The sequence below is a fragment of the Tinamus guttatus genome, unplaced genomic scaffold, assembly GCF_059628265.1.
Source record: "Tinamus guttatus ecotype Peru unplaced genomic scaffold, ASM5962826v1 Tinamus_guttatus_pri_ptg000456l, whole genome shotgun sequence".
Lineage (NCBI taxonomy): Eukaryota > Metazoa > Chordata > Aves > Tinamiformes > Tinamidae > Tinamus > Tinamus guttatus.
Window position 1 is genome coordinate 649,479 of NW_028288990.1, and position 71,863 is coordinate 721,341.

The 71,863-nt window shown below is 40.7% G+C and overlaps 2 protein-coding genes across 3 annotated transcripts; one reads left to right on the forward strand and one right to left on the reverse strand.

Annotated features, from left to right (window-relative positions):
- Positions 1-4,305: 4,305 nt before the first annotated feature.
- Positions 4,306-15,183, forward strand: GTF2A1L (general transcription factor IIA subunit 1 like). 2 transcript variants are annotated; one of them, XM_088532163.1, is made up of 11 exons: positions 4,306-4,341; positions 5,245-5,269; positions 5,958-5,959; positions 6,050-6,151; positions 6,397-6,520; positions 7,796-7,842; positions 8,898-8,991; positions 10,048-10,628; positions 12,017-12,310; positions 13,050-13,139; positions 15,029-15,183. In XM_088532163.1, exons 1-11 carry the CDS (start codon positions 4,321-4,323, stop codon positions 15,134-15,136), a joined length of 1,488 nt encoding a protein of 495 aa, XP_088388289.1. In that variant the 5' UTR covers positions 4,306-4,320; the 3' UTR covers positions 15,137-15,183. The 2 variants fall into 2 exon arrangements, with proteins under 2 accessions (XP_088388289.1, XP_088388287.1); XM_088532161.1 differs by lacking the exons at positions 5,245-5,269; positions 5,958-5,959 and having other exon boundaries at positions 4,321-4,341; positions 7,787-7,842.
- A 3,813-nt stretch (positions 15,184-18,996) lies between these two features.
- On the reverse strand, positions 18,997-36,194 carry LHCGR (luteinizing hormone/choriogonadotropin receptor; the record flags this gene model as incomplete). Its single annotated transcript, XM_010211676.2, is given in 12 exon segments — positions 18,997-19,253; positions 19,255-19,745; positions 19,748-20,358; positions 22,980-23,060; positions 24,839-25,024; positions 25,895-25,969; positions 26,300-26,368; positions 29,829-29,906; positions 29,990-30,064; positions 30,622-30,696; positions 32,966-33,040; positions 36,061-36,194. Coding segments are annotated over 12 exon segments (2,166 nt in total), but the record flags the coding sequence as incomplete, so codon positions are not given.
- Positions 36,195-71,863: the final 35,669 nt, after the last annotated feature.

The following is a 71,863-nucleotide window of genomic DNA, read 5'->3' on the forward strand; positions in this document are numbered from 1 at the left end:
CTGAGCAGGGGCAGTTTCAAGGGCAGCAAAGGGGAGGGTGGCAGAAATGCTGCTGGGGAAAGGCTCAGATTCCCTCTTCTCCCAGGGAGGGAATGCACAGTTAGATGAAGCAAACTGCTCTTGATCAGAACACATTCTTTTGCTCTTATTTAACATGAAAACCGCCCGGACTTCAGCAATCACCTCCTCAGCTATGAACACCCAGTAGCTAATGGAATTGAAGAGAAATAACATTTCTGGCATTTATCTTCCCACTGTTCCTGACTCAATGTGTTCCCTTCTTTTCTGTAGCGATTCCCTGTCCATTTTATGTTTCTCTCAGCAACGACAGAGCGGAGTGGGGGGCCCAGGAGCAGAGAGGTGACTGTTACGGCAGCAGAGCAGGGAGTGGGATTTTGTCCACTGGTGAAGAGGGTTCAAGAGAAATGAAGGGCAAGACTAGGCAAAAGGGGAGGGAGCTGGTGCTTGGTGCTTTCCTTGGGACATAGGGGAGGAGTTTGGGCTCTCTCCTAGCCAAAAAAAAAAAAAAAAAAAAAGGAAAGGATATTAGAAACAGCCTTGGTACCCAGGCAATGAGCACAGAGAGTCATGGGGGAAAAGGAATGGGAGACAAGGAATGGGAGCAAGGCAGGAGCAAGGACACAGCTAAGGACAGTGAGGCTGCTGCTGAGGGCTATTTTGTTTCAGTGCTTGCTTGCCACATAAGGTTGATATAGGAGGTTGGGCACTGGGGAGATCTGAGGCTTATTTCATCCTGAACTGGGCTTACTCGGACTGCGTACGGTACTGGGCTTGCTCAGGAGCCCCAGGTACACAGCAGCAGGCAGTGCGTTCCATCTACCTAGGGGGCCACCCTACATACACCAATTGGTGCAGGTCAGAGTCCCTATCCTTTTGATCCAGTTTGATCCAGTGCCATCAAAATTGGTCATTACACTGAATTAAGCAATAGTTCTTTCCTCAGATAAAGCGGTCTCAGTCAGGTAAAGAAGAAAATGTACTTGAGGAGGTGAAGGAGTTGCATATGATCAGTGAAAACAGAACAAATCAGAGGTCCCAGTGTCATCCATGTCACTCCTCTGAAGGAAATGATGGGGTTTATAACAGAACCACGCTGTTAGTAAAATTGGTTTTGATGCCAGAACACTGCGTGCCTCTGAGTCAACAGCTGAAAACAAGGGGAACACCTCAGACAATATCTTACTCAAAGAAAAACTGCAGTTCTGCACTGATGTGTTGAGGCACCTCCGTGAGGACTGCCCATGGTCTGCAACCATTTCCTTTTAAGAATTATCATTTTAACTTAGAAAGAAAGGCCAAGATGATATTTTAAAAATATGCTTTTAGGAAGAATTCTACACCCGTGCAGTCATGTATCTGGGCATTTTCACTAACAGTACTGGATTTCAACAGAAGAGGGCATCCATTACCAAGCACCTGAATTTGCTAAGGCTCTCAGTTTCTAGAGAGAAGGTATTTGAAAATGTAATTTTTTTAATGATTAATAAAGGTTCGTCATCCAAAAATAAATCTTTTCTAGACCTCATGTACCAAGAGGAGTATAAATAATTACAAATTAAAACCTGTCCAGTAAACGAATGTTAGAGGTGCCCTTAAGCAGCACTATCCCAAATGCTGACAAAACCGTGAGAAATGAGGAGGATTTGAGCAGCATGCTAATCTGCAGGCAGCCTGACTTCTAAAACACTCGAGAGCTGTTAAAGGGACCACAACACAGACAGTTTGATAGGAAGCGAAACCAAGATCCATGAAACCTGGACACTGTTCCTGACCAGTATTTGTGACTGTGGGCAAGATACTTAGCCAGTCTGTGTCTCAGCTTCTCCTCTTAGAAGTGGAATTAAGTGATAACAAAATCCACGAGCATGAAAATCATGATGAATTTGTGCTTTATGCTGCAAGACTTGAACATTCTGTTAAGGTCACCAACAGCAAGGTTTGCCAATCAGAATAGTAAAGCCATTTATCAATATTTTTATATTGTATCTCATTCAGAGATTTATTTTTTTCATGAGTTTTCTCATGTGTTCAGCAGACACTCTGATCGCAGTGCTCAAGACAGCTTCTTTGGGAATTTCTAAAGGAAATGACATGAAGTCTGTTGCCAGACCTCAGCTATAAGCATAAATGCCTTGGGTTAGTAGAAAGCGCTCTCTGCAACCTCCCCCAGTAGCCTCAAAGCTTGTGTTCCAGCCCTGGTTTTTACTTTCCTCAAACCAATAGCCATGTACTATTAGACTACTGACCCTATCCAGGAGGGAATGACGTGTTGACCTCGGTGACGGATCTTTGGCATTCACTGGCACAGAGACACAACACACGGGCTAGGTCTGTGCTGCCTTTTGCGAGGTGGATGTACAGGTATATGCAACCACAGATCACACTGTCAAAGCTTGTTTGCTCTGGTCTGCAAATGACAGAGCCATGGACAGAGCCAAAGTCACCTGGCCACTATTTGGGAGAGCTGAGAAGTCCCTTGGCATAACACCCCTCTGGTCCCCTCTCCTTCCTGTTTTGGAGTTACGTGCAGCAATCGTGCCAGCTTCAAGGAGCTCTGTAATCCCTAGATACAGGAAAGATCAAAGAAAGTGGGGAGCTCACTCATAGGTGTGTTTTTCTGTGCTGTAAAACATTCTTGCAGATGGATGCCTGCGCATCAGGTTTATCTGTCTCATGAATATGTGGCAACCAGCTGCAGACTCACCATCTGCAACCTTCAGGGCCTGGCGTGATCCTGAAGGCTGCAACTTCTTCCTGCTAACTCTGCTAACGTGACAAGGCTAATCAAGCACGGGAAGAATAATGACTCTCTTGGCATGCACTATCCCCGGCGGTTTCAAGTAAACACCATGCTTTAAAAATGTGTTTTATTATTTAAATTACTCTATAAGTAAAGCAGCATGATTTGCCTTCTTCTTGTGAGCATGCAGCAGCTGAATAAGCAATTGCCATTTAATTCAAGATCTAGGCGGCGTCATTAAGTATATAGTGTTGCACAGCAAAATTACTTATACAGAAAATCACACTTCCTCTCTCTCATTCATGAAAACGCAGTTTACAGTGTATTATGGAAAGATTTTTGTTTTTGTTGTGTTAGTGTAGCTATATAATTAAGGGTCTGTCAGCATTTCACTAAACTCTTGTCGTTCTTGATAGGTAGCTTGGAGACTAGAGTGTAAAGGCAAGCCTTCAGAAGGTCAAATAGCATTATATCTACAAAATTACCTGAAAAGGAAAAATAAAGGAAAAAGATGATAATACAGGTTAAGCAGAATGGTCAGGGCAATATTGATCTGTGTATGGATGGAAGGTGTAAAAAGTAAGACAAAAATATGTACTTTCCTAAATACATATTTAAGAATAATGATCGTTTTTCCAGAAGAGTAACTGCTAGTTTGGTAAATCTCTTTATTAACATAGGAACAGATTGCTGCTAATGTATGCAATAATTTGTGTAGTTGTACCATATTGCTGCTACATAACGGGTAGCTTCAGCTATCTTCCTGTTTAGGAGGTAGTAACGGCTCCTGAGTTTATTAGTGCAGGATAATATGCTTTTCCATCCAGTTTCCCTAGGTATATTTTCACACTATGTGGCACATGCAATTCTGTTCCCTTCTGTTCTCAAAAAAAACAAAACAAAGCAAAACAAAACAAAATCTCCTTTATTCCACACGCAAAGTCGATGTTTCAGACTCAAAAAAAAAAAAAAGCCAGCGGTTGTGCTAGAGGCCCAAGTCCAAAATGCACAAGGGGCCTGTGGCTCCCCTGCTGTGTGTGTGGTGGCTGGTCCCTCTTCGGCCCTGAAAGAAGAAACCTGGAGTTAGTACCCAGCACTCAAGTTATTTCCCAGCAGTTTTGGGAGGAACACGGGGCCTCTCCTCTGGCCTGGTCTTCTCATGAGGAAAACACAGCCCCAGGGGGCACAGAGGTGGCATCGCCAGCAGGGCAGTAGGAGATCGCATGGATAACATGAGCCTCATGGAGCGGGAGTCAAAGACTTGGCCATTTCCACATATTTTTTTCCACACAGCCTGCAGTCCTTCTGGCAATTTCCCCACTCAAACCCTAAACACAGCTCTTCCTCCACGTCGAGAAGGCGCTCAATTTTCATGCCCAGCCATCATGGCCACCCACAGGTCACCTTTTCCCTCCCCTCCTGCCGGGCGCAACACGCTAAGATGGCGCCGCGCCCCGCCGGGCGCCACCGCCCCCGGCCCAGCCGGTGCCGCGCGCAGGTCGCCATGGCGACGGGCGGAGCCTTAAGGCGGGCGGTGCCGCAGGGCGGTGGCTGTGGCCATGGCGCACGGAAACCCCGTGGTGAGGCGCGGGGCGCTCGGCCCGGCACCTCCTCTCCCCCCGGAGCGGGGAGAGCGGCAGCATCTGTTTCCTCTAACTCCTTTCTGGTCCTGTTTTGGAGGGAGGGTGGGCAGCTGCCGGGTCAGCACGCCCGGCTTCGTGCAGGGCCCGGGCAAGGGCTGGGGAGCAGCCTGGTGCCTCCTGCCGGCTGCATCTGCAGGCTCTGGGGACTGGGTTTGAAATGCTTCCTTCCCCCGGTGGTGCTCTGCTGGAGGCGGTGTTAGCCGTGCACTCTCCCTGCGTTCTGTGTAAGGAGAACTGGAGGTGGCTGGTGGCGCAGGGGTTTGCCGGCTCCGCTCTGGAACAGTGAGTGGTCAGGTTTTGTAGCCACTTGGCGCGTTCCAGGGGTAACACCCGGCGTGGTGTCTGCCAGCTATAGCGATGTGCCTGTGCAGTATCGCCTGGCCTGCCCAGGAGAGGACCAGGCCCTTTGGGAGGAAATTAAAGCTCTGCTCCTCTTCCCAAAGAGCAGTGAAGGTCAAGCATTTGGTATCGTCAACCTTTTTTTAGTGTAGTGGTGCAAGAGTCGAGCTCCCTCTGCCCTTATGCTGATCTGACATGTGCTGGGAGAGTTCTCGGGCGTCTCCAGCCTCCCATAGGGAATCACAGGCGAGCACAGTCCTCTTGCAGGAGCCTTATTTTGTGCGGATTGTTTATTGCAAGGGCCATTACCAGTAACTGAACAGTTGGTTCAACAGTCTGGTTGTTGTAAATAATCTTTCATTGGTGGCTTGGAACAACTTTGCAGCAGTGATACATGAATATGAGGTTAAGTTTGGCAAATGTAAATGATCCAGTCCTGAAGCCCCAACTGCTGAGGCTTTCTAAAAATCTATGCTCTGTATGTTGGCCTTGTGGTAACAGATTATTCTGATAGTGATGACAGTCAGTATTAAAAGGCTCTAAAATGCTAAGAGCTCTTTATTTTATATTTGGATCTGAATGGGTGAACCTTGAAGCTTTTATGTGGCTGTGCAGATCTGATATGAGGGTTAGAATCTAATCATTGCTATGTGCAGGAGGGAGAATAAGATGCCACGCTGCAGCTATCATTTGTCTTGTATGAGAAGACATGTGCTGATAACTGCAATGTTAAACTATTGGGGTGGTGATTTCAGTAGATAAACGACTGTATAGTGTCTTATTATTGCCACAAAGGAATAATCTCTGTCCTTTACATTCAGCTCACTAGGTTCAACCTTGCTAACAGGTTACTCACATTATGCTTCTGGCAGAAGAGTTGCTGCTGTTCTTAGTAGTTTATATTGGATTTTGCCTCTCAAGTTAGGGGCTATAACATTAGCCAGTACTGCTAGAATGATACCCCACAGCAAATATCAATTTTAAATATATTTTCAAAATATACCACAGTAGCTGTTCTAATGTTTCTAGGACTTACCTGAGCATTTCTGTAGCCCAAAGAAACCAATATTTCAAGGCTAAAAAGTTAGTGTTTTTCCAGGTGTGTCCCATTAGTTTTACGGAGGGACTTGCAGATCTGGTCTGCTTGTAGGTTGGTGCATTTGGCAGACCTTTTAGCATATTGCCCTGATCTCTCCATGTTCAGTGTGCAGCAGTGGTTTATGCAGCCAGATTAGACTTTGTGCTATCCTTGGAAATGACTTAATCTTCATCTTAACTTGTAAATGCTTTAAATTATTTTGTTTAGCCTAAACTCTACAAATCCATTATCGAAGATGTGATTCAAGGTGTTCGGGAACTCTTTGCAGAAGAAGGCATAGAGGAGCAGGTTCTGAAAGACTTGAAGCAGGTTTGTTGGGTTTATCTAAGTTAATAAAATCTCTGTCTTTGCCCACTGAAACATGCAGGTTTTCCTCTAACTTAGAGATGCAGATATCCTGTGAAGTCAAAATCTAGTAATATTTTTTGCTGTATTTATTGAATAGAACTGGTCAGTTCATTTGGAAAAAAAAAGTTGATAATCGATTATCATTACAGTGTTTTTGTTTGTTTTTTAAGCTGATGTATCTGTTGATGTTGATATTTTCTCTGCAGCTTTGGGAAACCAAGGTGATGCAGTCCAAAGCAACAGAAGGCTTCTTCAGACCTAGCCACCACTCACCACAGTTCACTGTGCAATTACCACACAGTTTTCATCGTGCTCTGCAGGCTTCAGCAGGTTGGATGTGGTTGAACGTAACAGATTGTTGCAGGCCACAGATGCAACTTAAGAATAGTTCAGTGGCTCTAGAATCTTTGGAAGACTTGAGGGTGCTGGGATAATCCTGGTTTGTGGTGCTCCTGTGTATATCTGGTAGAATGAAATACAGTGTGTGTCTGAAAGTATCAAAATTTAGTTTGTCTTCTATTGGTTAAATTCTAAACTAATGCAAATTGTGGCTAGCTGCCTTTGATCTGCTGCTTATTTCCAGCACGAAAATGTGGAGAGAAGTTTAGCCTTCATGTGTGCAGTCCAGAAATGTAACCCTTCAGTAGCAAATTCACCAGAAGGGTTAAGCTTTCACTTTCCTGCAGCAATGTGTAGCATGATGTATCCTGAGTGTTATATAGCGTGCTTGTGCCTTGCAGCTCTGCCATTGTGCTGCAGCCAAATCTTTAAATATGAATCATCTTTAAATATGTGTATGTAGTTGTAAGTGAAGTGAATCCTTGCTCAAATAGAAGAGCATGAGGCTTGGAGATTTTTGTTTGTTTGTCTTTCAGTTAGTTCTTCTAAAAGCAGATAATTTGCATCACAGAGAAGTAGTTATTATCACACAAAATGACCTCAAGGTCGGTTTGTCTTGATTAAGTCCAGCTGATCACTGTGATGGTGTTAAGCTGGAATGCAATGCTCTTAAAGCCTGTGGAAACTTTCCTTTTGACTTACGTCCCTGCACTGAACTCAGCAGTGAAGGCTTTTGAAAATCCTGCCCTACTGCTCCGACCATTCACACCTTTGCATTAGCACCGGTGCAGAAAATTACTTACAACCTTTCCTCATGTTGACAAGGCAGTGCAATTGAGATAAACATTCATGGTTGTGGTAAAATGGGAGATCGCACATCTGTCTCTGTAGGTGGTTTAGTAAGCAGAAATGTTGCACTTAATTTTTACAGTGTGACTTACTTAGATATTCCTATTTAACTGTTCAATCTTTTTAAAATCACAATATCTCCAAGATTAGTTTTTTTGACAGAGTGCGATGAATTCAGGATATAAAAAAATAAAAATGGAATTCAGCATGAATGTGAAGCAACATAAAAGAAAGTGTATTCAGCAACATTATGTGTCTGTGCTTACTTATATATTGTTCTTATGAGTGTGAACTGAACTTAGATTGCTTTAGTTATGCTTACAGGAAAGTGCTGAAGTACTGAATGATTAAATATGTCTAAGTTTTTTTTTTTTTTTTTTTTTTTTTTTTTTTTTTTTTAAATAATAGCTTCTTTAGTCATCCCAACTGGCAGGGGCTTCCAGCACTTCACAGCAGCAGACCTGGTATGTAGCTGTAGTGCCATTTTGTTTTCAGTTTGACTGCACTGAATTCTCCATGATAGAGTTAAGCTCCTCGCTTGTGAGGAGGTTAACGTTAAATATTTATCATGTGCTACTCGAGAACAACATTTAGAAATGGAAAAGGTAGCATTTCACGTGATAATTCTGCGTGCAATATAGTGTAGTAGACAAGGAAGCAGAATTTCTGCTGAGAGAGTATCTGCTGCTAGCGAATTTCTGTTTGGCACTTCTAGCCTCTCTATTTCTGCTGAAAACCGTACAGAAGGTGGAGTCTGCAGAGAGCAGACTGCTGTTGCAGTTGGGAAATGCCAGCATTAGCCTAGCATGGAAGCAACATTACCTGAGAGGCCTGGAAGTAATCCAGAAGCAAGTGAGAGTTTTTGGAGTGACACATTCCAAAGTCTTCATAAGGCCAAGATTATTTTATGAGGGGAGGATGTCTCTTTTTTAGTGTCTTTTACAGCTTGATGAACATACTGAGTGCCACTGAGCCTCAAGCAACTCTGCTTGCCAAGCTGAAGTGTAACTTTGGGATGTTACACACATACCTTGCAAGTTCCCTGGCTTATTTAACTGGGACTTCCAGGGAGCAGCTACTAGAAAGGCAGACCTGCATCCAGCTGTTTGCTTTCTGGGAGACCAAAAAAAAAAAAAAAAGGGGGGGGGGGGGCTATGAAGTGACTCTGTAGGCCTAGGCAAGGAGCCTGTGCTGTGTGAAGTAATGCATAAGCTTGGGTAAAAGCAGCTCCAAGTGGGTGTTCTGGATCCTGGCTGTGTTATTGGGACACTTCTCAGTGGCCTCTCAGCAAAAGTGAAAAGGGGAGCCAACCGCAAGTTTAAAAAAGTGTTTAGGAAAAGTCATTGTCCTGTCAATACAGAGTGTTCTCTATCTGCCTCAAGAGTCTGAAGCAGCTCTTTGGTAAAAGATGATTGCAAAAAGGCATGCACACCTGTTTCCTAACTGATGTGTTAAATGGGAGTTAGACCCTCAGAGATGCAGTATGAACTGTGACTTACTAAAGCTGCTGTGTGTCTAGGGCGCTCTGCAGCCAGGCACGGCTGTTGCTCTCCCTTCGGGTGTTGCTTATCCCCTGCATGTCCCTGCTGGAGTGACGCTACAGACGGCATGTGGTAAGACTGAAAATAGAAGATCTGAAATGGTGCAGTGCCTTGACTGCATGTGGATATTGAAAGATGGTCCCAAATATAGTAAATAAAGCAAATGTGAAGTTGAAGTGTAGTTGGATGGAGACAGCTCTCCTCCTCTTCCTTTGCAGTTTGTGCTTGCCGTTTCTACCTGGAGTAAGTAAACTGGCGAGTTAGTTGCAATGCGTCAGTTAGGTACTTCTGCACTAAACTTTCCCTTGGCTCCCCAGATGATGCCAGCCTTTGTTTTAAAACTGCTGGCACTTTTATTTTAAAAGATGCTGACATCTTTGTCCTGTGAGAGATAGTCTTTTATATTTTAAGCAGACAACGGCATTTTCTGATGCTTCAGAATCAAGATTTACTACTTCAGGTAAAATCTATCTACCTCTTTTTGCTTACCCTATTTTGCTGGTGAAGTTGCCAAAGTTGGTTAATGTCACTACAGCACATTGGCTGGTAGTGCTTAGCGTGTTAGGTTCAGTCATACGTCCCCTTCCAGAATGCTGGTCTCTGAGACTCTGGTATCTGTTAGATACCTATTTAACATGCTTCCTAAGATTTAAAATACTTCCCAAGGTGTTGAGAACTGTAGACTGTTTTCATTGAATCTGTGTATGGTAGATACATGTATAGATTCCTCATATCTCATGGTGGATATGAAGAATGGTATAATTTTATGAAATAGGGAACCTGACTCTGGCACCCTAGTTCTAACATTGATAGCAATAATAATTTTAAGGGTTCAGTGTTTGGAGTGGTTATCATACACAGGAAGGATAGATGTACTAGGAGTCTTCCTCTGTAAAAAGAGGCAGAGATGCTGAGTGGTCCTTAAGAGTGACATAGCCCTTTAAGCAGGGAATGATTGTTCCTTGTTTCATTTTGTAGCCTCTAGTTTCTGGAATGCCTGGAAGCAGATTTAAAACAGTGATTTTTTTTTTTTTTTTTTTTTTTTTTTTTAAATCCAGTATATCAGTGAGTGAACTGGAGGGGTCTGTAGTTTACCCTGTCTCAGCAGTATTTAACCTCTTTCCGCAGGGCACCTTTACAAGGTAAACGTGCCTGTTATGGTGGCGCAGGCTCCAGGAGAGGCACATGTTCTGCAGCACCCGATTCAGATATTCCAGCAGCTTGGGCAGCCTTCAGTTGTGCAGGCCGGTGTTGCCCGTGTGGTGCAGGGGAGTGCTGCCGCTGGGCAGGCAGCTGCCGAAATGCTGCAGCCCCAGGAGCCAGCTGCCCGACAGACTGCAGTGCTGCGACAGGGTGGCACGGAAGGAAGGTGCTCAGAAAGCTCCACAAACACCACACTGCTTCAGCAGCAAATTGCAGCTAATGTGACATTGAATCAGCAGGCAGACTTGACAGAAAAACCCCAGTACAACAATATCCATACAGCTGGGTTCCCTCCAGAAGCCCCTGCAGTGTGTTCTGCTGCTGAACCACTGGCAAGAAACCCAACCAACCTCGTGCCAGATGTGGAGGGGCAGCCTGAGCCAGCGGCACCTGTGTCACTGCAGCAGCAGGTGCCTGATGATCTCCTGGAGCTGCTCATCATGGGCAGCAGTCCGGACCGTGATGCTGTCCTGAAGGAGCAGGGCAGTGCTGCCCTTGCTGGCAAGGTAGGGCCTGGTGGGAAATGTAAATGCTGGCATCTGGATGAAGAGCAGGTCTCATAAAGGATGTTGTTAAACACATCTATAACTGACAAAGAGCACTTTTTTTAATTATTCATTCTTTCTTGAACGTATTTTGGATAGAAGCAGCTGACTGTTTTATGTTCCTGTTAGAATTTCAGTCACAGAATTTCGGAATTGTAGAAATACTTGGATTGACTAGAATGTCAAATTCTTAAACAAACTACCAAAACGCTAAAAAGCAAATTAATGGGTATAATGTATTTTATTTTAATTTATTTTATTTTTACTGAATATACACAAGTGTTCCTTTGAAATCTACCAGGTCATTCTGCTGCTGAACTTGGTGGTGGATTCTGGCCATAGTGCACAAAATGCTTTTGGAATGGCACCTGGGATTAATGTTAACCACAAATGTGTGAAGAGCAGTTAACTTGCCTTGAGAATCCCTATTCAGTTCAAAAAATCAGATTTGATCAAAGTGAAAATCTGCTGGAAGGAAATGTGTTTCTCTAAATGATTTTAATTAACAGGCCTCTTTCTTGACTTCATCTAATCTTTGTTTCGGAAATTATTTACAGATACTTTATGTTCACATTATCTTGCTGACTTTGAGTTTTATTGCTTATGCATGATTAAGGCAAATTTATTAAATGCAAATGAGAATAAGTAGAAAGCATATTATGTTGCTCATCTGAACTTTAATGGTAGGATGATGTAGACCATCAGGATGGATAGAAGGTCAAAACAAAGCGTAATTTTCTTGTATTAGCAAGTGTGTGTGGATGTGAGATCTGTGCTACAATAAAGATTTAATGAGAAATCAGAGATGACTGAGAGCTTAAAACCTTCATGCTCCTGTGAGCTTTCTGCTTAGGAATTGTGATGTTTCTATGAGCAGTAACTTAAAGTACTAGAATATTTACTCTTGTTCTCTCTCAATTTTTTGTATTTTACTTAAAGCATTTTGAGTTGATGGAGAGGCAGGAATTTTGCCTTGACTTTTATTTCCAAAATGAAAAATACATTTTGGGGGGATAGTAGCTGGTGGTGTGTTTTCTTAAAGATATTAATTATTGAGGCAAATTAATTTTAAATATTCTTTATTTGCCTGAATATTTAATATTATTTCTTAATATGGTTTTCTTTATTACTGAGGAAGAATTTGACATGGATTACATTTGAGGTAGGTGTAAGAACAAGCTTTTTTCCATGTACTCAGGGCTTACAAGTAGGCTGAGACTTGAAACTCGTGTGTAAGTATCCCAGAATTTGTTGGTGTATTAAGTAAAAATCTGAGGTTCTGCACTGAATAATGAAAGCTGTTCACTCTTAGTTCATAAGATGGCTCTGGTCTCTTTTATTCCTGTCAGGTGGAATCTGCTGGACAGATGGAACCCAATTTATGCCCAGGGAAGGAGATCTGCAGTGACATTGAAGGCATAATTCAGCTAGACGGAGCTGGCGATTTTTCTCCCAAGGAAGAACCAGCACATAAAAAAGATATGGAAGAGAATGAATTCATTGGCTTTATTGAATCAGAGGATCTAAAAGTTCTGGAGGATGAGGATGAAGAGGAGGATGAGGAAGGGGACAGCCTTTCAAACACAGAGTCAAGCAGCAGTAGCAGTGATAATGAAGAACCTCAGATAGATGTAGTTGAGGAGGTAATTTGCTTTAAGCCCCTTGAAACAAGTTGCAGTTGTTCTGGGTTTTACAACTGGGTATTTGAGATAAACATCTCTGATGTATTTTGCCCAGAGAACCCATAGCTGAGCTACATACCCTGGAGCCAGGCAATACTACTGAGGAATTATTTGAGAACTCATTGAGACATGTGAACAAAAAAAAGATATTGAGAATCTTTTGTTTATTAGATGGATTAAAACACTTAATTGCCAGCATTGAAGCCCTATGGGTGAAGTCTTGACTTCAATAGAATGGAGTTTTATTATTTAAGGTTGGGATAGAAATCAAGCTTTCTCGGGGATTGTTTGGAGAAGAGAACAATGTTTCATAAGTGTATTTGTTTCCAAGGAAAGGCTCCTCTGAAAGACATGGGGCTCTGTCCTTGGAATCACAAGAGAGTCTGTCTGTAGAATCCTCCCTGGATAAGCAGCAGCTGATCAGTAGTCTAAGTACTGCAAACATCTTTGCCTTAACTAAGAGGCTAACTTAGCTCTGGCCTGTGTCACTTGGGCTTTAGGTGCTTTTCTTCTTCAAAAGATGAGCATGTAAAGATGCAATGTAAGCTTCAGAGTTTGTACGTCTCATGCATTTTCTTTTGTGTAATGTGTGTGTGGGGGGTAGCCTTTACTGTTGTATTTGCATTTAATGCCGTGCATACTCTACATTAATGTGAAAGAATGTTAAAAAACACTACTTAAATAGACTTTCATTATCTAGGACCCCCTAAATTCTGGTGATGATGTCAGTGAACAGGACACGCCTGACTTGTTTGACACGGATAATGTGATAGTTTGTCAGTATGACAAGGTACAGTATATAAATTTTTGTCTTTGTTCCTTAATCATTTTAAATAATGTCTTCAGCAAATTTGTGTCAGTGCCTTTTAAAGAAAATGAAGTGCTTTAATTATTGAGGATTTAGATTGTTTAGCTGACAGTAATCAGAAGACTTGCTTGCTGCCCTCTGAAACAAGGATAAGTAAAGGGCATGTAATAGGCAGAAGAGGCCTGAATCTTGAAAAATAAAAACTTGCAATTCAGCAAATGCTTAAACACATGCTTAACTGAAGTAATAGGAGCTCCTCCATGGATATATGCGTTTTCAACTAAGAATTAAGACCATTGAAATGGGTAATAGGAAAGAAGTGTGCCATCTTTATATTGGATGTCTTTAAAGTACTTTCTGAGAAGATTTTATTATTATTATCAGAAATCTGGATTTTTCTGAAAAGCAAAACGCTTAGGATGGGCCTTTTGTCCTTCTTATGTAAATCTTTGTAGTTCAGCTTTATTTTGAACTACTGCTGAACAATTCAGTTTTTTTAAAAACTTTGGTATTTTTCTGGATACTTGTATGTAAAGTATAAAAGCTGATAAAACAAAGTGCATACCTTATATTGAAACTAAATATGGAAAACTGTCTGATAGTGTGTGAAGTGACTTTTAAATGTTTTCAGAGGTAACCAGGGGTTGTTTTGGTGTGTTCAACTAGGGGTCTGTATTCTAGGAAAACTGGTCTTTGTAAAAGTGTAATAGAGATTTTTCTGAAAATAGCTGTTTTGAAAATTGTAGTTATAACTACAGTTATATGTATGTAGTTAAATGTGTAGAAAATGCAGCTGAAATTGAGCCACAGCGTTGATCTGCACTGTGTCGACAAAGTGCTGGTGGTACCATAAGTTTTCAAACTTAATTTATTTAGATGTTATGAATGTGATAGGTAGTTGATGATGATGTTATCTATAACAAGTCGCTTTTGTGATTAAAATAAAAAATTAAACATTTAAAAATTGATACTGAGTTCAAGACCAGAACTGCCTTTAATGCCAGATGTTATAAACTGGCAGTTGTGCACTATTTTATTTGATTTTCATTGTATACATCAAAGCAAGAAAAAAGTTATTGGTTATTTATTTCTTGCACAGACTTATTAAAACATTTAAGTCTGTTTTTTTTGGTTTTTTTAAAAAAAAAGGGGGGGAGAGGGGATGTGAACAATTAAAAAATCTACATTATCTTACTGCCTATGAAAGGGTGCTACAGGTAAAATGACTGTTCTTCCCCTAAAAATTCATCCTGCAGTGTAGATATTTCGCAGGCCCCTTAAGAAATGGAACAGGAAAATTCTTTCCTACTGCTTTGTATGAGAGTATTTGCTCTGAGTAGTGCTTTGATGGGCTTTGCCTTAACCCAGTGAGCTGTGCAAGCAGTATTGCCCTGCTGTATGTGTGGGAAGTGGAAACCACTGCATTTCAGCTGAGCTTCACTTGTTTGCAGGTGCAGTGTGTGTTGGGATGGATGCAATAATCAAATTGCTCTGTTACTCTCTTGTTATCCTTCTAGTTTTGGCACTTTAGACTGCTGCCTTTAACCAGCTTTTGGGGGCTGAGGGTTGGAGGGTGTTTTATATAGTTCCCAGTTTTGAAAGGGAGACAAGAGAACTTGAATATGACAAGATAAAGATTAATGAAGCAGTTCACTTGAAAAGGCAGGAAATTCATGATAAGCAACTGAAATTTGCTACCACAGTTTGTGATCTATTAAGAGCAACCCTGCTTAACATGTTAGGGGCTAACAGAATGTTAAAACAAAACCAAGGTGTGTAGAGTAAGTTGTGCTTAGCAACCGGTATGTTTTTATGCATGGTCTAATGTATGCTTTGGGTTTGGGGGGGTATTGATTTAATTCTTTTATCAGATACATCGAAGTAAGAACAAGTGGAAGTTTTACTTAAAAGATGGAGTGATGTGCTTTGGGGGTAAAGACTATGTTTTTGCAAAAGCTATTGGAGATGCAGAGTGGTGAAACTTCACTGAAATAGGTACTGTAATGAGTGTGGATTTACTCCCTTATGAACATTCTGTGAAACAGCTAAACACTCCTGTTTTGCTATTCTTTAAAGAAATAACAAACTTTAACTTGTTAAACAAAATGTGTAAAAGCTGTGCAGTTAATAATGCAAATTAAAACCCTGTATTGTTAGCTATTCAGCTGTCTTTGCTGCTCTTTTCTGATTATTTCATTCCTTTTCCCCTAAGAAGCATGATTGAAATGAACAGCTTTAATGATTGAAATACTGAGTTTATTAATAACTTAAGAAAAAGCTGTGGAATACTAGCTGACAATACCTAAGTAAATTCCAGCTACTTTGGTTCTCTTTAAATTTTTAAGCGAGTGAAAAATATGACTTGCAGTATTAAAACAGTTTAATTCTCGGTGATTTTTCTGTTGGGGTGGAAAAAAGCTAACACTTGTGCAAGTTTGAGACCTGTGGCTGTTTCAACTATGTGATTTTTTTTTTTATTTTTATTTCCTCCTTTTCCCTTTCTGCTTTCTTTTTCTGTTGTTGTTTGCTTGCTTCAGGGCCAAGGCAAGCACTTTAGATGTAAGTCGGGAAATGTGGGTGGAAGACCTTGAGCTATCAAAATATGAGAATTACTTTTTTTTTTTTTTTAACCTCAGTGTCTACTGAGATGCAATTAGTGTGCTTTAACATTAAAATGTGGTTTACTGTCATTGTCAATGCAAGTCCTTTATCCCTCCTTTACATATCAGCTACCTTCTATGGCTGCAGACCTGGAAGCTGTGGATGATGCGAACTCTGCCTAATAAAGTGTCCCTTGGTGCATTTCGGCTTGTGGGCTGTCTTTGTGTGCCTGAAATGTTGAGGCAGCTCCTCAGCACTCTGAGGGGAAGTTCTGAAGTGCTCCTGCTGTTGGTGTGCTGAGCAGCGGGAGCTGTGGTGCCACAGGGGATATGGGAACCCGCGGGCTGCCATCACAGGGGACCATTCGCTAAGTGCCATTAGGGCCTGGAATGGTGCTCCTTAGAGTATGACTTCTGAGTCAAGGCAAAGAGATCCTTATTAAAATGCAAGTTCTGTTCAATTACTGTAGCCTGTGTCAGATTAGAGTGTTTTTGATCTCAACTGTTTGCTGTGTTAATGTCTTTGCTTGCCACAGTTCAGCAATACTCCTCCCCGCAGATGCGATAGGATATATGTAGCTCCAGTTAGGGCCACTGGTGATGCCTCAGTGAATTGCTGTCTAAAACCTCACAACACAAAGAAGGAAAGTTTCCCCAAAATAATGAGATGGAAAAAGAGCTGTAACTTGTATGAGAAGCTTAGTGTGAATCTAAATATTTAATAAAACCTCCCTCTTATTTACTTGCTCATTTTTGTGCATGGCAATACTTTATAGCTCTCATTTATAAAAAAAAAAAAAAGAAAACGGCGCTGGTTTCATCAATAGAAGAGATCACTCAATTTACAGCCAGGTACAAAATGGAAAATCCTCACAGCTCTAATACTTTTTTGCTGTTGCATGTACATCCCTTTCACCAGATCAGTTACAGAGCTGTACTGCCTCTATTTCCAAGTCCTTTCTTCAGCACAGAGGTTTCTAATAATGTTAGGTGGAAAGGAAGGCTGTGCCTGCCAAGTGCTTGTCCCCTGGACCTATAATGCAGGTAAAGGGGGCAGTATCTGCTCCAGACATTGTTTTGGCCTGTCCCAAAATGCATGTAGGATTCTTCCTTGTGCCATCTAAAGAAATAGTCTCTGAAATCATTTGAGACTCAGGACAGAAAAGCCTACAGCCTTGTTTCCTATTTTTACAGTGTCTTTAGTTCCTTTTATAGTTAAATAGCCTCAAGTAACTTAGTTTTAAACACTGGTTTTGGCTGTCTCCTTTGCTGCTTGGCACTACTTCATCCTCCAGGTGTGCAGGAACCGCTTGTGAGCAGGGCTTTTATACTGTCTGGGATTGTGACATTGAGCCAGGAGTCAGAGACGTTATTTCTAATTAATGCAATTACAAGCTAATGATAAACCAGACACTAGTACAAAGAATTGCTTCGGTTAATGTGAAACTTAAAATGTAATGTTGTGTCTTGGCAGCCAGAGGAGTGCTTTAGAACACAAGTTTTTACTCCATTTCTGTTAGAGACTTTAAAGTGAAAGACTCCCTTGGGAAAGAAAAATACAAAGTTTAAAGTGGCTGCAGTAAATGGCACTTTCTTCTTGTGTGTCACATTTTCACTGGCCATCAGGAGCTGAAGTAATCACAAACTCTTAACATGGCTTTATTTCTACTCTGACTGCAGGGAAAGGAGGTGTCCTATGAGCTGAGGATCTGGCCTGGGCCTCTTCAGGACTCTGGGATATTCTATATGGAATGAGATCTAAGAAGATCAAAAGTTAGAAGCCCAAATGCAAAGCGTTTGCTTTAGACTCTGTGAAACAAAAGTGGCTGAGCATAGGTCTCAAACCAGCATATTTTTTGACAGATACTGTAAGCAGTCCAGTGTACTTCCTCTTTGAGGCAATGTAACCAGTCAAGAACAAGCAACCCAAGTGACAGCTTGTTCTGCAGCTTGTAGCTATTGCATCCATTTTTTCATCTATGTGACTGTGAACTTTTGTTGAGGATCCAATAACTAAGGCCTTCATGCTCAGAATATCATGCCAGGGCAGAACGTGGCCTCCTCTGAGCGTGACCGGGACAGATCTCCTGCATAGTGGAAGCACAGACAGCTTTCACGGCATTCCATGAAATCTGAAGCTTGTCACTCCTGAGATTCACGTAAGAACTTACAGGTCTAATCTCCAACTTCTGCGTGGTGCATTGTTAGCTTATGGCAAGTGAATTGCTTGAGAGTGGCAGCCTATTTGCTGTGAGCAGAGTAAATATGTTGTATAGCAGGGAATGTTCAGTTTTGACTGAAATTAGGAGTGCAGCCACAAATCTGGATCTCCTTAGCATCAAACAGAGCATAGTGAAAGAAAAGATAGATTTCTATGGGAAAACAGTTGTTGAGAAGTAACTGCTCTGTTTAAGCAGCTGGAAGTGGGAATGGAATGTGAGTGCAGAGAAGTCCTTGGTGATACCAGGAAGGGGATAGATGAAAATAATGCACAATACTGTCCCAGAGATAAAGCAAGGCCACAGTTACCCATCTGTGCAGGTAGCAGCCATCCTGTTGCTGCGAAGGGGCCTTCGTGGGCTGCATTTCATAAGTGTGGGTATGCACAATACACAAAATGTATTGTGGAGTACATGGGGCAGTTGGGGTCTTGCACCTCAGTTATTTCCAGGTGGTATATGGTGGGGTACAAGTTAACCTCTTTTAAAGTAAGCATATTGCCTATGAGCTTGGTGTGAGCTCTAATGTAAATTGTGAAACTGCCGGTCACGAAGGTTCAGCAGGTCTCATGTTACTTTGGGTAACTCTTTGCAACTCACTGCCTGAATGTTACTCTCTAGCTGGGTGTTGTAATTGGGAGTTTCTGTTGATGAAGTGCAGGGAGGCATTGAGTCTAATGCCCCTTAGCAGCAGTGCCATCTGCTTTGCCCAGCAATGCCAGCACAACTGATGGAGGGGAGAGGAAGTCATGAGAGGGGGCAGACAGGCTTTAAATATCCAAGGGAAGCACATCTGGAGAGAAAGGAGCCAGGCTGCAATCACTGCTTTGAGCAGAAGAATCACCCGGTAACTTCAAGAGCACATTGGAATCCAGTCAGTTTGGGGAGCTGCAAAGCTCCACATTTTAATTGCCCCAGCTTTCCTTGAAAGAAGCATTTTGCCTAACAAGCACCTTCCATATTTAGTGTTACAACAAAAGAAAAGGGAAAGATGTTGCTTTGAACCTCAGGACAGGAATGTTGTGTAAGAATTATTGTCACATTTATTTACTGCAAACTGTTCAAGGTACTCTAACAGTCACTGGAATAATGACAGCCAATGTTGTACAGTGCAAGACCTCGGGGCACTCCAGGTTAATTTTCTTTGCAAGTTTCCTTGTCCCGCACTGCCGGAAGGGCTTCTTGAAGGCTGACAGGAGCAGCAGTGCTCGCGGGGCTTTGCCGGGCCCTGCAGCAGAGCTGCCGTTTTTGCAGTTGGAGGTGTAAGCGGAGAAATAGTTCATTCCTGTAAAGCTCTGCACGGCTCTTGCAGCAGCCAAGCTTGCTCAGCAGCAGAAAAAAATCCCTTCGAAAAGCCTTGGTGAAAATTGCGTACAGGAATGGGTTTGCACAGGAGTTGACTGGGTAGAATAAAACCAGCAAAATCTTGGAGTTTGTCACTGTGATGAGAGGTACTTTAAAGGCAGCAGATATGGCAAAAAAGGAAATGGGGGCCATGCAGGTGAAATCTGTGAAGATCAGGATGGCCATTCTCTTGGCGACCTTGGTATCTTATTGGCAGCTACCAGCTCTGGATTTTGAAACGGCTATATAAATCTTGATGTAACATGCACAGATGACAATGAAGGCTACAACATTTAACACTAATATAGTCAATATGTAGGCTTGAGAAAGAGCCGTTTCGATGTCCATGGGCAAACAAATACTGACCTTCATGTAACTGCTGACCCCCAGCAGGGGCATCACTGCAATGAAGATGGAGAAGAGCAGCCCCCGAGCAATGATGGCACGGCGTGCCGCAGCCGCAGCTTCCTGTCCAGCTGCATGGCGTAGGTGATGGTGTACCACCTCTCCAGGGTGATCACCGTGAGGGTGTACACGGACAGCTCACTCGCAAACACCGTGAAGAAGCCAGCTGTGTTGCAGCCACCGCCTGTCTGCCAGTCGATGGCGTAGTTGTAGTACTGGCCGCTTGTCTGCGCGTCCACGGCCGCAATGAGCAGCAGGTAAAGGCCCATGCAGAAATCTGCGAAGGAGAGGTTGCACATGAGGAAGCGAGGCACGGTGAGCTTGTAATGACTAGTGATCAGGACGAAGAGTACTGTGAAATTGCCAGCAATGGCCAGGATGTTTATAAACCAAATTAGGATTCTGAGAAAACTGTAGCCCAGGATGTCTTCGCAGGGATTAAATGCATCTGGCTCTGGAGTGCAGGTGAGTATCTTAGGTTGACAAAAGTCATACTCAAATTCTAAGCCAGCCATTTCGTCCTCGTTGAAAAGAGCTGAATAGCTGTAAGGAGAGGCTTCCTCATCCGTTGCGAAAGGGGCCGTGTTCTTTTCCACTGACCACAGCGATGTGTTGTAAGAATCATCTCTGTAACTGTTAAAAAAAACCAACCCCGCACAAAGAGAAGTGAACTACTTGTAACTATTTGTTATATGTTGCTCGGAGTCTTTTATAAAATACAACAGATGAAAGTTGTTTTAAAACAGATACTTTCTAGATGTTTCTCCAGTGTTTGCACATAATGAAGCCTGTTAAGGATGATTGCTTGGATGATAATCTTGATTGCTTTCTAAGTGAGAAATGTTAAGAAAGTGGATGTTGCAGTATTATAAGGCGAGTAGAAGTGCATGGTTAACTTGATAGAATATGTTGATGGGTAGGAATATATGAAGGTTAGACTGGACACAAGCACTGATAGGGTGAATACAGCTTAGATGGAAGAAGTGGGAAGAGGTCTTGCCACACTCTCCACGTGTTGCTCTCTGCCAGCTGCTGGGCAGGTCGGGGCTGCCCAGAAGGACCAAATCAAATGCAGTATCGGAGACTGGTGCCCCCCTACACTAGAGAGAGGGCAAAGGAGGAAAACCTACTTCAGAGATCCTCAGGTTCAAAGACATTTGGGGCACAGCAGCTCACTGAGATTACATCATGACATATTTAATCCTTAAGGGACAGAGCACAGGGCAACACAGAAGGTGCAGTAGCAGTATCTTACAGAGTTTATCTTCCAGGTCTCCACGCCCCTTACCCTCTAATTCTTTGACTACATCTACAGAACGCAGCTAGAAGGGCGCTTTCACTGTGGTGGGATGATTGTTAACAAATAACGACAGGTGTTGGTCTAGCAAAGGCAAAAGCAGTGAAAGAGAAATGACGACTAATTACACATGTTTTTAGATGTTGAAAATAGCGCTTTCTAATCTGCAGGTCATTAATTATGTGGGGATAAGCCTACAAAAGAAAGAAAAAAACCTTTTAAAAGCAAGCACTTATCCGTCTGATTCCTTGCCAGAATAACTACTGATTTCACAACTAAACAATCATGAAAATCATTAGTGTTCAATAGGAGAACATCCACAGAATTGGTAGCTGTGGGTCAATTTAAATACTGCTTAAAGTTCCACCTCAACTGAATAGGTGCATTAAATTATTTTCCTGGATCAATGTCTTAAGTGACAAATGAAGTTGGGCTGCTTCTCAGATATTCCTACGGAACTTCATGATCAGTTCCTATCCTAACTGTTATCTATTTGCATGAATAAATGCCCCAAGCTTGCTTGGCTTAAATTGGAAGAACAGGGAATATGTTTGCCTCTTTATTTATAGGCTTTTTTTTTTTTTTTTTTTTTTTTTCCCCCCCCACCCTTGAGAGGCTGTGTAAACGTGCAGACCTGGGCAAGCTCTTTTTTCTGTAATAGCTCTGGACTTCAAGCCAATTTTTACTGTGGTTCCCAAACTCTTCTACTTGCAGCCGTTCAGCTTCAGAATTATGACTCTTCTTCCATTGCAAAGACTGCAGTTCTGTTCATGGCCTCTGCTCAGAGAATTGCTGGAATTGGGTCTTAGCAAAGCAAACAGCTTCAGGAACCAGTAGATTCAGACTATTCAGATGTTCAAAAGATGCTCATCTGCCCCAGTAGGATAATTTAGGCACTGGCAATTTCCGTGAACCACTCACTGGGATGTTGCTTCACTTGCCTTTACGATGTTACCTAATGCTATGGACACCTCTGTTTTTGTCTCACCCTTCTCCTCAGAAGCTCTCTTTGACAGAAGCTGTATATTCTTAGTCTGACTGCTGATTATAACCCTCAAGTGCTTCACTTTTGCAACTGGGAGTAGAGCCAATAAGACTAACCAAGAGTTGCAGGCAGAGAGCAAAGGAGAAAAGGTCATGAGAGAACCAAATCAGCTCTTGCTTTTTGAAAGGCCTAACACCACCAAATAGCCAATATAACAGGCCCCAAGAAAATCATGATTCTAACAGATTAGTTGAATTTCAGTGATATTTATGTAGGGATTTTGTGACTATGACATTTCGAAGTGGTGACTTAGTGGTGCTCTGACCTCATGTTAGAGCTGAGGAAAAATCTCAGGATTTCCAGTTTAGCTACAGAGGGAGGTACAACTGCGTATCTCTAAACTTTTTCACAAAATACTTCTGTTGAGCTTTGGTCATCCAGCATGGCCACCATGATTAACATTAGTTTTGATATTAGCAGTTCTTGCTTGACACTGTCAAATGGAAGTATGATAATATGGAAAGACACATTTCGAGCAGGTAAAACAAATGTATCAAGTCATCAAAGTTCTTTTAACTCAGGAACTCCTTTTGTATCATGGAAAACATGACACATTATATTTTCTGTTGGCAAAAATTAACATTGTCATCTCTTCTTTGAGACACACAACTGCAGTTACCTACAGGCATAGAAAGTGTCCATGTAGGCTCTTAGCTTTCTCATATATTTAATCACTGTTTTGAAAGACTTTTGATAATTCACCTGGGAATGACTACAATTCAAGAGATTTTTTGGAGGTTTCTGAAACATTAAGATCACAAATCTTGATTAAATAAGAGTAAAATTATCACTTTGTAACTCTTGTGACTTGAGTTGTAATAGAAGACATTCTGTTCTACAAAAATGCATATGCAAAACTGCAAAAATAGCAAACATGCTATTTCCGGCTTCTGGATATAGAGAGGTACTTACAATATTTCATTAGTTGTTTTCCTCATGGTGCTTTCACACGCTTTGGAGAAGTTGTCAAAAATGGAAAGCAAGGAATTTGGCCTGTAATGAGGACGAAAAGAAAGTTGATTGTCAGTGTATTTTCAACCAAATTCTCAATTATATCCTGTAATATTGTAGTAGAATACTGTATTGAAATGGGACAGACTGTCAGCCATTATAGATGGTAGCAGCTAAGCTGGCTTCCAGAGAAGCCCATGTTTTCGTAAGTGCTGGAAAGCTGGTCTGATATTCTTAGAAAACAAAAATTGTTTGGGATTTGATGGAAGACTTCAAATGTAGGAAATAAAGTAATTTGTGAAATTGTGAAATAAGACCATGTATTTGCCAAAATCTCTGATTTTGAGGCTTTGAAATTATGGGGCAGGTACTCTTCCAGGAAGTAGCTTTGTCTGACCTCTTTTCTGTGGCAGTAGAAAGATCCTGGAAAAACCCTTAGCTCTTTTGTGTAGTTTTTAAAAGAATCATAGAATCATAGAGTCCATAGGTTGGAAGGGACCTCTAGAGATCATCTAGTCCAACCCTCTTGCACACACAGGGTCACCTAGAGCCTGTGGCATAGAGTCTCAGCAAAGTGGGTTTTGAAGATCTCCAGAGAAGGAGACTCTGGGCAGCCTGTTCCAGGGCTCTGTCACCCTCACTGTTAAGAAATTTTTCCTTAAGTTCTTGTGGAACTTTTGGTGCTTCAGTTTGTGGCTGTTTCCTCTTGTCCTATTGGTGGCTACCACTGAAAAGAGGCCGGCCTCATCCTCCTCACTCCCTCCCTTGAGGTATTTATACACACTGATCGGGTCCCCTCTCAGCCTCATCAGGCGGAAAAGGCCCAGCTCCCTCAGCCGTTCCTCATAGGGCAGATGTTCCAGGCCCCTGATCATCCTTCTAGCCCTGCGCTGGACTCTCTCTAGAAGCTCCACATCCCTTTGGTACTGTGGAGCCCAGACCTGGACATAATACTCCAGATGTGGCCTCACCAGGGCTGAGTAGAGGGGGACTCCTGCCCTTACAACACAATCCTTATATGATGGTAGGCAAGTCACACATTAATTTGGTTTCCCACAAATGGCTGTCTGATACGTCTTTTCTGTTGTCTTCATTAGAGACACAAGGACTAGAAGTGTGGGATGTTCATAGCCTCAGCTAAACTCTTTTGGAATGGCTTTGGCTGCCTAAAGCCAAATGAGAGTTGATTTACTGAAACAGAAATGCTAGAAAATTACCCCCAGTTGTACATGATTGACTACCCCAAATCAGCAAACACAAAGTTCTCCCTGTGCATAGTTTCTAACTCTGAAACAGGAAAAATAGCACTATCTAATAATATTTGAAGGTATTGGAACTGAGATTCTTCAGGCTTGTGTCAGGTACTTATTTTGGTAAGGCTTTTTGAAAGCCTGCCTTTTCTACACGGTCATCGTATCATCTGCATTAAATAAGCTGCATAGCTAAAGGCTACAGGAGGTTCTTTATTTAGGACAACATCCTGTTGACACTGATGGAAATACATTTTCCATGTGCTAGAACTCTTTTTTTTTTTTTCAATTGAGATATGAAGAAAAATATAAACCTTAAGCAAACTTAGAATAATGCTCCTGCTGGCAGATACTGGGCATAGGATGACATCAATATCTGTTCTGAAATAACGGGAAATTAGATTGCTGGCTTTAGAAGACATCTGTTGTTTTGTGTGATGCCTTGTTATAGTCCACAGCTGTCTTGTAACTGGAATAAGGATAATCAAAGGTCTGTGAGCTGAATAAAGTAGAATTGCCATTTTGGATTTCTGAAGTACTATGATACAATACTGTGCTATTTGGACTTACTTTTCTGTCCTTATATTTCTAAAAGCACAGCAGTGGCTGGGATAAGTTAAAACAGCTTCCAGAAGGTTACTGAATTTATCCAGTGGTGGCAGTCTCTTTAAAGAGTAAGATGATGTTGCGTTCAAGACTTGAATAGCCTCCAGTCCATAACTAGGCAGGGATTCCAGAGCTGTTGAAGAAATATCCCTGCAAAGTAAAAAGAACACTTTCTTTTGATACCTATAAAAACACCAACAAAGCATGAAGTTGGATAACAGTGACTCAGTTCTTCAAAGGGCTAGGAAAAGGGCTAAATCCACAAAGCAGCTTCAACACTTCATCTCCAGCACAGACATATATCCTTTCTTTACCTGTCTGTATTCAGCTGATGCCCAGCACTGAAGACATTAAAGTTCATGGCATGCCTGACTTGGTCTCTGCTCGATATAGGTGAATTCCTGGCTCTTATGTCTAAGGTGAGTTTATGTCTAAGTTGGCCTCTTTCTGCTTATCTATCCCAAGAGCTTATTCCAAGGGATGTTCTTGGAGCTTGATGTTTAGATAATGTGAAAGTTTCATTCAAGAATTTAAGGGCTTCTCTATTACATCTGAACCCAGCTAGGCAAGAAGCTGATGTTGTCCTGGGGAAATTGAAACATCCCGTTCTGAGGGTTGTGTCCTAACCTCTCTTGAAAGTCAAAGTCACTGTGCGTGGATCGAGGGAAGGTTACTTAGGCCAGGGAAAGACAAATAAGGAAGATGAATGTGACTCTCTAGCCATCTTCACAGGAAGAACGCCCACCTGGCTCTTTGCTTTGAAGGGCTGCTTTAAGTGCTTTAATTAAACAGTTATTAGTTAAAGCATACTAATTAAAACACACAACACTTGATGGCATTGCACTATTATGTCTCACTGTCTGTAGAAGGTAGGAGATCCAGTATCCATTCAAAAAAGCAAAACCAAAAAGCAAACAAACAAAAACAAAAAAAATCCTCCCTTTTCACTGCAATAATGTAGTCTACTTAGCACAGGGAAGACACCTATAAAATCAGATAATGAAGTGGTATGATACTTACAGAACATCTGGCCCTGTGGCCCCCCTCAAGGCATCGTTGTGTATTCTCCTGAGGTTTTTATTATCCTTCAGAATTCTGTGAAATCAAACACTGTTAACTCTTCTACGCTTTCCTGGATTTGAACTACATTTTCAAGTTTTGCACATCTGCTGCAAAGTTTAGGAATTGATTATACTTTAGTAATTAATAAGAAATTTTCTCATAACTGCATTACTCCAAAAGATGATGTTTCAAGAAAAAAAAAAAAAAAACAAAACTGCAGAATCAACAACTTAGTGGCACCAAAATATATAGCTTTCCAGTGGGTATCAGGAAATGCAGGTTGATCTGAATGGTGAGCCTTTGACAGTATGGAATTATGGTTTACTCTTAAAGAAAAATACTGAGAAGGGAGAACATACTCACAACTGATGGAGATTTGTCCCATTGAAGGCATGACTGTGGATATCTTCAAATCCATTTTTATATAATTTGCTGAGAATAAAAAAAATGCATAAGGAAAACAGATTTGGGAAAATAAAAGATTACATTATTGCACATGTTTCAATTCTTAAAACTGTATTTGTTTTAATAATTGAGAGTCTGGCTTATAAAGGACAGAGGTAACAATGGCATGTTGTAGGTAAGACCCACAAGCTTTTAAAATTATGATAAAATTGCAGCTTAAATTCACTAAGCACCTGGTCATTTAGATGCTTAGGAGAACTTCTGCTCCCTACTCTGAGCAGGTCAGTGCCTGTGCTTACCTGGTACTGAGATCCCAAAACAAGATATTGTGCCAGGTAAGAGCCTTGCATGAAAAAAATGGATGCAGGACACTTCTCTCTGAAACAAGACCTGGATTCTGTGGTTTCGGCATACGAATCTACCCTCCTGCTCAGAAAGCTGCCCGAGTCAGTAGACTGGGGGTAAGCTGTGACTTTTCTTTCCATCCGCCCTATGGCAGCACTGCCAAATTGCGGACAGAAATGCAAGACTGCGAAAGCCAGAGAACTGTAAGATGGAAGGCTGTGCAGGAGGCCAGTGGGTGCTGATGGATTGCAAATTCCCTGTGGATAGGGGGATCTTGGTGGCCTGGCAGAGACAGGGTGACTCACTGCTAGACCGGTGTCTAGCAAGCTGTTAGCCCTTAGAGCAGTGCTCTGCTCAGCACGCGGCTACGCTTGAACTGTGCCCAGGAACTCAGCTGTCCCCTGTTTGCACAGGGAGGCCAGGTTTCTTTGCTCCCCATGGTGGGAACCTCAAGGCCGGGCACCTACTCTGGCACCTACATTCCAACTCTTTTCCTTCCCTAGGAGATATAACCTGTGGGTCTGATTTCACTGAGAAAAATCAATTTGTGCAACTGGTAGCCAAGTTAATATTTCCAAAATAATTTGCATATATTTGCTTTCTTTATTATTCTGCCTCAGTATAAAATTTGGTGCAGTTTACAAATACACCCTTTATCTCTACAAATGTTTTATTGTCACTTTTTCACTTGCTTTTGTGAGGGCTGAAACTGGAAGTGGCAGTGGACTGACAATGCAGATAGTTCACCAAGTTCCAGTTCCCAGGTGTCTTCGACTATGTGTTGATATCCACTGTGATCTCCTCAGCAGCTTGGGGTTAACGTATTGTAAGGCTAGCTGTCGTCTCAGTCACACTGAAATACATATTTCATATATATTTAAAAATATAAATCCTGCACTATTTTAAATATGAATTTTTACTAAAGATCACACCTCACACCTTCCTGTGAATGAATTTACAGTAAGTTCATTACAGTTCCAGTGCAATTCTATTTTAATACTAAATCAATGTGACAGCATTCAAATATGCTTGCAGAATATTAATAATTTCCTTAAAATTCACCACGAATATGCAGTATCAATTCTCCATGCACTCTCTTTCCACATCCACATGAAAAACTAACTGTTGGAAAGACTAAATTAGCTATTAGTAGTGCAAAATGTTACTGTAGGCTGAATTTACACCTTCATGGATTACTTGTACATCACTAGACCATGCTGCAACAAGCAGAATTACTTCAGCTAATGACAGCTAATTACACAGGCTGGAGTTAAAGCACAGCTCTACAACCAAGGACCTGCTGATTAGGTAGTTCTCTTATTCTTGTTTTGAGTTCTGTATCACAAAACGGTAGGAGAAAAATGATTCTATTGGTTATTTCCCAACTGGGACTTAGACATTTCCATTTTATATGCTTTGAGGTTGCAGCAAAATTTTAAGCATCTTTCTCAGTCTCTCTTTTTTTTTCACTTTTAACAAAATCATAATTTTAATGAAGTTATTTTGAGAACTTCCTAGTAGAAAAGAGGCACAGAGGATAACATTGTATAGGAGTGGCCTTAAGTCACATTTATGTCCACTTCCTCTAACAGTTTGGAAAGGTATTGGTTGATACACAAAAACTTGTGTACAAATTACTATAATGCCAGCACATCAGCCTGCTGAATGAAGGGCCTAATCTAGTCAACTGCAGTACTTGCTCATGTGCAGGGCTAGTCTGCAGAAATATTTATTGAATTTTGTGCTGCGGTTTTGGAAAATGAAAGAAATGGAAAAAGTAAAAACTCCCAGTTTGGAAGCAGGCTGCATTTTAAAAATCGGTCTGGTCTGCAAAGTTTGACTCTACAGTATTTGCTTCCTGAGTGGTGTTGGTTGCTACAACACTCCACAGGTGGCTGGATGCTGCCCTCTGTTGTTAAGCCGTTGCTCAGATGGCCTGAATCAGAGGCACATCCCGTGGAGGGGTGCTGCAGTCTGCATCTTTTGAGCATTTCTTGGTAGTAATTTTTGTGAGGCCCATGTACTCCAAAATCCATATAAAGTTTTTGCTCTCTCAGCAGGTGACACCCCACCTTGGCTGTGGCATCTTACCATTAAGCCCACCTGTCTCACAGATGGCTGTTGCAATGAATCCACTATTTGTTGAAAGGAAAGTGTCAGCATGGAGACCAATAGGAATCAAAGTAAGTTGAGCAAGGGGAAATCATGGGAATAACAAGCATCAGTTATTTTGTTTGAATTTGTTCTCTCCCTTCCTGCTCTTTGCTAATGCAAGCACACTGCTCACAAAAATCTCTTTGTAAGAAACTTGCTGCTATTCCAAATGCATGCAAAGTATTTTATTGTTGTCAAGAACTGTCATTACTAACAGTGGAGAACGAGGGCAGTTTTTCTTATATGATCAAGTGTGATTTCTGCCTTTTGAGGGCTTCAGTTGCTGCTCGTTCCCTGTAAAATTACTGTTAGAAGTACACATCATTTTTTTTCCTATGGAGAAAAGGAAGCAGATGTAAAATGCACCAAATTCTTACGTATACATTTTCTTTTGGGGTGAATTGCTGCAGAACCTCCCAAAAGGCATCTAGCATTAGAATTCCATTTCCCAGTGATGACTGGAGAAACAAAGCACAAGTGCAGCATTTCTTTTTTAACTGCAGTGCCAGAGTAGCTAGCAATTGTTTCTGCAAGTCCTGCTGGGACCCTGCACACCCGAAGCTCAGCAGCTTTCCTTGTTTTAGCAGCCAAGAAGCTGGCTTGGCCTTCCAGTTAAAGTGTGGATCGATGGTTTTACTCTGGTCTATTCCTGAATATTCAGGAGACCACATCCCCAGTGTAGCTCTTGGAGTTTATGTCCGGATGACAGTAGTTTTAAAAACAACACTTTGTTGAAAGTGAGGACTTGGATTCCTTTTACATAGTTTCTTACCTAATTTAGCCTCAAGGAAAAAAACTTGCTCAGAGAGCATCCATAAAAGCTACCAGCTGAAAAGCAACTACCTCCTAAATATTTCAAATTTAACTTGCATTCCAGACATCTATTTTAGAGGCATTAATTTCAAGACGCTTATAAAGTGAAGCTACTTTCCTCAAATAGAAGCATTACCTTCACAGATGGAACTGGAACTATGACTGTTTTACTCACAGTGTCAGTGATTCATTGTTGATCCCTTGGAAAGCATTTCGAGGTATAGTTGTCACATGCAAATTATCACAGAGCTCCCTGTGGGAAGAAAAGTATTTTTGTCTGCTGCATAGGAACAAGATGGAAAGACTTATATTGGGTTAGGCTGGGTCTCTACTTACAAAATAAAATGACCTTCTAATGAGAAGATCTGCGTCAGATCTGGAAATTCTCTTATTCCGGTATTACAAATGCTCCTAGAGAAAAGCATAATTGCCACTTACAGGAGAAAGAGTTTCAAGCCTGGAATGTACCAAGAAGCTGACTCTGCAAGTACAAAGTGAACTTTAAAGCAAAGTTTACTTTGCTTTAGAAGGTGGGTGAAAATATGATTTTTTTAATTCAGCTACAATTATTTTTGCAAGACATGTAGAAATTATATATGTAGCATTCTCAGGCAGTGTCCTGGAGAAGCTGTATGTGTTGTCTCTATATTAAGCACAAAGAAGAGAATTTTATGTGCTCCTCTTTCTGAAAGCTTTATTTTAGAAATAAGCACATAGCAGAATTAATTAGACCATTTTACTATAGTTTTGTCTGTTACTGGTATGCCCTAGATTAATTTATTTTTGGGCCTATTAAAAGATCTCACAACTTGTTACCTGCACATTAAAGTTATGGTAAATGAGGCATATACTTTTAGTGTGCTGCAATGCATGAAAAGCTTCTTTTCTCTTCATACTCCTTTCTGTAATTTGTCTCCTCCTTTAGAGAAAATGAATACAAGTAGAAAAAGAACAGAAATCTTTCTCACAAGTATTTTAGCCTTGAAAGGTTTCTGAATGCTCCATCCTCAATCTGCAACAGATTTTTTGTGTTCAGGATTAATCTGTAATGAAAAAATAGTTCTGCAGTTTAGCCATTATATATTTGGGAGGAACCTGAATTTTGCTAACAATTGGCCTTATCAGAGAACAGACAAATGCAGGGTATGATAGAAGGCTCCTACACTGCTAACAGACATTCTACTGCAAGCATGTTTTACAGCAGTATCAATAATAAAAACAAGTTGCAATTGTTGAATAAGCAACAAAAGATGCTCCTGAATTTATACTGCTTTCTGCACTGGCATTAGTCATTTTGGGTATCTACTCATGGGTGAGAGTTAGCATTTTGGCACAGTTTGCAGGCTCTCTGAGACAGAACATGTTCTGTGTATGTGGCAGGCCTAATGCAAAATAGTTCTGCTCTATTGTGGAGCTTCAAAGACACAAGCATAGCACAAGCAAGATAAATAGTCTACCACATTCAAGTTGATCCTGTATTAGGACCTACCATTTTGGATCTTTACACAGTGCAGTTCAGGTCAGGTATTTGCTTTAGTAGCCTCAATGAATCTTCATACAGTCTAGAACTAGGCAGGTATCTGGGATTCAGTTCCTTGTCCAGTGGCTAGCTGCACTGACAACTGCTTCGTATCTTATTCTTCTGAGTCACACACACTGACATGAAGTCATAGTTGACTCTGAAATTCTGTGATTCTAGGCTAAAAAGGGTAAGTAAAACCCTAATTTAGGATTTGATTCACTTTGGCAGAGGACCTCATTGCTGCTGGACTCCATTATGGGAGTTGTTAGTGCCAGGAACTCTACAAAATCATATCATGATGAATGTGCCTCTAACAGGTGGTCTAACAGGCCTCTAACAGAGTGCAGCTGAGTGAGAAACTCAAACTTGTTGCATACCTGTGTGTGCCCTGGTCCCTGCCCTGCCATCATACCCTTTGGCATCAACTTGACTTTTAATTATCTTAGTGATGCTCTGCCAAGCCAGGAAAGACAAGTTCTCGGATGTGTTAAACTGTTAGGGCACCACAGACATTATCTGAGTGGTGACATAGCACCAGATTCCAGTTAACTTTCCACTAGATTTTTGCTTAGATTTGCAGAAATTGGAGATAAATGGAAATGAAGATAAGAGTGTAAGAAATACTATTTTCTGATGGTTTCTCTCTCAATACAGATGCAGAAAATGCTTCTTGATAATCTGATGAGCCCATATCTGGGCACAAAGGCTCTAGTCCAGCTCCATCTGTATATGTGATTTATAGAATTCATAGGTTTTAGCATATGAAATCGCAGCAAGAGTTCAAATCCAAGAAGTACCTTGAACCGCCTACCCTGGTTATCCTTTGAGATTGCCTTTGAGTGCAGCTTGGGACAGTTCGAGACCTGTAGAGCATTCAAGATTCAAACATGTCTTCTTGTTAGTCTCCTGTTTCCCTAGTGGCCTTGTTTAGTTTGTTGTTTTGGAAGATAGGCGGACAACAAGCTGTCTATGAACAGGAATATATCATCAGGCCAAATCCTTTATTCCTTAAACCCAGCATTGATGCTAGTGGGAGCTGGACACAACGGGAGCTGGACAAATCTGCATCTCTTGCTTATGTGAGCAAATAACTAGCTTCAATGTAATTCACTTATTATTAATAATAATAAAAAAGACAGATTTGTCTTCACTCAGCTCCATCATTTTTAAGCCAATCACTGACCATGCTTTGTGGAAAAAGCTAGTAATAATGCAGTAATAATATACTGTATCAGATTTATAGTTTCCAATTTCACAAAATATTTCAGAACATTCTCCTAGTCAGTGCTCACTCTCTCAGATGCCTGTTGAAAATCAGTACATGTTCCGTTTGAGTAATATTTTAGTACTCAAAAGAAGAGCTATGCATACTAAACACATGTATTTAAATGTTGTAGGGCTTTGAAAAGTAAAACTTCAAAAAAGGAAGTGACATCTTGCAATTTTTCTCTTCTGTTGTCATCTCAAATTATTTTTGTGCTTAGAAGACTAGACAGTGGCAGTAGAAGCAGACACAGAGCTCCGCTACTGCCACTGAGCTCACTGAAGTCAATGACATTTTATACAGATGGATGTTTCTGCATGATTTAGATCTCCAAGGCTTGACTTTTTATAAAGTGTTCCCTATTTTTAATGGTACTTTGGAGAGAAATGTTTCTCATCATAGGTCTAATCCAAAGCCAACTGAAGTAAGATAGGAAGACTTGGTCCAGGAATACTGCTTTGCAGACTGTTTAGTCCTTGGGGATCCTAAATTACAACATGAAACTTTTTTTTTAGCTGATGCTTACATTTCAGACAAAGTGGGAAGGTTGTCAAATGCACTTGCTTCTATTCTTTCTAGGGAGTCGCTCTGAGAGATTTCACTGTAACAAAAAAAGGCAGACATAAAGCAATACATTAGTGGAAGAAATGCCAGATATCCGTTTTCCATTTTATTTTTTTCTTTTATATATGTTTGCTAAGCAGCCCCCCTTTTTTTGGCAGCAGTGTCAATGTCTCACTGCAGAATTCTTGAGAATCTATTTCCATAGGGGTTGAGAGTGATTTTTCTGAAGTATTAACCTTTAAAAATGCCAACTCTTTTTAATAACTAGCTGCATAACAGCTTATCTCATTTTTTCTCAATAAATTGTAGATCAGATGTTGACTTGGGGCCAAAACTAAGACAAATAGAGTGAGTCCAAGCCTGCAAGCCTGTTGCTCATATGATTGGTCCCATTTAGTGACTCTTTCTGCATGAGCAAGGATGGAGATAATGTTTATTATTCTTCAGATGCTATTAAGACAGAGCGATTGTCATCTACTCCACAGATGCACAAACATACAAATGCACAAATTTGTATTCAGTGCACCGAATAATTTTGGGTTTAAAATGCTATTTTCATTACATATATGCAGACTCTTCTTCATCATTAGAAAGATCAGTATGAATCCTTTTTTTTTAGGCACTGTCAGATCTTGATGTACTGATAGCCCTATTCCACATGCATATTACAGGACAGACAATGTTGTATACAGAGAAAAAAAAATCTACTTGTTTGATGCTTGCTGAATTCCTGCCAGATTAAGATTCTAGATGTTACACAAAATTGACTCCAGAAAGTAGATAGTATATATTGATGCATGTTCAGGGAACAAATCTTCAAATTAGAGTTTTCTCCAGACAGAATTGACTAGAGGTGCACAAAGACTAAAGCTAAGATTACACAATGGCAAAAAAAAAAAAAAATTCTGAACATCTGGAACACATGTACAAAACCAGAGTTAGTATTGCCAAAGTCCTGACAATATTTTTATTTGATTTATAATTACAAGAAAAGAATTTCTATAGAGGTTGCACTGTGATACAATGACTTGTAGGCAAGGATGACTTGTGTTTTTCTTTTCTGGTAGTACAGGAGAATGCATATAGAAATCATATATTAAATATGTATCTATTTCTAACAGAGAAAAAAATCATGATTCTTCACTAATCAGAAAGATAGATAAATTCACAGGTGGCTTATTATTTTTGGTATTGCAGTAGATATTTGTGAATGAAAAATGCATGTTGAGCATACGGGCTGCTGCCTGCACGATCTTGGAAGATTCACTGGCTTAGTGTGAAAGAGATCAGGCTCTAGTGACAACGTCCAAGACTTAAAGCCAAAGATTTCTCCAAGTCTGGGGGCTGAATTGCTGTCCTTCCAATTGGTCCCTCCTATCTGCTACTGCCTTCCCATTTACCTATGTCTAAATGCCTTGTGGCAGTGAGAATAATTTTTCAGTTGATTTACAATTGGTAATGAGTTGCCATATAGATGATTTAGAGATTTATAATTAAAAAGTATGCATTTTTCAAAGCAACACTGAATCTCAGTAAAATTATGAAGTGTTATATAGATTTACTTCAGCCAAAGACGTTGATTTCTGTGCTCTTAACTTGGAGATAGATTAAAAAGACGCAGAAAACAATTACATTCTCTTCGTGGAAGGAAAAATGTCAATGAACAAAATGTATTCTCTGTGAAGAGGAGGTTGTGAATATAATTTGGAAAGGTTTGGCATCACACAGGTAAGAAAAAGTTTGTAGACTTATGTTGGTTTCCCATCTGAAAATGGTAAGTTCTTGTTAATCATTAGGATAAAAGTGAATGTAAGAATATGCTGCCATTGGGTTGTACTACATTTAATTGCAATTGAATACACAAAGGTATAGTTTATTTTGCTTTCTACTTGATAGATCTGCAGAACACCCAAGTCTACAATTTGACCGCTTGCGTTTAACCAATGAGCATGAAAAGCTAAATTAATCTAGTTGAATTTATTCAGGCTTTAGCATTTTTTTCAAGTCCTTTCCTTCAGGAAATGCTTCTATAGAAGGGTCTTCTTTTTACTCATTTTTTTTCTTGAAGAGAAATTACTTAACATTTAATGAGTATTTTAACATAACAAAAATGTGCTTTTTATTGGTGAAGGCAAGTCTAAAAAGTGTACCTAGAATAGAAACTGGCATTGATCCTGTGGGAGTTAATCTCCCACATCCAGATTGCACTGTTTTTTTCATGGACTTTGTTCTTTAGTGAACACCCAAGGCTAATAAAACAAAAAAGGTTTTTTTAAAAAAGGAGGTTCAAACCTGCCATCTTTCTGTTGGAATAATGACAGTACACCGCAAAGTAGGTCAGCTAAGCTTTCCAATCTGACTCTTTGTTGCTTCCTCTCCCTTGACATTGTATCATTTTATATCAAACACCAGGAATAATGATGCAAATCTTTATGTCTATGTTTACCTTCCAGTGAGTACTCCAAAGTAATTAACTGGAATTATTTCTAATGAAATTCAAACAAATATAAGTGTTTGGAAGCTTCAGGTGAAAAAAACCCTAAATTATAGCTGTACAATGATTTTTTTTGTATTTTGAAAGTTTATTGTCATCAGTAAGGCTAAAAACATGATATATGATTTCGTTTTTCTTCATAGATGTGTCTTATTGTGGATACCAAGCTTTATAAGTAAGAACTTATTTGGTTATTACATAAATATATAATGATAGAGTACTGTACTATTCATTGCAGCAATAACATTTTATGATAGATTCCTGTAGTCTTTACCACTCAAAAATTCCTATGGTCAATTATCAAATTATATCAGTTCTCTGAGATATGATAAATATTCCATTATGTTACCTTTTGTAACTTAGAAACAACATCTTTTCAAATAACTTTTTATATTATAAAGAAAATTATGTTTACGCTGCCCCAGTTTATTTTTTTCACCATGAGTATGTTTTAGCAACATATTTTCAATTATTTCAAACTTAGATTACTTATGATGGGGGTTTATGATGGAATTACATACAAGAAATCAATAATAAGTCTATGGAAAACATCATCAACTTACATGATGAAGGCATCTCTAAGTCCTTCAAAGGCGTGTGAAGGGATTACTTTTACAGGGAGATGAGTAAATGATCTGCAAAATAAAGAGACAGAGGAAAGGATTTTAAGGCGTAGGGTTCCTCTTTTATTTAAAAACAAGAGGAAAAGAAGAGAAAAAAAGTACCATTACAGTGGGTAGAAAAACAAAAAGAAGTTCTTTATTATTTTAACTACAGTTCTCTGTATTTTTGGGGCCAGATCCCTGTGATCTTTGTGAAACTTCATGAAATATTCTAAGGATATTGGGTCACTTCCTTAACAGCATAAAGTTGAGACTTATAACAGCCAAACTGATAATATTAATAATCCACCAGACAAATGAATATGCAGGTGAAAGTGAGTTGCTACCGAAATAGAAGCTATATGCTAGCCTCAGGATTGGAGGCTGCTTAAAGATAGTTCCTCAGAAAAAATGACTTTTACTGAAAACTTCCTGTTACTTTATAAAATATACTTGTCTGTGGCCTCTGGACCATGCTCTTCTCTCAGTAGTGTCACTGTAACACTGCACAACTTCTCTGGCAATACTCTGGATATGCACAAGCGAGTGCAAAAGAGATCCACATCAGGCCTGATGTGTAAGTGTGTTTAAAAAATCTCATCGGTGTGGTTTGCTGATTACAACCAAGGCTATATTTTTCTTTTTACTTTTTGTAATTACTCTGGCCTCACTGAAAAGTTAATGATGTGGAAGGTAGCTCTAATTTTTTTAACACTCAGCTCCACATCCCAGTACCTTTATAGGCCAAATCATCTAGCCATGACCACGCTCTCCCTGATAAAGGCTTTAGGGAAAATATTTGACATACTTCAAGACATTATCTTTGTGCAAACAGATAATTCTTCTGTTTGCTTTTTAATTAAAAATACCAGGAAAAAAAAAAGTTTCCCATTCTTAAAAACATTCTGTCAAGGTCTTTGGCTAAAATGTTTCCATGCTGTTTATAAACCTTACTTTTTTTCTCTACTGTCATAATCCCTTATAAGAAGAAATTTGTCTTGGAGTTAAGAATCTGGATACACAACATTGTATATACCACACTGTATATACCTTTGTGACTCTATTATGGTTTGGTCACACCTGTCTTTACAGATGTGGACGTGTAGTATGCATGCAGAAGCTTTGTTTATATCAGCACCAATATTAAGTTATACATCTTGAAAAATGTATTGCTGCTCAGAGGATTGCGATTTACAGAGAATCCTGCAGCAGGAATCAATTTTTTGAGCCAACAGGGAAACAACTTCAGAAAGAAAGAATAAGTAAGAGTTGGGAAATTACTGCTTCATAACCATGGAAGCCTGAACCTCTTCCTAACTGTGGCATTAGCCATACCTCTTTAGAAAACAAGACACACCTTTTGTGAATGTGTTTACAAAAACGTTATCTTCTCAAAAGGATTAGAAATGTAAGTGAAAATGCAAATAATAGAAGAAATCTTGGCTTTTGACTACACCAAAATCTCTGGCTCCAGCATCTCCTTCCTACTTGCGATGAGCCAATGAGCAGCTGGTTATTATAAATTGCCGTGATGCCTCCCTAGGACTGATCTGCTCTGCTCAGTGAGTCCTGACTGCAGAAAGCCCACGATAACTGTGCCCCTAACTTAGCCACCTCAGTTATGTGATTAAATTTAAGCAGGATGAACCCGCACTTTAATAAGTGAGGTAGTTAAAATGCAGGGCAGCACTTAATCCATTCTGTATTTCAAATTACTTGCCTGTTCTTTTTACGTTCTTGTGCATTCACCTTGAGGGTTGGAACTGTGAGCTCATGTGCACTGACATTACCAAGTCCCATCACACATCTCACAGAACAGCAAGAACCAGAGAAGGCAGCAATTCATAATTGCTCTCAACCCTCACGATTCTGGCGTAAGCACCAATATACTCTTTCATGTAGTCAAAGCTGTCTTAAATTCACCTAAAAGGTGGAAGAGCACAAGTGGGCAATCACAATGTTCTCATCATTTTTCTTGCCCACTTTACCTTTGTGGCTTTACCTTAAACCATGCCTGTGTTAAGCGGCAACACATTCTTTAGTTGCATCATTTCATACTCCAACCATTTTGTAGAAGATGCTTTGGCTTGCTGAGCCAAATCCAGCCTGTGTAAAAGCATTTAGGTTAACGGAGTCTTGTTTCTGAAGCACAGAGTAAAGTTAGGCCTTATCTCCTGTGCTGCTATTGAACATGACTGATGCTTTTGATAGCACAGTATGAAACTCAAGTGGGTACTGGCAGGAATTAAATATTGATTTCTTTCTGATAGCAGTCAGATTGTGACTGATAGCACTCAGATGTGACCAGTTATTCATCTCTCAAAGCTGAGGAAGCTTTTGACAAAAAAAAAAAAAAAAAAAAAAAAAAAGGCAAACTGAACAAACTGCCTTTTACAAAGCTACAAAGCTTTTTTTTTTTTTTTTTTTTTTAATACATCTAACTTTTCTATGCTACCAGCCTGACTTCTGTACCCTATCAAATGAGGACTGCATACATTTTTAATACAAGTTACTGACACCAGCTTGAAACACTGTATTTAGTCACAGAAAGAACTTTTTTTTTCTGCTTTTAAGAAAATCTGTAATGTTTCTTTTATATTTACTGTATGGTAAGTTACATCCTTGTACTCATTCTTCATTTCGCAAGTGACAATACTGCTGCCCAAGATAATAACTGCCCAATTGCTGAACCTTGGAACTGGCATCCTGCCAAGGAAGTCAAGGACCCCAAGCCTTGGGCAAAGGCTTGAAATGGCCAAGCTAAGACTATGCAAGAATATTGGGAGAGACAGCAGTGGCTCCTAGATTTACCAGAGTTTCCCTTTGTTTGGTAACTAAAATGCTGTCCTTCCCATTAGTTCAGAGCACGTTTTTCATAGGAAGGGTTGTTCTGCTATTATGAGGAATACTGTGGCCAGCAGAGACCATGAGAGACAGGCAAAGCCCAGACCACCTCTATTTCCCTTTCAGTAAATGTATAAGCGCAGCAGTAAGAGCTCTATAGAAGATGTTTATATAGTGGTCTGTTCCAAAGAGGTACTGCCAAAAAAACGTAATCATCCTCTTCTTGATACTGGGATAGAACAGAGGAAATATTTGTCTAAACTCAACAACAAACTATTTGTATCTGCTAAAAAATACACCTCTGCTCCAACACTGCCGTATAGGCTCAGTGTCCAAGAGAAGCAAATGAGAAGCCTAGATGCAGAAAGACCCCAAGACCACTTGCAGCCCCGTTGATGAAGAATCAAGGTCCAATACATTCATGCTGGTAAGATCTCTGCATTAAAGAGACTGAACATGCACACACACAAAAAAAGTGATTAATTGAACTATAAACACTAGACTACAAAAAATGAACTATAATAAAAAAGAGCAGTGGCCATGTAGCAATGCATGTATGAATGTGTTTCTGTAGCTGGGTTGGCTGTTATGTTCTAGAATCGTTATTTTGTAGGACTACCCCTTTCTAAGTCTATTAAGGTAGAGGCACAAGGTAGATTCTTGCTGAAAGTTGCAAGAATTCTATTCTGTTGTATCCTTAAAGTCAACTCAGAACTCAGAATATTGTCTGAAGATAAGATTGAAAACCCACCATTTTCCTTTGTATTTTTTTCAGTTTCTGGGAACAATGTAAAGTATTGACACCGATTTTTTTAAGACTTGTATTGGGCCTTGTCTCCTTGAAATGCTGGATATGATGCTGGGTATTGCACACACAGGTGATAATGAGTGACACATTATCTTCTATCAGAAGGCACTTTGGCCCTTGAATTGCATTCCTCTAGCAATCCATGGGAGCCCAATACGTCCAGAATGAAGACATCCCAGAAGTGTCTGCTCATTCAGGCTTTTGCCCAAGAACTCCAGATTTGGAGCTTGAAACTACTCATGTGTAGCTCATGACAACGTAGGAGCCCTGCACATAGGTGCATACACTCTGGCACAACTTCACCTAAAGTGAAGGGAGATTTTCAAAGGGTTTTAAAGATATTAGGTATCCAATGCCAGTTACAGAATAACTGGGGTTGGATGCTTATTCATTTAGATTTTGCTAAAAAAAAAAAAAAAAGTATGTATGTACACTACGAGACCTCAAAAGAAGAAAAAACGTGTTTTGTTTCAACATAGAATGGTGTATGAAAGATTATTTTTCTGCTGAGGTTTAGAAGATGCAGAGTTGCCATAGCCAAAATGGTATACATGGGTGTCTGGATAATGGAGTTTCTGTAAATTTGTGTAACATCCAAGTTAGAAACATGAGCCTGAGAAAAATGTGATCAATTCAGGACTATAAAAAACACATCATTCTGCAACCTGTTGAAGGCTAATCATTTTGAAAAGTCTTCCTGCAACAACATGAGAATAACTCTGGTAAATAAAACTGCTGAAATTTCCGTATAGAACTTATGCTTGAACTGTAATAAATTATTAAAAGGAGAACTGTAAGCACTGAGCCTTATCGCATCAGGGTTTGAATTACTCAGGTACAGCTGGAGTTATATTTTCACAATTTTTTTTCTTGTCCTGTCAAACTGGTAACCAGGACTTCTCTAAGCTGTTATGCTACAGTGGCCCCAATGTAAGAAGGTGGGCACCCAAGGATGTGCTGCATTTGGTAATGAAGAGTTAGAGCCTTGTCTATCCCCACCTTCATTCCACCTCCGCAAAAAAAAAAAAAAAAGAAAAAGAGTAGCAAAGTAGGAAAGCTTCCAAATCATGGCAAAAGAAGAATAGGAAAATAAAAGATCTATTCAGAACTCAAAAGGTAGTCTCAGTTATGCCAAATTTGGCATAAGAAGATGCTGAGGGAATAAGAAGGTGCTATATGAAGATCAAAGCCAGAGGTGAAGGGAAAGTAAAAGAAACGGGGTAAGAACTAAATAAAAGACCAAGAATTCTGGTAGATCTGTAGGGTTAGACTATATTTACCACTACAGTTTTGCAATTGTATGCTGATTTGTATGCTTTCTATTAAAAATAAATGCAAAGGAAAAGACATTTAATTGTATATTTTCAGGTTCATTATAAGTCAGGTTGCAGGTGACCCAAAAGCAGGAGCCGTGGCAGCTGGGGAATTTAAAACACAAGGCAGCAGGGTATCTAGTGGTGCTCATCGTATTCAGGGCTGCTGCTAACATAGCAAAGTCCTTTAGATACTGCTGGCCATATTTCAGTGATGAGATCATTTGCTCCCCTAATATCTCCCCATTATGTTTGTGTTGTGAAAAGCAGCAAGCACAGTGTTGATGTGCTGGTTTTCCATGGGGCAGGATGCTGCAGCAGTGGTTTTATGGCTGGGGTGGTGTCCAACTTTTGCCATTCTTTATGGCAGATCTGTCTGCAGCCTCCAAAGTTCCGAAGGTGTTTGGTCCAACCCGGAGGAGCAGTTCTCATTAAAGAGCAGCTAGAGGGTTATTTCAGCACTTGTAACCAACCATGTCCATCATGGGAGTGCCTTCTGCTGGTGTCCCAGCTGCTAGCCAGGGCAGGCAGCAGTCAGGTTTCTAAAAACTGGCTTTGGAGAAGCAATTTGTGCTTATATAAATTAGTATTTCTTGTTCATATTAATTCTCAAGTTGGGCAGAAAGGAGAGAGATGAGGAATAGTATCATCCCTGGGGAATTTCAAGAGCACGTCAAATTTACAAACACATCACGTGAAAATGGAAAACAGCAGCTTTGTTGCAGAAAGAGGCATAATAATAAAAACCCTACTCATTTAGTGCACAGATAACCCAGGGATCCTAGAAACGGCAACTATGATATCTGTTGTTTGTCTAGTCCTGTATTTTGACGCCGTTGTTGCTGAGAGCATTGAGCCTGCAAGCAGGACAGCAGCACTTCATACTTGTGCATGTCATGTATTCGGTCTAGATTACGGGCTGGGAGCAGGATCAGCGTTGGAAGGGAGGACGGGAGAGAAAGCCCATGCTTCACTTTTGGTTTAATTTAATACCAATTCCCAGCGGGGTGTCAAGCAGAGAGATAGGATGGAGCACCCGACAGGGACCAGCCACATGCCAAAACTCACGGTGAGATTTTTACTGCTGGAGTGGGAAAGAGATGAGCCATGCATTTCTCAGTGAGTTGGACCTCAAAAACGGCAGCAAGTGGGACAAATCAGGCATTTTAACAGAGTCGGCTTTAAAAAATGCACAACCTTTGACAAAAGACATCATAAGAATTCCGACATAAAAGAAAAATAAAGAAAAAAGAGAACTGACAGGGTTAACACAAAGCTTTTTAATCTGATTTCCTTGAAGTTATATAGACCACCACAGGGTGGTACATAGACCGCATGTTTTCTGGAACACGAAGCACAGTTTTTGCCTTCTGCCACATCAGGAAAAGAACAGACAGTCCAGGCAACGGCAGCATCCCCTGTTAAGGACAGATTTTGCAGAAGGCACCACTCTACGCAGGGCTTTGAGCGGGCTACGTTGCCCTTCCTGAGCCGCGGTCCTCAAAACGATCCGCGTCTTCGAGGGACACGGCGGCGAGCCCCGCTTCCCACACGGCGGCGCCGGCCGCCTTCGCGCCGCAGCAGCCGTTACGCGGCAGCGACCGTTAGGCGGGCGCCGTCAAGCGGGCGCCGCGCGCGCCCGGAGGCTCCGCGCAGGCGGGCGACAACCCCCCCCCAAGCCCCTGACGCGCGGTACTTACGCGCGGACAGGCGCGGGCAGCGCCCCCTGGCGCGGGGGCGGACAGCGCAGCGCGCCGTGAGTGCAGGTGCAGCGGTGCGGGCAGCGGGCGGCGGGCGCCGCCGGCAGCGGCGGCAGCAGCAGCAGCAGAAGGGGCAGCAGCGCGGGCGGCATGGCGAGCCCGCGGCTCTTCGCCTCGCCGCGCCTCTGCGCCGCTCTGCCGCGGGACGCGCCCGGCTCCTCCCGCCCCCGCCCCGAGGCGGGCTCGTCGCCTCCCCGGCCCCCCGCGGCCAGGTGCCCAGGGCAGCGCCTGCTGTGGAGCCCCGTGCTCGGCCGGGAGAGCCCGCGTGCTAGAGGCAGGCTGGAGGGTGCTGTTCTCGTAGCTTCCATCCTGGAAACGGCATCACTGTCTTGTCCACGTCCGTCATTTTGTTTATTTTTTGTAAAGGTCTTGCTTTCCAGAAAAACAGTCTTCCTCTGCCCGCCGTTACAGAGGAAGCAGAGCCCAAGGCCTCCCTGTGCCTTGTGGAAGCTTTCCTCAGATTTTCATGGGCTTCAGCGGGTTGATTCCCCATGGCCCAATCCTACGAAGCTTGTGAGCACAAGGAGTTGCCAGTTACTTTTGTGAGCCACTTGCATCAGCACAAAGCACACACTGAGCTCTGCTGTGTGAGGCTGTGTTGCAAAATTTGAGCCACGAAGCAGACAAGATACTGGCCCAGGAAACTCTAATTTGTCTGGTTATTAGCTATTTTGAAAGTTTTCAGGGGGGGAAGTAGGTTGGTTTTCCTTAACAGGGAAACTTTTATTGTACTGATGTAGGGGCCTTTTTAGTGGAGGGCAACATCCGGGATACAGGTGTCCTTGTCAAACACTGTCTTTATGGATCCACACGCGGTTGAAGGATTGTAATTTGCCTGTTGAGTGATCAGAGAGGCATTTCAGGGTGTACAACTAGTTAATTCATGATCGTTTTTGCCATTTGCTTGAAAGAAGTAACCATGTTCTCAAGACCACTCATCTTCATAAAGGTCCATTCATTTTATAAGTGGCTGTTTTGCACATAACTATCATTATTGCCATTGTTATTATTTATTACTGCTGTTATAGCTTCTGGAAGCTGTAGTCAGAAATCAGGACCCTATTTATGGCCAGCCATGAAGCAACCCACAGTTAAAAGGCAATCACTTGACAGAAGCACTAACAAACTAAGCATGAGAGTACGGGTGCATTATCCAGTGCTACTCTCCAAGCAATTTGCTTCAAGTATGCACAAGAAGTCAAGAGGAAATGAGGAAATGCTCTAGAATGGCACAGTTTTGGCTAACAGAGCATTTTTCTAACTAACTGTTGCTTTACATGGCATGGGTTATACTCCAGGCCTTCTACAGGCTTCGGTGTTTAGGGCTAGAAGGCGAGGCAGGCATGGTGTGTATGAGACTTGCAGGGTCTGGGGGCTCCTGACATTCTCAGCGTTGGCTGAGAAGTGGTTGGGGGTAGCAAGAAGTAACTAACTCCTCTAGACTGACCTCACCAGCGTGACTAGTGTTGATCCACAGCAGGAAATGCAGTCAAATTTTGTGTGCTAAGCCAGGGTTGCAGAGCCTCCCATGTCATCTCTCTTGAGGGTACCACTATCCACTCAACCCTTCTTCCTGCAGAATCATCCACTCCATTTTAATTGATAGTGATAGTAACTTTTATTCTGACCTTGCGATGGTTTTGAAGTGCCTCTATCACTTTATTCTGCTATGCTTGGCATACTTCTTTTTCTCCACCATTACAGCAGGGTTATTCTGATGGGTGGTCTGCTTAATTCCACTTAGCATGTGGTTTTATGTTGATCCATCCTGCTCCTCCCCCCACAACCCTCTTGCCTTTGAAGTCAAAGAAAGTTTAGGGGTCATGAAAGCAAGGGTGAAAAACATAGGGTATGTTAGGCTGTGTCCTTTCAAGGATCTGGTCATGTGAAGTGCTGTAGTTTCCTTGAGAACTGTCTTTATGCTACTGCAACCTTTTACTGACTCTCTAAGCTCTTTGTCTTGTAATAAAAATTTTAAGAAAAAAATCTTTATTTCTGCTCGAAAGGCACAGTCATTAGGAAATGTTGCACATTTTGTCGTCGGTTATATTTACCCCAAATAAATTATGCATCAGTGTAGGCAGATATGCAGATATGCACAGAGGTTTTGCCTGTACATGATTCTGTAACTATACTTAAGTAAGTGTACAACTACATTCATGTGTAGTTATCTAATCATAATGAATTGTGCTATGTATATTTCGCAGTTCAGGGAACCATGCTTGGTCTGGTAGCACTTAAGCAGGAAAGTAACTTTGATGAAATGTTAAAGTCTCACTGAAGTCACAGGGAATTAAAGATGTGCTTTGCTCCAGCACTGATCTGCACAGGTCTGAGTGCTCCTCTGAATCCTTGCTTCAAGGCCAGTTTGCTCAAGTGTGTGTGAGCCTTCCTGCACATGGCAATTGCACAAGTGATAACAGTCATGAGGGCTACAGCTGCAGCAGTTGTAGATTTGTTCTGTGTGGGTCACTCTCTGCCAAAAATGTAAACAGGAAAGTCCTGCAGTCCTTACTCCATCAAATCCCGCATTGATCTGAAATGTAGGGTTGACAGAGCAAGGACTGATAGATTGGCTCAGGAACAAGATTCCTCACTTTGAGATCTTAGGGTAGTTTGGGAACCTGAGTTGCTGTGGAGCAACTCAATTTGCAGTCATGGTCCAAATTAGGCCAATTGTTCTGGTTTCCTACTTTTTTCTCTTTCTCTGTATGTTAAACTTAACACACCTATTTACAGTTTCTTTGAGAAACAGTACCATCAGAATACTCTCATGCAGAAAAAAGATTTCTTTTGAGATACAGAACATAGCTAATTACAGTGTTAAAATTAGCTGAATGCCCTTAACAGTGTCCGAGGGGGGAAATCACAGTGCAGCATCTGCTCTGCCATATGCTTTTTCTGGTTTCCAGAAGATAATGGTGGGCATGTATGCTGCAGTGCATTGCGCTCGCTGCCTGCACAGCAGAGCAGCCCACAGATGTTTCAGCGTTTCTTCAACCCAGACCCCGTCAGAAATGTATGCTGCTGCATTCATCTGTCATGATGAATTATGTTTTCTTGGCTTCAAACTCTGTTATGCAGACTTATGATGCTGCAGTGGTAATTTCTGTCCTGTTTTTCATGAGTACATAACTTCATCCTAAGGGTGGGTGTCTTACCAAGTACAGTTTAGAGGTAACAGCCAGTATGGCATGACATATGTTTGGACTCAACTCTGAGGTGATTGTCATTATTCACTGGACTACCATATAAAAGGGATGAATTGCTTTTTTTCTGCATTTTTTTTTACTGTGGTATTAGAAAAGCTCTTCTCTGTGCTATTTAATGATCTAAACCTAGAATGACTCATTATTTTGTATCCTACAGATTAACCTTGCCTTGTCCAAAACATCCTGGAACAATTTTAGCAACCTTGTGAATATACAACTCCACATTCTGAACTATGGTAATCATAGTTATATTAGAGCTGGCGATAATTCAGTCAGCTTCTTAGTTATTACTTCAAATTTAATACAAACCACCTGTTTTTTCTATCATTTTTGAATGTATTTCACATTCTTTTTCCTTAACCTAAGACTCGAATAAGAAATCTACCTATGAAGACGTTATTAAAAAAACATTTCACTACATAAAGAAAAGAAATGAATAGTAACCTACTTTGAATCAGATCCATCCTTCTAAGTGCTGATTAGCAGGAGAGTTTGTTTGTAGAAAGCCAGTCTCTGTTAGTTAGCCAGTTACATAATTATCAATTCTCTCTTCCCAGATTGTTTGGTGTACTTGTGGTATGATCTGGGACAGCTCCAGGCAAAAACGTTATTAAACTTTCGGGAAGGGTTTTGGCCAGAGCACATAAACCTGGGGCTTACCTCCAGTAAATCCAGGAGGAAAAAGGCTGAGAGAAAAAGCCTTTGACTCCACAAGCACTTGGAGAAGAGTGTATCTGGTGGTGTATTTGTATCTAATTAGCACACATGTAGTACTGTCCCAGGGCATTATATGTTCTCATTGTGTAGCTAGAGCCCTAAGTTCTTCATGAAGAAGATGTCCTATGGTAATGCATGTCTTCATGAGTGCACACAACGGATGATGAACGCTGTGCGTTCTTATTGAAGGATTTGAATGCAGCAGAGTTAACCCTGGAGCCAGCTCAATGGAAGCAGAACTGCCTTGGTGGGTGAAGGTAGATAGGAATAGTCTAGAGAACAGGGATTTTACTCAGGCCATGACATCAGTTCTCTAACTGACATACCAGATACGTTTTATGTGTTGGCACTTGTAGGTGAACATGCAGTTGCAGGTGTTAAATGTGACAGGTGTGCTTCCTTGTTTTCAAGAATTCTTGAGGGGGGAAGAAATTGAAAAGGCAAACCCCAAATTTATACATATATGCACCATACACTAAAACTTGAAGACTAGATAAGGTTTGAAGGAGAATGAGTTGTAAGTTTTATTCACTAGGCAGCATAAATCCTAGGCCTTGTTACAGTACTCCATTTGTCATTTGGGTCATAAATCAAATAACTGAGTATTGGTGTATTTTTAAGCGCCTCTTCTGAAGATTTTATTTCCTGTTCTTATTTATCTTATTTATCAACTGCTTATGCTGTCTCAAAATGCTCAGAGGGAAGTACAGCCATTGACAATCATGACTAGGCCTGATTCTTCTCTCATTTTTGGTGTATGTTATACACCAATTTAAAAATTGTTTTAAAATACTTTAAAGCCATCATGAGACATAGACTGCTTCTGCATATGTATTTAATGCTTACTGCATCGAATTCAGGAAGAAGGGATTATTAAAAGTCCTAAAAGCTGTCTCTTTTTCAGAAACTTAAAAACACTCCAAGGGAAATGAAATCTGTTGTGCTTAGCTGCTCTAATTTAAGCACCAAATTCTGCGCTCGTTTATAATGGCATAAATTTGAATTCAGTTGAACTCTGGATTAACACTGCTGAAAATGAGATCAAAATGTGTCTTCGGAAGTTCAGAAGGTAAGAAGCAGTTTTGAATCTGGCCTTCTTCATATTATCTATATGTATGCTCTCCTACTGAGTCTATGATTTGGCACTTGGCCCTAGAAAAAATCTATGGCACATTTGATAATTTTTTATGGTCCTGATTATAACACTAGATGTGTCAGGACTGGTGAAATTCCGTTAGTGTTTCTATACTTTGCCATTCCTATAATGTTCAAGTACTGTGTGAAAAATAATGACACACTGTATAGATTCTATGATTTTGGTTCAAATATTTAATGAACTTTCAAGTTCAAAAGGAATTGCAATGACCATCTAGTTTGTACATAACATAGGACAGGTGGTATGATCCTGACAGTGCAGAGATTGACAGCAGAGAGTCTAAAAAGAATGCAGTAATTTCAATAATGAAATAGCAGTTTAATTGTTAATAAAAGTTCATTATATAGTAATGATTGTTCACATACTGTAGATAAAAATCCGAAGTGTCCATACAATATTGCTTAAAAAATACTATTTCTAAACTTTATGAAGTTATTTGGGAAGAGATTAATACATTTTTTTTTCTAGATGTTAAGTAGAATTTCTTGAGATGGGCAAATGTATGTAGACTTATAAGGGAAAAATAATTCCAAATTTTAGCGTTTGCTTCAAAAGGAATATTTGTAGCCATCATCCCCTTGTTCACTTTCTTGTTTCTTCCACTGACACCCAGGAGGGTTACATTATTTCAAGGTCAGTATTTCCAAGGGTGATTCTCTCCAAGGGTGCAGGACGTTGTGTAATTGGCCATCGGTCAGAAAATGCTTTTGTACTGATAAAGTATGTAGGAATGTTGCCTGCTTGTCCTTATATGACTTAGAAGATATACAGCTTTTTCCCAACTCAGCATCTACTCAATGAAGTTTGTGGTCTATTTAGGTAATGAGCTAGTGCAGGCAGTATGTGTATGGAGGATATGTATGCATTGCTTTGTGAGACCAAAGTCCAGAAAAGTGAATACTTTCAATCATCCTGACAACCAGACCATCCCTCTGAAAATACAGTGCCTGGCAACCTTGTAGAGAAGAGATTACATAGTAAACCCTTTTATTCATCAGTAACACAAATAAAAGAAAAAATGAAAGGCAGTCTTGGTTTACACCCATACATACATACACCAAGTGAGATCAGAATCAAATTCTAAAGAACTGGCGCAGTTCTATCATGTTCAACTTCATACCCTTTTCCTCAGTAGTGCTTTACTGGTATGACTGGTAGCCATACTGATATGGCTAGTGTAAGGATTGGGAACCAGCGTATGAGATGGCTGAACCCAGTCCTGCATGGGTTCAGCTGTGAAGTGTTTGTGCAAAGGCCAATAGAGTCACCTGAATGTTACCAGATGTCTGTGCCTAGCTTTTAGCTACCTGATTTCACAGTAGGAGCCATCTCCAAAGCTTGGTGGGTAAGCTTCTTGTAAAGCTTGTGGAAAAAATAGACACCTCAGAAAAAGTAATCCCAAATTCTGCAAGCTGAACAAAGAATTGTCCAGAGCAAGCCTTTGGAGCACAGCTGGGAATGTGAAGCCCTGCTCGCGTAGGAATGGGAGACAGCAGCCTCCACGTAAGATCCAGCTGCAAATGCCTACATATTTGTGAACGTGTGACCAGAGGAAACTCAGCAAGCTTGTTCTTTCCTGTAAAGCATTTACAGAGAAAGTACCCCTGCCTGGCAAGGGCAGCTCTGGGTTTAGTGTTCTTCCTGCTGGAAACTTATATGAATCCCTGTTTCCCGCCTTCCAGGTGAGTGGTGTAGCTCCTGGAGGCAGCTTGTACCTATAAGCTGCTGTCATTGAAGCTGTGTGGACAGGAAGGTAAGAGTTAAAATTTCTTTTTGTGCCTTACGTTGGAGCAGCTTTTGGCTGTACTTAGTTTTGATATAATTTCTGACTCCTCAGATTAGTGGTATTTGCTCATGTGGCATTATTACCCCTCCTTGTATTTGTTAGCTTATTACTGACATCCCTTTGAGACATGCGTTTGTCCCTTTATGTTGGAAACCCTTCTTTGTATCTTGTGTGCTTCAGATGGAAATTCCACATATTTATTTATTCAAGGATGAAGAAAACCCTTTTGCTGGAATTCCTGCTCTTTCTACTCCAGCTGACTTTACTGTTTCCTTCAGTTTCTCAAGAGTTTGCACATTTGAAACTGAGAGCCTTTGGTATGGACCTTCTGTATCCTTTCAGTTACCACGAAAGGAGGACTTGATGCCTTGCTCTGGGGTTATTTTCTGCGAAGGGTCCTTGCATGGTTGACCTTGCCAACTGGCAGGGAAATGCTGAGCCAGGTAACTGCAAAATGTGTCAACAGAGTTTTAGTCACGAACTCTTGGAACTCCATGGCAAAACTTTGCTGCTACAGGATTGTTAGAGCTGTGTAGTAATATGATAACAGCTCTAGAATTATTTCTCAGCTCTTTAGTGGCATTCATATTTCTGTTTACTCAATATGTGTATAAACAGACCAAGGCTGACCGCATTATGTTGATGTTTCAATGGAATGGTGGCGGCTGCTGGAGTGGCAGCCTAGGGATGGACACTAGAGGGTGCTCGGACTGTTTGAAGTCACCATGCCTGCCCTGTGCTGAGCGGGTGTCACACTGCTACAAGTCTGACTTTGCACTCATTTTACCACTAAATTGGTTGCTAGTGCCAGAGCTAGTGCCAGAACGTGAGTCGAAAGAACCTAAAGGGGAGCCCTGGTTAATGACTCAAGTCATTAAAGCCCAAACTAATGGAAAAGGGCCATAGGCAGCATTTCTGTGCAGCACCTCTATAGACTTTTTTTTTTTTTTTTTTTTTTTTGGCCTCTTCCCCCAGATTGGGACTCTCAGGGCCTGCTTTTCTCTATTAGTTTGGGTCTGCCCCACTGCCTTTGTTGCTTGCCCTCCTCTTGAGCCGGGCCAGGTGCTGTGCCTTGGCCTCATCTCACACATGAAGCTCCTGCTCCCACCCCGAGAGCAGTCCTGGTGCGGGCTCCAGCCGAGCTCACCTTGTGGCAGCTCCCAACAGACTCCCTGCCTGGCCAGCTGCCTGCAAGCAGGGAAGCCCTGTCCTGCCATCCCTGGAGGCCAGGTGCATCTGGGACTCTTCTGTCGCTGCTTGCACAGCCAATGCAGCATCCTTTCTTATGCTCTCAGTCTCAGCTTCCTTTTGCCCAGCTTATAAAGCTAAGAAAAAGAAGAACAGTACCAGCTGCAGGTCTGATGTCAGCTCAGTTTTCTCACCATTTGATATGGGAGGGGTGTGAAGGGGGTGGGAGGGGTGTGAAGGGGGTGGGAGGGGAAGGGGAGCTGGAAGCAGATTTTGCTTAGCCAGCCAGTGCTCGCTGCATGCCCAGATCACACAGCGAGCACCCCTTGGCTCAACTCTGCTATCTTTGTGGTTCAAAATAAATGTTAGACTCTTCATGTGGCTGCCAGAGCGGAGAGCGTTTTCCAGAAGAAAAATGAAGTAGGACGATGTACATGAGTGAGAGAAATGCCAGAAAGACATTTCCTGAGTCTTCTGCTAGTTTCCCTTCCCTTCTCACTTGCTCTTAGGTCTGTTGCGTCCTCCCAGGGGGTGCTGGCTGCAGTGTCCTAATGTATCCCCTTTTTCTATGAGGGCACATTGTAGCATGGATGCTGGATGTGGGGCCAGGTTCTGTCAGTATAGAATGTCAGTTTAAACTTTTTTTTTTTTTTTTTGGCTGATTTGGGTTAAAATGAATGGGAATAGGCGTGCATTGCTTTTGAATTTGTATGCAACTGCTTCAGCCTCTCAGGTGAAAATTCATTAACACTTCTTGCTTGTGAAGAATACAGTGTAGGGGTCAAGATAGCCTCTTTCCACACCTTTCCTCATTATTTTTGAGCATGTGTTGTTTATATGAGCAATTGAAAAAATGGAAGAAAAAAAATGTGTATCACCTCGGGTGGGGGGGACAAAAACTTAAAATCTTTGATTGCTTTGAGGATTTTATTTTAAAAAAAGGACTAAAATGTATTGTAAAGGGAAGAGAAAAAGATTCAATACTCCTGATGTCCCTATGAGAGCCATTTGTACACTTTCGCATTCTTCTAGGATTAAGAGCCTCAGAACAGAAACAAGGGCAAATATTTTGATTTATAATGAATAAAAACTAAAAAAAAAAAGAGTAGTGATTTGGATTTGAAACTACTTAAACTTATAATTTGAATATTTACTAAGAAGGGAGTAATCAAACAACACCAAGCAATTACCTTTATTCATCACTGATGTCTAGGAAGTCTTTCAGATATTGAACTCGCAAGAATGTAAAAATCTCTTAAAAAGCAAGCTTAACATGCCAATAGGACTGGAGATTAGCTATCTGCATTAATACTCTTAAAGGGAAAAATGGTACAAGTACAGCTACTTGCTTGTGGAATAAGGTGTCCTCTCTTGCGAAGATCTGCTAAGAAAATATTTGCTATAAATTCTACACTGCTGGAGGTGCCTGTCCTCTTCCACCCCTTCCTTCTCCCCAGGAATAAAGCAGACAAATCCATCCTTTACAGCCCTGTACATTTCTCTATGTTCAGTTACTCTAAATTTACATAGCTGTGGCAGGGTGGAACATGCCCCAGGGGGCAGTCAGACATCACTCTGCAGATCTAATTCACCATAGTATATTAAACTGATATAATTTGGATGTAAAAAAAAAAAAAGAATTATGAGTAGGCAAGGAGACTTCCATTTGAGCAGAACTTTCTCAGTACTTGTTTAAGCTACAAGATTGATGCCAAACAGCATCTAACTAGGCTGTCCTTCTGCCAAACCTGAGGCTCTCCAGTCTACTCTGCCCAATGCCTTGGCATGCCCATGGAGAGCATAGGGGAGTCAAACATGGCAGTATTTTGCTTGCACCATTTACAAAAGGTGCAAAGACCTTTCTGTAATCTTTCAAGATTGGATGATGTGGACCTGATGTGATCCAATTTCCAAAGAACCATTTCGTGTGAGAGCTTCGTTAGTGTAGATGATACGTAATTGTAGAGGACAGACAGTATGGTCAGATCTGTATGTTAACTGGAGGATGCAACTTACGCTTCAGCCATGGCCTGACTGGGGTACTGACCAACACATAAAAATATGCCAAGTGTAGTTAATTCCCACTGAAATCAATAGAACTTGATAGCCCAAGCCTTAGGTTTATCTGAAATAGAAGGTTTTTTGATGTCTCACAATAATTACAGTATGTCCAGATGAAAAATAAGTTCAAATCGCATATCTAATTTCCTCTGCTTTTTGCCCCTTCATCAACAGTAACCCTATAGAATAGGATGCAAACTTTTTGGCTTGGGAGAGCATTAGATATAGTTAGCCTTTCAAAGAAGGGATAAAGGCATAGAGCAGAAATGTGAAGACATTCTATAAAATGGGAATGATCAAGTTTCAAAATTCTAATAATTCCTACCACTTCCTAACTCTGAATTTTTATTTTGATTCTATTGCTATTCAAATCAGCGGTTAGAGGAGTTGGAGGAAAACAAACAAAAAAAGCATTTGCCCCCACCATTCCCAAACTCCTCTCCTACAGTAAAGACCCCAAATTCATAGCTAGAAGAGCAGATATGCCTGAAGTCTTCCAAAAGTACATTAGTAGTTTCCACAATACCATTAGGATAAATCCAACATTAGCAACGCCTAAATAGGAGGAAGAACATCAGTAAGCTTTACGTAGTGATTTTACATTTAGCACTTCAGCTAGTAATTTACAGTCCTAAAAACATTCCTTAAGTAGGATGGTGTTACTGAAAATGAAGACCCGAGGCACGTAGCACCTGAGTCACTTGCATAACTCAGACTTCCTCTGTGTTTTTATGATCATTTAGTCACTGGTCCATCCTTCCCTTATGAGAGTAAATATTAATTTCTGTGTGAGCTGTTACTTCGGGTGCTCAGCTATGCACCTGCAGGCACTGATGAGGCAATCAGGAGGGATTCAGTAGCTGAATATGTTGTATTGTAGCCGCATTTTCAGACATAGCCTCTTGATCCTCATGTTCACAACTTTCCAGTTTGCTTTTTTGGATTAAGAAGCTACTATTTAGATAATCTCTAATAATTTCCCTCTCGGTAGGCCAGATTCTTAAGTCCTTATTCAGGGATGCTTTCATTTGCGTTTCTGTGTGGGTGAAACCTCCACTGATGCCAATGATACATTTGCCCAAATAAGTTTTCAGGAACTCTGAATATTTGTCTACAGTAGTAATTTCTTGCAAACTGTCTCTGCATAGACCTTCTGCATGTTCTGTAGTAGCAAAATATATAAATGTAAGAAGTAATTCTGCACCTCGACAGCCTCAGTTCTTTTGAGTCTGTTTCAGGTTTGAGTCTGATTCACACTTTAAACTGAAATAGTTAATAGTTAAAGCATGAGTGAGATTACACTTACACATTATGCCTTAATGTTACTACTCTTGCAGTAAGAAAATTACACATACTTGCAGTAAGATTGCACACTAATCCTCATGTAAGACAACATTTATGATGCATCTAAATTTAGATATACCTAAATCAATTCTCAAATTCAGTAAGAGGGGAGGCTTTAGTTTCTTCTCCTTGACTCAGTTTACTTTTTTTGCCTTTAGGTATTGTCATAATGTGAAAGTTGCAGATGAAGGCAAAAGTTTTGTCCTTTTAAATTGCCTATAGAGAATGCAATGTAACATGCCATAACGTAACATGCTGTAATTAGGGGAAGGGAAGACTGGTTTGCATAAACTCTTGATGAATATTGTCATACCAAATTAAATCTGATTTAGTGCTTTAAGCCAAAGAAATATTTGCATAGCTAATGAAACTGATTAACTTTAGAATTAATTTGCAATGTTTAGTCATACAGCTTAAACCTAAAGTGGTCAGTTATATGTTGATTATTATTAGTACTCGAGATAATCAGCATTGCAAGATGATTAAATGTAAATACCTAGTTTAAAAAAAAAGTTGGTTTGGGTTAATAAACAATTTCAAAGAGAAAAAAAGCCTCATGATGATAAAGTGAAATCCAGGAGTGTTAATTGTACAAGTAGAAATTAAGTGGGGAAAGCACAGCTTCCCTCCTGCTGATGAAAGTGGGTGAAAAGCTGCTTCTTTTTTACTTTCCTTTCGTTTGCTAATGATTTCATTATGATCTGTGTTGCCTTCCTGTCAAGGAACACTAATTGTGTGCTTAGAAGCCAGTGTACCTAAGGGCTGTACAAATGGATCTCGGTGAGCTAATTGAAATACAGCCTGGGAAACAAGGCACAGTCACATCAGGCAGAGAAGAGAGCAAATCATTTGTGGGTCAGCATCCGTGTGCATAAACAGCAGGCGCTTTGGTTCACCATCAGTTCAACCTTTTTTTCCCTGATGCACACCCAGGCCTTGGAGCAAAATCTTTGGATGAGGCTTCAAAGAGGACCAGGAGAGAGGACTTCCAGAGGTGCACAGGAGCCTCCTCCCATAAGGCAAGGGCTCTACAGGAGAAAATGTGAAAGGATACACTTAAAAATGAAGCGGTTGTGGAACTGGAAGCTGCTATCACGGAACACAAATATGTAGAGCTAGCAGGTCTGCAGTGTAAAAGGCACAGCAGATAGCCTAAGTATGGTAAGCAGAGGGCCTGGATAACAGACAAGAGCTTAGTTTCATAGTATAGAGAGTGAGTGAAGGGTTACAAAGATAAGTGTGGTAAAAACAGCTAGGAATGTGATCTCTGTCAGAGCATTTTGTATGGAGACAACTGAAGGAAGATGAGCACAGGGAAGGTGGGTACAATATTCATGGTACAATATGGTGTGTGAGGATGGACACTAAGGGAACGATGCACATATCACAGAATGTTTGAGGTTGGAAGGGACCTCTAGTGATCCTCTAGGTATCTTACATAAGAATTGGAGTGGGGCAGGGGATGGATATGGTCTGGATGTGAGGGTTCTTAAGGAGGACTAAATTGAAAAAACACACGGTTAGTATATTGGTTTCCAGTGTAATCAGGTAGCACGCATGAGCAGTATCTGCTCACTCAAAAACTGGGTAACAGGGCAGATGCAGGAGGCACAGTGACTGGGTGAGGAGTTCCTTTGAAGTAATTTCCTTTTCATTGTGTGGGAGAAGTTTCTGGGTAATTAAGTAATGATAAAATACCTCTTAATATCCCATCTTCTAAAGGTTCAGTCAGTCTCTAGAATGACTTAGAACAGGTAAGGGATGTGCTGCATTATACTGACTTAGAATAGTTTAAATGTGATTTCTCTGAAGTTTGCTGTCCTAATTCTGTAGCCATATTCTGGGCTCAGCAAGCATGTCTCTCATCATGGTGCTAGGGATTGGCTCAGCACAGGTACCTCACTTAACACAAGCTGCGGATTCTCTATGTCAGGTTTATCCTTTTTGCCTTCGTATGGCAGGGTGAGTTGTCTCTTTGGGCACTGGGTAAGGGGACAAAGCTATCAGGAAAAATCTGGCCCTTAGGTTTCTGGACATCTGTGTTAAACAGATTTATGAACTGAAGTTTTCATTCTCCAGAATAAATAGTTTTCATATTATGCAAAAAGAGTAAAATTCTGAACCTACATCTGATCTTCAGGCTTTTATCTTATAGTGCTGTTTAGTGTATAGAATCACCAGTTAAGGATTTTTATTTGTTTCTAGATTTTCATGGTGTTAGGCTCCGGTGGGAGTTTTTTTACTCAGTTATACTAATGTAAATATCATTTAAATAAATGTCTAAATTCATCTTCATATCTGTGAGAAGAATTTGACCCAGAGACTCATCAGTTCATTTGGTGCACTTTTTGTTTTATTTTTTTGCCTGTAAATAATGAAAAGAACTATAAATTACAACAGCTTTTTGTCCCAGGATTGTATTGTCTGAAGCCTTTTTAAGCAGTCAGAACCCATATGAGTCGCTTTTCTGTGTGAGCTTCTGCAGACTGTTGCTCAGGGTAGGTGGTCCATAGAGCTTGGAACAACGCAAACTACTTGAGGTGCAGACAGATGTTCTCTTCTGGAACTGGCTAGAGGTTGTAAAGACATCACCTTTGGCCACCTGATAATTGTGGCTGAGGTACTGGACCTACAGCTCTCACTTGGCAGGCTACATAAAGGATTGTGTGATCTTTCCTCATTCACTTCAGTATGAGGCTGTAAGCTTTGCCTCCATGGCCAAAGAAATGCTCATGGTCATATGATCTCCTTTACTTAATCTAATCTAAAAGATGAGATGGAACCTGGCAGCATGAGGATAATAACAAATGTGCAGTGCTGCACACATGAAACAGTGGTAGTTGTTTACACTGTGTGTGTGTGTGTCTGCCCCTAATCTACCTGCATCATGTGCTGCTAGGTGTCCTCATCATGTTCGTGTCTCCTTAATGCGTGAGCAGCCTGGTTGCATCGCTCTGTTGCCTTCCCACCATGTGGAATGCTCCCCCAACACCCTTTTATATCGCTAGATTTTTATTTGGGATCATTTTGACCTGGCTTTCTCCTTTGACTCCTTAACACCAAGTTTTGCAATGTCTGTGTGTTATAAAGCTATCTCTGTTATGGCTGATGAAGCCACAAGAAAAAGTTTAAATTTAACTAAACTCTGAGCAACCATTCTTGCGTAATATTGCAGGATATTGCCACTCATTATGATGTCTCTGGTGATCTTTCCTATAGGATAACATCCCTATTTCCCTGCAATTTATTAGGATCCATTGCTGACTGCCTAAATCATATAAACATGGATTGTCTAGACACAACAGTAAGTTATGCAACTCTGTCATCTTTATAACTTAACAGGCTCTCTGATTCCCTTCTGTGTCATATAGATAGGCTTCTTGCTCACTATATCATCCTTTAGAGGTGGCAGTACTATCTTCCCAGATAATGTGAATGCATTCATGGGATGGTTCAGGAACTGCTGTTTCTGTTTTCGCTGTTTTTTTTTTTTTGCTCTTTCTAAAAATATTTAAGAAGTGAAGAGTGACTTGTAGCTGAATAAAGAAAAGAACGTGCATCCTGGTTTTAAGGCAAATGAACCAAATTGCTTGGACATGTCCTGTGGTTCTGCCAAACGCTTCAGTGTGGTCATCTTTAAATCTATCATCTTAAGTCTTTATTTTTGTCAAGTGGAGATAATAACTCCTCCTTTGTATCATCCATTTCATCATTTTTTTTTCTTTTAAAACATACTTACAACAGCAATGACCTGCTTTCCTCTTGAATATTCTGGGTGCTGCTGTACTAAAACAATGTGACTTTAATACATGTCACAAGTCCCACCAGTTTCTCCACATCACTTCATTTTGTTATCTGCCCTGCAAGAGCTTCATAGCTCTTGTAGCTATCCCACAGGAGGTTAATACTGTGTTGTTCGGGCTGCAGAAAGCAAAGGATCTTAACTGTGCGTCTTAAATTCTTACTCATTCCACTGAATGACTGAGTGATAATCCTAGTAACTGAATTTGAAATTCAGCTCTGTAATGCCTGCCTGCAAGCAGCAGTTACTGTGTTTGTGGATCTGGATTTGAGCAGGGCAGTTAATACTTCCAGAAGTTATTGATGGCCATAAAGACAGGAAATCATTTAAAAAAGGGGAGAGAAAGGGAAGTTATCTGGAGCACAGGACATTTGGAAGGGTGGAGGTCTGTGCTGATGCCGTGGCTTTCCTCATGTCCGAGACTTGAGGTGCGTTACGTGGCTGCACTCTTCCTGTACTCTTGACGCAAAACGGCCACTTCTGCCAAAGGCCTTTTGTGCAGTTAAGGACTGTGGGAAAGGGCCTGGGGGAGGCACCCATGAGCAGAGGGGTCTACCATGTGTGGCACGTCCATTCCTCTAATGGCAGGTAGTCACAAATAAGAGCAAGGAACATACGAGTTGGCTAGGAGTGCATGGGCTGGACAATCCTGTCTTGACAGCACACGTTTTCACAGCAGTAGTTGATCTGCTGTGGTACCCGTGCTAGAGATGGCAGCTATGAACTATACCTCAAAATATTATCCACATACAATTATGATTGCTATTGTTTCTCTGGCAGAGAGTGAGGGCAGACCCTGGCAGGCAGACAGGTCAAGGTCAAGCTGCTCCTGTGCTGTAGCTGCACTTTCACACTCTTGGTTCAACTTGGTACAACAAAACAGCATTTTGATTACATTTATATTGCAGTACAGTGGAAATCAGCAACACAGTAGCAAATGAATAGAATAAATCTTCGACCTGCTGCAGACCAACTCAAAACAACTTGTAAGCTCAGTGTGGAGAAAACAACTTACAGGTCACATTCATCCTTTGGTCAAATAAGCTCAACAGTGGAGTTAAAGCACTTATGTATTTAGCTCCCAAGGAATATTCAATTTTGCCTGTTTTGGTAAAAAAGGGGGAACAATAGTGAAATCAGTTTAAATTGGGGCAGAATCAGACCTACTGTCAGGCTCAGGCTATCCATTTTAAGATATTTACTGATTGTGTTATTGCAGAAAACCTCTAAATTGCTTCTACTAGTGTTTAAAAGATCTAAACTTATACTGTCTTTCCTGTAAGACAGCAATATATTTGTAATATAGCAGTTTCCTGTCTCTGATGCAATGGCGTGCCTGGTCAGCAGCTCTTGACTTTTTAATAGCCAAAATGTCAGTTTATGTATGTAATTTATTATACCACTGGCTGGATGGTAAGTACTGGTAAACAGGTTTTCTGGGAAGATTTAAACTGGAAGGACAGTTACTCTCAAGTCTAAAAGAAATTCATTGCATTTCACAGATGGAACAGATAAAAAAAATCCATAACTACAAAGAGCAGTGAAAGAAAATCCTAAATTATCAAGTTGCAATGAATTTCTGTTGCTGAGTATTGTATATATTGTTCATAAAAGTTTTTAATTGATTCTTTAAAGGAAAAACTGAAAGGTAGGACATGACCAACTATTTTAAAAACTTCCCAGATTATATTCCCCAGTGAACCAGTTGATGAAGTCAGTGTGACCACTTCTCATTGTGCCATGAATTGGTGAAATTTAGAATTGACTGTAGTCAAAGTCATTGTTGCCAAAACCTAACATAGACCTGAAGATTTAGGAACATATGTTTTGAGGTTCCCAAGCACATAAAAAACAGCCTGTGAAACATAATAAACATTAAGACTCTGTTAATTTGCTTTTCCCAGCTCTCCCAACTCCTCTCTATAACCACAAAGATGATACTTAATTTATAAAAGGAGGTTGGAAAACTATCAAAATACTTACCATCAAAAAGATTGCCATTTGTCAGTGAGGATGACCGTGCTGAGTGAACTGGCAGCTAGCATGGAGAGGCAAATTTAGAGTGAACAATTTTTCAGAGATGTAATATGCCACCTTCAAAAAAACAGTGTGGTGCCAGCAAGGTGGCTCAGAGATGGAGGAAAGGAGCATCTGTGAAATGGCTGTGGAAACTATTTCTTTTTGAAAGAAAGTTTGGAGAGAATTACAGTCAATAAAGCTTTTCCAGTTAACGCTAGCTAAGGATCTTAGTACAGCTTAATTGGGAGCTCTGCTGATTTGGAGCTCCTTTTGATGAGCTAAACTCAAGCAATAAATGGAGCTTGCTTGTAATGCAACTTTTCTGGGCTATTCGTGAATAACTACTGAAGTCAATGAAGTTAGGGTCTAAAATCAGTGTGGTTGTCTGATACGGTATCAGTGATAATGGATCTGTTGGTTTATGGCCATTTCTGTTTTTGTTGTGAGATAGATTTTGAGAAGTAGGGAAATTGAGCAACACAGTGAATATAGTTTTAAAAAATCCTTTTGTCTTCTTTCCTGAGGAATTTACCCTTAGAGCTGCCTAGGAAAGGAGTGCAGGAAAGGGAAGCCAGGTGGTTATGAGTTTTGTTTTTTCTTTCAAGACAACATAGTTTATTTTCCAAGAACCAGAAAAGAATCTTCAAATCTTTTCCGACTGAACAGGGGAAGAAGCACGCATGGGATGAGGGCACACATGCCCTTTACTTTGGGGATCAGAAACACCCAGGGCCAGAGAGTCTAGGCAGTGGGAGATTAGCCTCCAAAAAGGGAGCAAATGTCCTGTTGAAACATGAGTGTGTGTGTGGGAGGGAGCAGGCCAAAGTGTCTAGAACAGAATTGCTAGAAGGGTTTCAGTGAGGGGCTTGAAAGAGGAAGACGGGGCAGGTTGGGGAGGAGGGAATGCTGCCATGTGGATGTTAGTACAGGTTAGGGATAGGCCTTTAAATCAAAAGCCAACACACAACCATGCTATAAATATACAGTAATAGCTACTGTGCTCCTTTCCCCCAGAAAGGTGGAGTCATTAAAATCTTGAAGAGTGCTTTGCCTAATGAAGCTGCCCCAATAGCAGTGTTCTTCCAGCGGATTGTGGTGACCTGGCTAGATGTATTATGTTTAAATGAGAAACCTTGCCTCACAGGTATAGAGTTTAACAGTTGCCTTTTGGCTTTCATTTACTCTAGAAATAAAGGAACTGAAGTACCACCTGCTATCAGTGTTCCATAGTCCTTACTCATACCCACATATACTCCTTCCTTTGTAGAAAATGACCTATAATTTAATAGCTGGTTACACAGGGAGGAAGTGTGAGACTGAAATCTGTTCTTGCCTCATCACGTCTTCACTTGCCTAAAAAAGAAAGAAAAATGGAGCCTGTCTTTCATTCTTGTTTTTGCAGTACTTATCCACACTAAATGGACATGTTTGTTTGAATTCTGGACAGATTTTACCCACTGTGAAAATGAATATAATGCTCACAGAGATTGTGTAAACAAGCATACTGACACCTGTGTTAAATGATGTCTGAATTCTGACTATCAACTGGTTGGATATTGACTTTGTATTTAATAAAAGAATAGGAAAAAAAGAAAAATAAAGAGCCTGTTTCCAAAATCTTGTCAGCTGCCAATGGAGCCTAGTACCCTCTGTTCATTTTAGGGGCATACATTGCATGTATTGTATAAGAAATCAGATTAGATATTCCTGACACGTTTGTTTTCAATATTTATATAAAGATTTATAATTGATTCTCTATTAGATATTGAATTAGGTATTTTATTTGGGTATTATGAGCTGGGCTTTCCCCAGTCTGTGTACTACAAGAGATCAGAAGTGTCGTTTCTTTTAGCCAGTAGAATTCTTGTGCTTAGAAAACAAGCAAACTCAAAATGTTCTGGCAACAACTTGGAAGCAGGAGTTTTAGTAGCTACAATTTTACTGCAATTTACATTTTACTGGGATGCTTTTGGCTCTTTGGCCAATCTACAGATTTCTGGCAAGTCAAATATATTGAACTCAAAAGGGGGACAGGCCTGGGGGACAGGTCTACCTTAAAACTGGGCTGCTTGTACACGAATGATTAAATGGCCTCAAAATAAGTGTAGTTGCAGCTAGCGTAAGTCATCTTATATTACTAAATGGAAGAAAAGTCTTTGATGTGACGGAGAGTTTAGATCTCTATTTGTACAGTAGTAGCAAATGAAGGCCTTGAACACAGAATAAGTAACAATAAATAATAATTAAGAACTACTGTCTAAAAAAGCTTGTAATTTTCAGTTATAGTTTCTTGGATTTTCATATAAAAGGTTTTAATGTGCAACAAATCAGCATATTGATTTTTACCTTCACAAAAATCCATATTCACAAAAATCCATATGGTAATACCCACTGTCCAAAATCTGCTGCACTTCAGCATAGTCTCTCATTTTGAGCTCAGTCACAGTGGGCACACACATTTGCTCAGTGAGTGGGCACATACATTTGCTTCACTTTGGCTTTCAAGGGAATGTGCTACTGGACAGATGATGAGAAGGTTCTGGTTTTAGTGTTTCGAACAACTGAGTTGCACGGGGAACAAAAATAACTAGCAGTGCAGGGTGATACATTATTTGTTAGGGGAAGGATGATCATACCGCTTTATTTTTGTATTCTTGCAGTTTGTAGACATAGTGGGTTTTGTTTAAAAATTCTTAAGAAAGATAAGACAGTGTTTGGGAGGCGATATGATTGTATCTGATTTTCTGCAGAGTCAATACGTGTTCTCCTGCGCTCACCAGCCACCTGCCTAAATGCAACCCTGTGCTGTACCTGGTCAGCCTCTTTGAGGGAGAGCTGCACATCGCTTGGCCAGAACCCAGCAGACCGGTGAGGGGAGCAGGTGATGGTTTTCTCACCTGTTGTTCCATTAAGGCAGTCTTCTTGAAAGGCCTGGTTGCCAAAAAAAAAAAAAAAAAAAAAAAAAAAGAGATGTGTTTGGAAAGATACTGGCACATATCTGAAGCTGTCTTGAGTTGATATGTGGAATTAGCAGAAAGCTAATTGTGGTCTTTCATAGGGTTAGTTTTCTGCTGTTTTAAAAGTTCTGTGGCTCCTCAGTCAGGTGAGATAGACCCATAGAATGGGGCAGAGCACCACAGAATCGTCTCTGGTGGTACCAGCTGATTAGGCTCATTTTGACATCCTTATTCTACCTCCCCCTTGTTCAAGGATGACTAGTAGGACAAAAGGTGCCAGACTCTTGTGCCCTGGACCATGCTGAACGACGGGTTTGGTAAAAGAGGGAGAAGAGTGGTTTCCAAACCATTTCCTGCCTTACTTTCACCCTACTGCCAGCCTGCACTGATAGAAGAGAAAGGGTCGTGGTTTCATGAGGATCATCTAAATTACACAGGTAAATAACACCCTTCTTTTGACTTGCACCTCAGTGCAAGAGAACCTAACAGTATAGGTATCTGAAATACCAGTTAAAATGTTTGGTCAAAATATCCATAATTAAAACAAAAAGGCAAGTCTTTCTGTGACCAGTAGTTGAGCTGCTGTGGTGACACATGAGAGAAGGGCTCATAACTCTTTCCCTTTCACTGCTGTTTTCTCCAGGGTAGTACACGTGGAGCTCTGCTTTGCGCAAATGATCTCTCATGCACAGGATTCCCATGCTCTGCCCTTTTTGGGCCGCTGGAGCACAGGGACAAGGATTGCCACTTGCTGTATAAAAAATGCATGGAAATCACTGCTGTAGGAATTGCTTGAAGCCAGACTGAAAAAAAAATCAAGAAAAAACCCCCAAACAAACAAAAAAACCACCCTGAATATTTCATGTCCATAATTCGATATTCATTTCTATGTGCTAGAATTAGACTGGGAGAAAAGTACTTCATATTTCAATCTGTCAGCTGATGTCTTTTGGCAGCAAAGCTAGGTGAATGGAAAACACGGTTTACTTCTGACATCGTGTTTATACTAATTCCAGTGCTGCTCTGTGGACTTCCAGAGCACAGTGCTTGCTGACAACAATGTACGTATCAAGAGACCTAGGTCCCTTACAAGTTTATTTACTTTCCTTTTGAGCATTTACCATTTCTGTTGCTAAAAGACAGGATAATGGATGAGAGCGTTTAGCAAACCCTGTTTCTCATTGATGTCTTCTCTAAGTAATCATACCAGTTCAGGATGCTTTGCTGTGTTTTCTTAAGAAAAGATTGTAAGCTAGAGAGTATATTGACTGGAAGAAAATAGCTGCTAATCTTCTGAAACTAATGTTTATTCAGTGATGGAAAGAAAGAAACTAAAAAGTTTCATTGAGTTAATTAAATAAAGGTGCATTGTTCTGCTGGAAATGGTTAATGAGCCTTAAGTAATATAACTATTTTCAGAATTTAAAAGCAGGAAAAAAGTAATTACTTATTTAAGACTAAATAATTACAGTGTATTCTTCACTGTAAGGTTATACATGCCAATGACTAAATAACTGCTATGCTTCTGATTCTCTGTAAAAGGCTATTTTGCATGATTTATTACATCTCATTTAGCCTGTGCTGGATTTTCTTCTTTAAGATAATCTCCAGTTATCTCTACGGGAATCTGCCTCCCTTGATGCCTCTTATTTTTCTCATTTTTAGGGACCTGCAGTATTTGATTGCCCTTAAAATCAGGCATGATTATATTAACCGTGCAGAAGAGATGAAGTGAATTGATTCTGAACACTGCAGGAAAATCCTTGGGCCTATTCCTGTGGAATACTCCATTGCTGGAACAGCACTGAGGCGATATCTCCGGGAAAGAAATTTGGCCCCATGAGTGTTTCTGCTTGTTTTCTGCTGGAGTTCACAATTTCTCTAAAATATTTTGGAATTCTTATATTTGGGGAATAGAGACAAAGGGGGAATTTCTCTAAAAATGCCGAGCCCTAGCCTAACTCTCCATTTAAGTCCACTGCTAGAGATTCTATTTTGGGAGCAGGACTGGCATAATGTTTTGCATTTTTGAAAATCTTACTGCAGCTTTGTTCTGATCAGTGTAACTTTTTTTTTTGTCCTCTTATGGCAAGAAAGGTGGGGGGAGGGGTGTTTTTAATAAGAAACATAACCCACCTTCCACCCCAACAGCCCAGAGCTAGAAACAAACCTTGTGCAGAGCTATCCAAGTAGTGGGTTCTCAGCTGGCCCCAGGTGATAAATTCCTTTTATTTGAGGCACATCTCAGAGTAATGTCTAGTGCAGAACAGCCTGTCCTAGGAAGCATAGCTGAAAGAGAGGTCTAGTATGTCTGTTCTTGCTCAGTTGTTACTGATGGATTTGCTGTACTAGTGTGCATGGGACTGTGAACACCCTCTAATCCTTACCTATTTAAAAGCAACCTCTGCAACTTCTGCTCCCCATCCCAAAGGAGGCAGAGCTCAGTTCTTGCACTGCCCTAATGATGTGCTTTGCTGTCTGGCCAGGCTCTCGGGTGAGGTGGAAATATCCTCTGCTACTCCAGCTCTCCCTGTTCATCTCTGTAGATGAGGAAAGCTCAAGCTGGGGAAAAACTGCAAAATCCTGTGCCTGTCCAGAGCGGGAAGGACTAGATTTCCACCTGCTCACCAAGGCTGACTCAGCTCTCTTTGCCAAGGACATCAGATGAGAACCACAAAGAACAAGATACATCCCTTTGTTTTCACTCCCTTCACATATCTGAGTTATATTCAGCGTTCCATACCACACACGCTCTCGCTTAGTAGTCCTCTAGCTGTGCCAAAAGCAACTGTCTTAAATGTGGATCCAGCTAGCCTGATCATTTAAATAAACATCACAGCCATTTAAAATTATATCTTACACTTGAGAGAGACTTACTGAGGACATAGAGAAACAATAGATTTAATTAGGCTTTTAAAATGTGATACATCTATTATATGTAGCATTACTGCTTTAAAAAAGTTGCCGTTACTGTATAATAAATCTTATTATAGTACTATCTTTTAATTAAATGAGTGTCAGCACTGGGAACAATTAAAATAAGTTTATGCATTATAGGGAAACCCTATAGCAAGATGTGCAAAATAGCATACAATAAAATGAAAAATTAAACCCTTAGTGCGTTTGAGTTGCTGCATGTAAGAAATTTGATAAAAAGCATTTCAGGAAAGTAGGCAATTTTGCAGTACAGCAAGTGCCTTTTCTGCCTCCAAGGGACTAACCAACGTCATCTGGATTTTTACCATTGCCAAAAGACCACAGGTGTATGTCTTAGCACTAATAAGTGGAAAACATCCCTGAGAAAAATGTCTGACTTAAAGCCCCAAATAGTAGTGAATCTTAACTAATGGAAACTATGCATAAATAGGGTAAAATCTCTCTATTCCACAATTTTGAATAGTCTTTTAGAAGTTTCAGTTAAGAGTCTCTTTGCTTCTTGGCATCATCTCAACTTCAGTTTGATTTTTAGGATATATTTTGTATAGCAACACACCTAAGCAAATATTGACACTTTCTTTTTCTTAACTAGGACATACTATATACATTTTATTGCATACTAAGACCAGTTCCAGCATTACATTCAACTCAGAGTTTTGCTGTGCTTCTCCCTCTCTGCTTTGGTATAAATAGGCAGCCTTGAAATGAACATCAAAACTAAATGGCATTGAATATAATGAAACAGCATTGAGCCTAATGAAGCAAAATTGCTATGTAAACAGGGATGCTTTTATCTCTTTGGAATTTTTATGTCCTTGCATGTCTCTCAACTACATTTTTGTAACCTGATTCTTAGGAAATGTCTGATATCTCTCTACGATTGTTAACAGAGACCAAGACCAACACTATCATATGTGGTTAACTGAATGATGTGAAGATAATATCAAGTTTGCTCTTTAATAATAAATGTTGGTAGTCCTGCTCCTAGTACAGAGGGTTGGCTATAAAATTTGGTAACCTGGGAAATGTAGTAACATTTCTAGAAACAACTGATTACACATAGTCAAGGGTGAGGTGAAAGTATCACTTGAATTTCCTTGCATGCGAGCATGGCACTGATTTCGTTATGTCTTTTAATATCTTTGTCCAGATATCAGCAGCAATAACACAAATAATAACAACAAATCTAATAAAATTTCTTCAGGTTACTTGTGCTGAGAACAATTCCAAAAGAACAGTTTTCATTTTCGTATTGTACCAGAAGCTGCGTGAGGAAAAGAGTTGACATCTCTCTGTTGGGGAAGGTGGAATAACCAGCCCGGGGCCACCTGCTGTACAGCCACTCCTCATCACGTCACGCTGCTGGAGGAGCGCTGCACCAAGGGAACAAGCTCATGTTTTTTTCCAGTGCAGAGAACAATAACCAATAACACATATTTATTGTTACTACTTTTCATTATCATTTTCTTCTGTCCTCTGTAGTCATATAGTCAAGTCAAACATTCAAAAATATTTAGCTTGTACCTGACCGTCTCCTTTGACTTTCCCCCTGATTTGTACTTCTTGTCCTTTCAGCTAACACCTCAAAATTTAGCCTTTATTGTTAATGTGGTGTATGTCCTTCCATAGGAGCAGAATTTAACAGAAGCATGTCAATAAATGCTGGTATTCAGTGATGTTGAACGCAAAAGGATTTCTGGTACTTTATTAATATATTATGCCCTATGTATTTTTTTTCAAAGTTCCCTTAAAAGCAGAGGGTGAAAAAGGATACTGTATTTTTTTTTAACTGAAATGTATTCACCTGGAGAAAATGCAAAGCACAGTAGTAGCTACTTTCTTCTCATAACTTCTTCATTTGCAATGCAGTCACCATGATCAAGTCTTCACATTGTGTTGTTTTTCTTAGAGCTCTTGCTCCTGGAGTTACAAGTGTGGGTTGTTCCTGCACATCCCCCTGCTTCACGCCTCAATTTCTGTTTCACTAAAGCATGTTTTGAGAGCCCTTGGTCCGTAGAAGATAAACATGAAGAAAACAAGTGAAGCAACTAGGACCAAACCACAAAGTACCCCTGGAGCCAGGAAAGCTGACCAAGGGAGAGCCTTTCCAGGGGCCTGTTGCAGTATTTGTTGTTATTCAGATGAATCTACAGGGGGTTTGAGTGTACTTACCCCTGCTGAATTTCATTCCTCCCGCCTGCAGTATGTTGGACTGAAAGCATCCATCCTGTCCTCTGGAAGAGCCAGGCAATATCATTTTTGCTTCTTCCCAGTTCCAGTCTGTCCAGATTGCAGGAATCAAGATCATGGATGGTGTGTTCTTTTTCTTTCTTTCTTTTTTCCCCTCTTCCATGGACTTAGGAGCTGTTAGAGGCTCCTTTTTAATATGACCTTGGGGTTCCTCGGTGTGCCTCGTCTGTGATTCGGCTCTTGGCCCTAGTGTTGTATGACACAAAGTCAGGGACTTCATGACTCTTACTGTATCTTATAGCAGTGAGCAGAGCTAATCTATTGTTTCTGTCTGTGTGTTGCCTTTTAATGGAAATGGCATACAGAAAAGTTACTGTGTGAAGTTTCCTTTATCTGTGTGTTTATAAAGGCTGAGGACTTACCTTTGGGTCTTAAAACGCATTTCTCAGCAGCCAGGTATTGTCAGCTCTACTTAAGAAATATGTTTTGATTAGCGAGGCTAATTAGCGAGAGAATTTCCGTTCTTCTCCCATGGGTTGTTGAGTCTGTAATCAGAAATTTAGGGGGATGGCTACCTGGTCCAACTAGCAAATACTGAAAACCTCAAAGTAATGTAGCACATAACTGAAATCGTATAAAGTTTGGGTATGAGGAATGAAGTTTCTGACACCTAATTTTCATTACAAAGATGGTAACAAGAATGGAAAATGTCACAAGAATAATTCACTTGTGCTCAGTCTTTTGTACTGTAATCATCTAGTCCTTCTTGCCTTGGGCATCCCTTTTCTTACATAACTTCTGGGACAAGGTAGTTTTGGCTCTTAATAGTCTAATAAATACAAGTAATAGTTTGTGATCTGTTGAATATTTTGACCGGAAAGGTCAAGGGTAGGAAGATTAAAAAGCCATTGGTAGAAATGCTCCCAATAAAAGCCCTGTCTTTCTGGAAGAAGCACAGTTTAAGTAAGCATAAAATTAGTTATAGAGACTTTGAGCCCAAATTGAAGTAAAAAGGAGAATAATGTTAGTGCTTAGATTCCACCAGCTCTAGAAGGGTGAGTGAAAAGAAAAAACAGGAAAAATCATACCTAATATTTCCCTTAGGCTCTCTGCAGTATGCGTTTTTTTAAGTAAGCAATGATTATTAACAGTACTTTGGAAATAATACACAACAGTGTAAGGTCATAGATGCTTTTTGACTGGGAAGCATAGAAAATCTTTTCAGTGTGTGGGAAAAGTCTGTCTGAAAGTCTGTGGGTCTGAAGTAATGATTGAAGTGCTCTTGAACCTACTGTTTGCAATTTGGCTTTTGCTAATTAAATTACAGCTTTATATGGCCTTTTCAGGTAAATGGTTGCCTATGGTGTAAGTAACTGGCTACCTCTTCTTTGCACATGGACTTTTTGATGGGGAATTCAGATAATCTCATTCTGAGCAAGTGCTCGCAACAGCAGAAGGTCAAGCTGCTTCAAAGTCAACCCTCTGAGGACGATGTAGTGGTGTGTCTGAAGGCACCCAGTTGTGTGCAGTGGTGTGCATGTGTGTAAGCTTTGTCAATAAGCACCATTGTCTTCTGATTTTTTCGTCAAACCCTCTTCTTACTACATGTGGTGTTACAGCATGCAAAGGCAAGCTGAAGTTTGCATGACCACCCAAAACGATGGGCTGCCAAGATCATCTTCTCCAGCCTTAGAAAAGAATGTGGTAGAAGATTCACTCCCCCTTCCTGCATATGAAGATGTCTGCATAAGCATTATATTTTTCCAGGTCTGCACTTTGATCCTTCACACATCTGTCCTTCTCGGTGCCTGCACCATATGCACGGAAATTATAATACTGCCAGCTCATCCCTGGCTGGAGCTCTATTGGAAACCCCAGATGAGATTGAATCATGAAGTATGTTATGAAAAGCTGCCTGTTGCCAAATACCTGCCTTAGATTCTAACATCTGCCTCCATCCTATCTCAGGAGTGAATTGGGAGCCATCTCTGTTTGTATTTTGTCTAAAGGGATTCTTCCCTCATTGCTACCAGCTTTGGAGCACCCACCACATTTCCTTCCTTCTTCTGTGAGCAGGGAGAGGAATTACAAGGTTTTTTTTTTTTTTTCCCCAGTCTTTTCCCCTCATGTGAAGAGAGGGAAACTTAGTAAGAAAGAACAGGCACATCCTGAGCTGCGCTTCACTTTCTGTTCATCCTCATTCTTCTCCTCCCTTCCTCTGTCAGGATTCTCCCCATTGCTCCTGAAGGGCATGAGGGAAGAAGAGCTCTGCTGCTCCAAATGTCTCCCCTTCCTCAGGGGAGGGGAAAGTGCACAGTGACAGAGGGCTCTGCCTTGCCCCACTTCTCTTTTTGGCATCAGTGGAGTATTGATTAGGGGGAAAAAAAGCCCAGATCATTCAAGCCTGCTTTCAAGAGTGGCTTAAAATGTGATACTTGCACATTGTAAGAACAGGCAGAGGCAAACCAGAAGAACTTTTAAACATCTGGAGACTAAGACATCTGGTTCTGTTTCTTTTGTCATGGACACTCTGGATAGTTTGCATGTTTCCCTGGGGCCCCAGACAATTTATTTCCTCTATAACAGGTTCTGTTCTTCATAGAAAATGGGATTGTGTCTTCAAAGATCTTGAAGCACCCTACTGAGTGATGGTAGAGAAGCCGTTCCCCTACACTGCTTTTAAAAATTTTCTAAAGCCAACAAACTGAGCAGATGTGTTTGGGGTAGGTTTCTAATTGCATATTTTTAAGCAGAAGTGAAGCTTTCTATCATTTTGGTAAAAGTGAAGAATATGGTCTTTAATATAATTGACAGTTTATTTTACATTTGAGGATAGCTAACCTTTTACAAGATGAAACTGTCTTGTAAGTCTGATGAACATGGAATCACAACCCACCTGTACCTTGCTGGAAGAGTTTCAGGGAAAGAGCTGCCCTCCCTGTTGGCTTAGGTCAGGTATAGGTAGAAGTCATTTTGTGCCTAATCAAGCAGGCCCATGAAAGGCTGAAGGGTCGTGATAAGTAAATGTGACTGCCTAATACTAAAGATGTGATTAATATTAAGTCTGGTATTTTCTCTCAGTACTGAAGATGGGAATGTGTCTTACCTGTAATTATAGTTGACTAACTTAAAAATGTGATGGTAATAGCACTAGGTCATTCTGACCTTCTGCAGTGGAAAAAGAAAATGATATTTAGCACTTTTTTATAGTTTGTTAACAACCTTTTTTTTTCCCTGGGATGTTCTGTGCAGTTAAACCAGCCCTCCCACAGAGCAGGGTCATGTTCTTCTTATTCTTAGTTGCAGAAAACATTTACCATATACTATAGCAAATCAGACAATCTTCATGCTAATCATTCCTTGCTGGAAACTATTTACTACAAAAACTTCAGAAATATTCTTACTAGCTGGAAAGCAGAGAATCACAGCCAAAAAAGTGATTCATTTATGTTCAGAAAGAATAAAAACCAAACTGAGCGTTTAGAAAAAGAACTAAGTATTTCAGATCAGAATGGTAAAGACTGAGAAAAGAGGCATTCAGAACTTCTTGTCTTCTGTGTGGGTTTTCCTCTAATTTCCACCTGCCCGATTCTCTGTGAGTTTCCCCTTGTCTGGATCCTCAGCCTGTGTTTGCTCATGGGCATCCGTTTAAATTGATGGAGCGCTGATA

What these genes read in the sequence shown, in the direction of transcription:
- GTF2A1L (XM_088532163.1), top strand. Translation starts at nt 4,321, where the DNA reads ATGGCGCACGGAAACCCCGTG. An exon ending in TTCTGAAAGACTTGAAGCAG is followed by an intron (nt 6,152 to 6,396) that starts GTTTGTTGGGTT and finishes TTTTCTCTGCAG; the next exon opens with CTTTGGGAAACCAAGGTGAT. An exon ending in TAGTTTGTCAGTATGACAAG is followed by an intron (nt 13,140 to 15,028) that starts GTACAGTATATA and finishes TTCTTTTATCAG; the next exon opens with ATACATCGAAGTAAGAACAA.